Here is a 72089-nt window from a genome sequence, read left to right as displayed (position 1 = left end):
AATCAATGGTGTTTCATACGAACTAGGGTTTGCTGGAACTCTCAGGGTAGCAAGGGGGCTGAGGGAAGGATATAATGTTCTTTATATAGGGTGCAAACCCTAAGATTAGGGTTTTCTCTCTTCATCACCAACTCGTCGAGTCCTAGCCACCGACTCGGTGAGTTGGCCACTTAAACCTGCGACAAAATCCCGCTCCGACTCGGCGAGTAAGCGGACCTACTCGTCGAGTCCCTTCTTTTATTTACACTTTTGGCCCTTCATTGAACTTCTGAAATTTCAGGATGTTACAACTCTCCCCCACTTAGATTAGGCTTCGTCCTCGAAGCCTACTGCAGCATACGCTTCAGAACAAACCCCTTGCACTGCCGACTCCGCTTTCTCAATCAACTCAGGTTCTTACAACCCTACTTCTGCATCTCTCTTAAAATGGCTCATTCTCACGTGGCATCCTTGCCACTACTCCAAGCCGATCATCGACCTTTCAACTCAATAGCACCACGAATTAACCACGAATCACCCGATAATACTAACCCTTCATATCAGGGGCACGCTTCCGCGCCCTGCAACGCTAGATACCACAAACACCCACTGAGCTCTGCCAAGACACTAATCCATCTTCCTTCGCCCAAAAGTGGCGATAACCCTGATAACTTGTAACCTGGAACGAATCCTGTTCCACCCTCTGGTTCTATCCCTTACGCGCTGCCAGGATCGCATCCTTCGGCTCCCATAACCCATCAACCAAACATATCGCGTAACCACTCGTACCTGGCCCAAACAGCCTCGGGCTGGAATACCAAACACACCAGGTCCGATCAATCATAGGGTCCGGTCATCCTCATGTGATAGAATACCCCAGATTGAAATACCTCCACATACATAGTTCAAGCTTACATCCATACTCGGAACTAAGGACCTTGTCCTTGCGTCACCCTCGAACCCTTCGGTTCGACACAACGGAGTGCAACCCACTCACACATCCCTATCATGATCTCTAGGTCCTTGACCTCTGACTGTAATATCCTTATACAGTCCTCAGCACCGGTCCAGACTACTCCCGTGTCTGTTATCCTGCTGACTCACCTTCCTCTGTCCCAATCTCCAATCTGGAACCACTATCCTCCTCCTCTTCCAAGGAGACTGAAAACATGCCTGCGCATCATCCAACATTGCCACAACCTCAACGGGCATACAACCCGTATGTGCTTCCATATATCTGGCACAATCCTAGTGCTTACTACCAAGCACTTTCGATCATCCATTTACTCTGATGCCTTCCTCTCAGAGGACCCACACTCCTTCCGAAGCTACATACACTTCCTTTCCAGGAAGTCTACTCAACAACCCTTACCGCACCTATAAGTGCCACTGAGCTAAACTCCACTCTACACTATCCATGTAGAGCAACTGCTATTCTCGGACTCCCATATACTCCGAATCCGATCTCATAACTAACAAGGCCCACGCACGGCCTCCAGCCAACTTCATCATCATGATCAATACTTGGGGCCAGACCATATCGATTACTATTGCATGGTGACATATTCACTCATTCTCCTCCTACCGATCCACTAACACATACAGAGTCTTCAACATGACTGGACCGCCTTTCCAGGCCTTCAGCCTATCTGGACCACTCTCAGAACCTTCAGCATGTCTGGACCGCCCTCCTAGGCCTTCAGCTTGTCTGGACCGTTCCCCGAGCCTTCGGCTTGACTGGTACGCCTTCCGGCCTTCAGTCTATCCGGACCGCTCAAAACTATCGTATGTCACCCTGAACCATCCTTCCCGGGAATCTCTCCCATGCAGTCTGTTCTAGCCCTCTTGGGGTTCCGAACTCCAGTCCCGATCCCGGAATCCTTTCCATGGCCTAAACCTAGGCCTCACATCGACCAACTACCTTACCTCAAACCATGGTCTGTTCCCTGCCCCACTTGTGTATCACTTGCTCCAATCATGCCACACTCTCGGCTAACGACACTGATAAATCTAAGCAGCTAATCAACCCTGGATACTTGATGTTTTACCGGAGAATTTTCCAATTCTCCCCACTTAGTGTACCAACTACTAACTTCCGCTGACAAACCGACATAACTCGATCGACCTTACTTGATAAAGTTTCCCTCCTCTTCTGTCGGAACTAAATCCCTCCGGAGTGAGCAACCTCCACAGAACACTCTCCCGTCATCGCACATCCTGAACTCCAAGGAAGTTCGAATCTCAACTGAACACTTCTCGCATCGCAGTTGCTATTCCTAGCAACGAGATCGTATATCCAATCTCCCGATCACCTATCCTCTTGGATGCTAACCGACTACAACCCCTAACTACTAAGATCCTCAATCATACCATGATTCATGCGAAAAAGGCGAACAGATTTACAATACCACATAACCAACAAGATAACAAGATATCAAAATGGAAACATACCCGCAGCTGCATCTGGCTCTGCCCTGACCTCCTTTGCTGTAAGCTGGAATGCGCGTCCCTGAGCCCTCGGAGGCTCCGCTCCACCCTGACCCCCGCCAGTAATCCTCAAAGTGGCCGGTGCTGGAGCCTGCACCGATCCTGCAGCAAACTGCAGGCAGTTGGCCCTAAAGTGTCCAATCTGATGGCAATGATAACAAATCCTCATATCCTGCACCGGGGCTGACTGACGGCAATCCCTCGTATAATGCCCCTCTCTCCCGCATTTGCGACACGCACCACCTGATCGGAAAACTCCGGCATGACCCTTCCCACACTTCTCACAAGTGTGGCTGCTCTGACCTCCAACCCTAGAGTCAACGGTTTTGGACCGTTTCGGTGCCGGCTGCGACTGCACCGGGGCCTGCCTCTGCTCTCGTAATTGCAACTCAATCTCCAACTCACGCCGCCTGGCGGCCTCCTGCAACTCTAACAAGGTATCACATCTCTGCGTGGACACAAACTGTCTAATATCCTTCTTGAGCATACTCAAATACCGGGACATCTGAGCCTGCTCCGACGCAAACTCCGGGAAAAACATCGCCCTCTCAGTGAACATCCTGGTGATCTCCGTCACCGACTCTGAATCCTGCTTCAGCTCCAGGAACTCCTGAGCCAACCTCTCTCTCTCAACCCGTGGAACATAACGAGTGTTGAACATCTCCCGAAACTGATCCCAAGTAACCGCAGCCCGCTGCGCATCAGAATAAGTTCCCGTAGTCAACCTCCACCAATCCTTCGCTCCGAGCCTCAAAAGGTTCAGAGCACACCTCACCCTCTGATCCGCAGGGCATGAACACGTGAAGAAACAACCCTCCACGTCTGACAACCATCTCATAGGAATGATAGGATCCTGAACTCCATCAAAGGTAGGGGGCTTCGTGTTATCGAAGTCTCGATACTGAAAGCCCCGACCGGCTCCACCCCCTGCTGCTGTTACAGCCGCTGTAGCTGCCGCAGCAGCCGTCTCAGTGAGAGCCGCATAACGATCATCGAAGTACTCTCTCATAGCGGACTTAATAGTCCCAAACAACTCCGGGATCTGACCCCGGACAATCTCGACCACCCCCTCGCGGATGATCTCCCTGACCCGATCCTCTGTCAACATTGGCCCCTCCTGGCCGATAATCTCAGGTGCCACTAGGGCCTCCTGCTCACCCTGTCCTGATCCCGATCCAGATCCAGTCACGACACGCCTCGCATCCGCCATACTGCAATACACCAACAAGATCCTCAGATACCTCGCATAACCTCCGAGAACTAACCTCTAACCAACAACCTAGGGGTTGTGACTTCCTTGACACGCGTATGGGTCCTGTGCTTTCAGTAGTACGGGCCTATACTACCTTCCACACCTACCCATATTTGTCTCAAGTATCACCATAACACCCTAATAATATACATCACACAACGAATGCTTAATATCTCATAACTGGCCTCCCGGCCTCACACAACCCACCCATCCATGAAACTTCCACCAACCCTGCAGCACTAGTGTATGCTAGCCATACATGACGCTGGACCCTATAGACTTTCGAATATCCAATCCTACCCTAAGCTCCCAATCAAACAAGAACAGAACATAAGGCCAAATCAAACATTCTCAGGCTATAAGATCTTAATTATATACAGCCGTGATGCATACACAAGTAACTACAGTAATGATGTCAATATTATATAAAGGAAACCCCAGGCTAGCAGGCATCATGTAATCAGGCAATTCTATCATGCAATTACTGAAGATCCCTAGCCTAGTACTAGCATGTTGTTCTAACATATCACATAATCAAATAACTTGTATGGTATTTTGGGGTCTACTTACTGGCTCCGGCTGATCGTACCCTCTGCGTCCTCCTTTACTCATTTTGAAAACCTTTTGAAAACCATTTTTTTGAAAATCTCTCCTTGATTTGAGACTGGATTCACACGAATGTTCCTCCAGTTCACTTAAACCAAGGCTCTGATACCAACTTGTAACGACCAAAAATTTCAACCAAATTAAAACATTTTAATTCATTCAAAAACCATTAAGTTCATACACCTTGTTTTCAAAATAGTTTAAACATCAGAGTATCCCCCAGAACCATATCACATAAATCATAAAATATGAGGAGCGGTACGATCACTCCTTCGCCTTGCCACGATCTCCTGAAGTACCTGAAACAATACACTGAACTGTAATCCCGAAAGCTTAGTGAGTTACCCCCAAAATACCAACCACACATAAACATACTCATAACATATCACAAATAGAACAGCCATGAACATCAGGTCTACTGTGTGACTGGTCCGCCCGCACCGGGCCTTCAGTCCACCTGGTCCACCCTCCGAGTCTAGCCATGCACATCGAGTCTACAATGTGATTGGTCCACCCGCACCGGGCCTTCAATCCACCTGGTCCACTCTCCGAGCCTCGGCACGTCTGGTCCGCCCTCTTGGGGCCTTCAGCCTATCCGGACCGCTAGCTGGGCCTTCGGAATATCCGGTCCGCTCTAGGTATGTTGGCCTACAGCACAAAGCAGGACCCGCCTCAACCCAACCCCCGTCAAACAACCATGTGCACATAAAACAACTAATCACATAACAATCCTTAACCAGACAAACAGTCTAACAGATCACATAGCATATCAACATCCTAACCAGGATTCCGACCTAACCGGTCACTAGCATATCATTACCCTATATACCGGGTACCGACCTTAACCAGGTCACTAACATAACACCATCCTAAATACCAGGATGCAGATCTAGCAAAGCAATAACATAACAAACAATACCCGGATTTCCATCCGATAAAGGGCCAGCCTTGGTGCCGTAGACCCTGTCGATATAGTGAGGATAACTCACCTGCAATTGCCGACTGAAAAGATAAGACCAAGCTGCTCCGACCACCGACACGATCTTCACCACAGAACACTACCAAAGAACCAATTCCATAAATACCAGTATTACCAAAGTACCCTTGGAAATCGAACTGGTCAACTCTTGGTCAAAGTCAAAGTCCTCAGTCAAAGTTAACCTTCCTGGTTGACTCTACTCACCGAGTCAACCCGTCGACTCGTTGAGTCCCTTCTTTTATTTACACTTTTGGCCCTTCATTGAACTTCTGAAATTTTGGGATGTTACAACATGTCAAAGCTAGTGGGAGCATAAGTGTTATGCTAATAATCATCATGTCAGTGGGAGCATGGTAATTATGATAATTGTTGCAAGTTAGCAATATTAATTATAGAAAACAAAACTTTCAATTGGGAAAAGTTGTTTTGCTATAATTAAGGGAGTGGAAATTATACTTCATTTCGAATCTAAAAGCTTAGATCATGAGATTTTAATCAAATTTAGTCAAGTATATATATGAATGTTATGTTGGAATGGTTCAACATAAGGAAATTCTATATATGAGAACATTATTTGCGTTCTAAAATTCGATTGTGATTACGGCATCCCTTTCATAATCTGAATTTTGAGAACATGGCAAATAGAAATAGAAGTATTATAGCAAAAGACTGGTCTAGTATCATGTCTTTATGTGAGACATCATGAATCGTGTCCCATATGCTTCGGATATAGGATCGATTGCATGTGCTATAATATTCATCTGTTCTAAATTCTTCCAAATGTCTATGGCATTAAGAGGGAAAAAGCACTAGAACTGGATATGACTAAAGTGATTAAGCAAATGTCGACGACAATCTAAGGTTTACCAAAGATTGGTTGCTCAGGGACAGTTGGAAGTATGGTGTAAATTTTTTTGGAGAGGACCATATTGACATATTCTGAAAAGAGGCAACTCTTGTTCAGAAGTGATAGTCAAAATGGGAAAATGGAAATGTTCCCACAGGTGGAAGTTATCCATTAAATCTGTGTAAGATTAGAAAACTTAATGCAAGAAGGATGTTCAAAGCAATGTACTTTGAATTTGAGACTTCGTTTCCATGGAATTCCTCTCCATTGGAATACTCTGTAATGTCTGTTGACAAGTCTTTGTGACTTTGTGCATAATCATTACAGAGGACCAGTGCATATAAGTTTAAAATCTAACAGATTTCGGTAAATGGCAGAAATTTGGAATTCTTGCATTTGCGGTAAGGATTTGGGATTGTGAAATGAGAATCATTGGAATTATGTTCAATCGATCTATTCCACAAAAGTAAAGATCATAGACAAACATAGTGTGCGTACTTGGTGTATGGCATGACTATTGTTTAGAAAACATAGTGTGTATGCTTGGAGCATGGGACAACTATTGTTTTAATTCAATTATAAAGTTGATAATTTGAAACAGTATGCAATGAATAATGTGTAATCAATATGGTGATAAATAAAAGGTGTTATATTTATATTCATAACTTCTGAGACCATATTAGATTCAATTATTCTTGTGTTTCACTTTGCATGTTTTGACTTCCAGAATAACTAGGTTATTCTTCCTGAATGACTAAGTTATTCAAACCATCCACAGTCGATAATACGTTGGAAGTAGGTATTGTCATGAAGTTGGTTTGTAGATGTCTAAGGTATTGGACATAGCAAGAGTTGCTACAACATTCATGAGTGCTAATAAGTTATGAGTATTGGATTAAACCCACGCTCATTTGACTCACTTCATGGATTTTATCACGAGTGATCATGAGACGATAATATTTTATATTCTTCAAACCTAAAGATATGAGTTGTTGACCATGAGTTGGTTATACATTGATTGTACGAAAACACATTGGTAACTCAATGTTATAAAACGTACCTTTGTGTATAATTCAACAAGTAGTAGAACAAGCATATGAGTCGAAGTTTATCAATTCATTTTACCCTTGTAGGGATAAAAGCGATATTTGTGGGCCCCTCGATGATTTAGTGACGACACCCCGAAGTGCTTGGCCAAGCCTGGACTGATTTGATTTGTTCAATTAGTCGGTCGTCATAAATCAAAAATCGGGAAACAACAAATGGATAGAGAGAATGATTATAATCCATGTCTCAGTCCATATGATATCTAGAATGGAGGAATATATGATCCCTTATCTAATGGACAAGTCATTGACTAGATCAGAGTTCGACAGCGGCTTTAAGAGCTACGATTGCTAGTCGGGTTTTGGAGTCATACGCAATAATAGTTTTAGACTTATCCAAGTGGGAGACTGTTGGATTAGTGTCTAAGTCCATAACTATGATTGGTATGTACTTGACCCGATTTGGCATGGTCCATTTGGGTTGGACTTCACCGGAACAATTTATATGGATAGTCTTTTGAGAATAGTATGTTTATGATTTATATTAATATATTATAAGTTCTAATATATTAATATGGAATCATATTATTTGATTAGTATTGATCAAGAATTAATTTAGAATTAATTTAGTGATAAAAAAGGAACTAATTAAATATGGACTCTTATATATATATATATATATATATATATATATATATATATATATATATATATATATATATATATATATATATATATATATGGAATGGGCCAAGTTCATTTAGGTTGGGCTAAGCTTTCATGGATAGTCCATGGAGTGTTTAACCCATGGATCCTATGGAAATGAAAGGTCATGGGTATTAGGGTTTACATGAATGTAACCCTAATCCTCCATACTATATAAAGAGGTCTTTGGCACATGAAATGGGACTAGTGTGTGAGGATACAAGAGTGGGCCGATTTCTAGTGTGCATTCTATTCTCTCAAGTTTTTCAAGGTGATTTTGGTGATTTGCGATTCCACTTGAGGCTTCCACACTATTGGGGCTAAGCTCTTAAAGATCAAGACTTCAAGCTCCATCAAAAGGTATGTTATCTAACTAGGATTTTGTAGTATAGTTGCTTCATATTATGCTAGTTAGGATGAAACCTTGGAATATTGAATAATTGCATGTAAAATAGAGAAAACATAGATCCAAGGTTTATAGGGTTGCATGTACACCATAGGAGTGTTAGAATGCTCAAAACCCATCAAGTATGAGCCAGAAAATGTGGATAATGATCAATCTGAGACCGATAATGATGAATATGAAGGCTTCCTTGACATGGGTTTCATGGCACAAGCTGCAATTCCTCTGAATGTCATCTATCTTGATGCATTATCTGAAGGGGAGATTCCTCAGGGCACACACAGTGGTGTTGAGTCTGATTATGATCAGCTCATCATAAGAAAAAGAAAGGCTTCTTCCACAAGGGGGATCCAATGATGCTGAAGCTGGTAGTTCCTCAGTTCCTCCTCCTGTTAAGAAAAGTAAGCTGACAGTTAATTTGGAAGAACTGGCAGAGGTATGGAAACTTCCAATAGAGGAAGTCAGGGAAATTGATATGGGCATATTTAGTTATAAAATGCATGCATTATCTTAATACTTTATGTTGATTTTATCTCATTTAATGAACAAAAGGTGCTTAATTAGCTTAAATATTTCATTTTCAGCAATAAAGACATGCTCGGAAGGAAAAGGAAGCATAATTGGCGATTGGAAGCTTAGATCTTGGATTTTGAAGAAAGAAGGATGTTGCTGGACAGCTTGACCCCTCGTCAGTGTTTTGGCCATATCTCATGAACCGTAACTCCGATTGAAGAGATTCAAAATGTTCTGAAAACTAGACACAATTTCGGACGACTTTCATGTTTTGATAAAATGTTGATTCCAAATGGACTCGACGAGTTGGCCAGAAGTTTTGCGATTCTTGACCTTGCCTTGCCGTACACGGGATTTTAAGTGATGGACTCGTCGAGTAGGTCACTGGACTCGCCGAGTAGCCCCTGTTTTCAGAATATATATATATATATATATATATATATATATATATATATATATATATATATATAGAAACGCTTCTCATTCGAACCCTAACTAATGAGGGAAGCTATGGACGATTTTTAGAGGCCAGAAGGGTTCTTAGAAGCTGTGGTTTTCGAGATTTCAACTTAGATTCCAATTTTGAGAAGATCAAAGGCAATTTAGGTTTACTCTTTACTTAATCTTTTGTTTAAACTATGTTTGCATCAATTGATTTCGTTTTTGAGTTACTTTCTGCTGTAATCATGAGTTAAAAGTCATATCTTCTGTTTAGGGTAGATGAATTTATGACTATGGATTGATTTGTGGTTGGATTAATTGTTTATTGGTGAATTTAGTTTTATTAAGCTTGTTAAAGAACCTTATGCATTAACCATAACTATTTTCTGTTAATTATCAAGTAATTAAGCTGCATGAACATCTCTTAATTGCTTAACTCATGTGATTTATGTGAAAACATTGTTATGTGCCTAGGATTAACGAACGTGAAACTAGGATTAACTAGAAAGTGGGTAAATTAATGTGTGAGCTTGTGTGACAAACCATCAACAAGAGGTTAATTGAATTAGTAATTTGATTAGCTAATTACAAGTCTTATTTAACCCGAATAATTAACTAGGAAATTCATTAGTTTAATCACTTGATCATTGCTTAAATTAATTTGTTTTCTAAGGATTGCTAATAGCGAATGTGAATCTAATCACTTTAATCGGTAACCAATAAGTATTAATCCATTACACTTGCTATAAAATCAACCATAGAAGTAAATGAATCGAACCTAAACAGAAGTCTTCTCCATTATTGAATTTAGTTGATTGTTTATTTGCTTTAGCTGTTAGTTGCTTAGTTTGCGTGTTATTTGATTGCTTAAGTTTCTAGTCTTGCAAAACTAGAGAAAATCCCCTTTCTATTACTTGTTATATTTAGATAATATTAGCATTTATTTTAATTGTTTATCGTTCCCTGTGTTCGATACCCTACTTGCTTGAACTATATTACTAATCGATAGGTACACTGCCTTTCGTGTGTTTATTTTGTGTCTAAGTTAGTAGGATTAAAACTAGTGTATTCAACACACATCAGAAATCATGCTTGAGCATAATGCCTCAATACGAAAAGAAAAAGATGAACATCGCTCCACCAAATTTGCTCAAATGTATGCCTCGACTGATGGAGGTTTTAATGTTCAACAGGCAAACCTTCAACGCTTCAATAACATCATTGCCCAGTGAAAAAGATATTCCGAGCTGCATGATCGAATTGACAGAAAGAAGTTTAGAGACGTTCTTGATGGAAGGTCTAAGCCTGATCCCATCATCAAGTTCAGGTGCACCAAACCCAAGGATGAATCGTTGAAGGTTCATTTGGTCTGAAAGAAGACTGAGTATGAATATACTAAAATTTTATTTGCTCGTGAATTAGTCAAATATGGCTACAACGAGTGGACCAGATTCAGGAGATAAGTACCAAACATAAGGGTATTCATGCTCAGGAAGTGAAACTTGGATTTCAACAACTGATCAGCAAAGTCAAGAAGCTGAAGTTAGTGCCTTCATCCGGTTCATCCCAGGCTTCCACTTCTAATAAAGCTCGTAAGCCTATAATGTCGAAATTTACAAAGTACCTTATTCCTTTTGGGACTGTCCATATTAACAAAAAGTTTCCAGTGGGTGTTGAGCCAACTCAACACATTTTCATTTGGTAGCATGAACATGGTATCTTCTACCTCGACAGTCAAAATCAAATGTGCTTTTAATGCACTGGAGATCTTCCCTCAGCTCCCACTGAGCACTTGTTTCATCTTCGTCTGGAGTGCACTCGTCATAAGGAATTTGAACGAGGTTATCATGTGCTGATCTCTCTAGAACTCGAAAAACGTTTATAAGACCTTCAAATTGAAGAATTCAGGTGGATAAAGCAAGAAATCTTAAAAGAGGTTGAACGGTTTTCTGACAATACACCTGATGACACTCTTGTCAATTAGTTTTGACATCATCAGATATGGGAGATTGTAAGGTCACACCTTATGATCTGATGAGTCAAACTACTTTTACACGTTATCCACAATGCCAGTGGCAGCACCAGCGCCAGAGCCAGCTCCATCAAAGCATCAACGACAACATGTCCACCTTTGTATATTAGTCGGTTTACTATTGTAATTATAAAATAGATATCATGATTTGTAATCTTAGTGATTAGGATCAGACTATACATAGATTAGATTACAACCCTTAAATAAAGGGATTTTCATTATTTTAATCGTATATAATCATGTATTAGGGTTAAACCCTAATGATGCTTTGTGCGATAGTTTTCTTTGTGAGAACTTTTCTTAGTGAAAAACCATCTTTGTGATAATCCTTTGTCATTCATTGTAGCTTGTTTGTATCCGATGTACGAATCTTCATGAAGAGAGCAAAATTTTGTCTCTATGAGAGTATGAAGGAGTAGGGGAAAAATAGGTACCATATGGGTCCTACTTATAGTTGTTAAGGAACCCTTGAAACCCTAATTTGAACAATATAATAATATATTTCAAATTGGTAATTATCCAAGTCCTTTATTATCTAATAGGAAAATTCTAGAAACCCTAAAGGGCTTAGCTGAAACTGGACACCCTTAGTAGGTTCTAGAAATCCTATTTTGTTCAACTATTGAACAATTACAGCTTGGCCCCTGCACTTCTAATTAATTCTAATTAACCCGAAATTAATTCAAGTTAATTTCTGATTAATTCTTAATTAATTATTACTATTTTCAATTAATATATTAATCACATAATATATTAATAAATCATTTATTTCAATTTCTAATTAATTTATTAATCATATAATAAATTAACAAATCAACCTCTATCTAAAAGTCATTCTATTCAGTTACTAGTTATGAGGGCAACCCAAAAAGGACTTTGCTTCTAATTCAAGAATATAACAATTTAGTTATTGGCTTAGACACCTTAATCCAACAAAAACAACAGCCAACAAATCCTCCCTTAAACAAGAGAGCATCAAACTTCTTGTTTAACCTCTTTCACTCCAATCTACTCCCTGATCATCTCAAAGGTATCCAACTTCAATGGTTTAGTCATACCATCATCCAATTGTTTTTCATACCTGCAAAATTCAAACTTCACAACTTCTTGATTCACCAAATCTTTGAGATAGTGAAACCGAACATCTATATGTTTTGTTTTCCGATGTAACACTGGATTCTTTGACAGTTTTATGGTTGAGCTATTATCACATAAGACTTCAAAAGTTCCAATTGGTTTCTCTTAAAGTTCCTCAAGTACACGCACATGTTGTGGCTGCAACATACTCAGCCTCGTTGTTGATAGTGTGACTATCTCTTTCTTATGAGAACTCCAACATATAACAACCCCACTCAATAAATAGATGTACCCTGAGGTGCATTTTCAATCTTTTATGTCACGAGCATAGTCACTATCTGTATACACTTGCAGCTTTTGGTTGAGATGATGTCCAAAGTGCAGCCCAAAGTTTCTGGTGCCTTTCGCATATTTTAATACACATTTTGTTGCAACCATGTGTTCCTCTTTGGGATTTTTCATGAATCGGGATAGAAGAATAACCACATACATCAAATACAGGCACATGGTTGTTAGATACATGAGTTTTCCTATGAGACTCAGGTATTTGGTACTATTTGTATCCTTCCATGTTGTGGACTTCGTTAAGATTGTACATAGGACAATTGGATTCTTCAAATCATTGGCTTCCCACATACGAAATCGTTTCAGAACCTCCTTTACATATTGAGCTTGACATGGTGTGATTGCATATGAGTTTTGATGTACTTCCATACTAAGAAAGTATTTCATTTTCCTAAAACTGTCATTTCAAGCTCATATTTCATCGACTTCTTAAAGTGCTCGCACATCATAGGGTTATTTCCTGCATATATTAAATCGTCAACATACAACCTTACTATGATTATTTTGTTCCAAACCTTGTTTATGAACATAGTATAATCATAACAGCTTTTCTTGAAACCTTCACGTTTAAAGTAGATTTCGAAACAATTAAACCAAACTCGGGGAGCTTGTTTTAAGTCGTACAATGCTCTCTTGAGCATGTACACTTTTGTTTTTGCTCCTTGCTTAAAAATCCATTTTGTTGATCTACGTGAGCTGTCTCTTTGGGTTCACCATACAAGAACGCGATTTTAACATCTAGCTGGTAAACGGTCCAATTCCTTTTCGCAACCACAACCAATAAGCTTTTGATAGTATCCCAACAAGCTATAGGGGCAAAAACTTCACCATAGTCCACACCATTCTTTTGACAATAGCCTTTGACCACAAGCCTTGCTTTATATTTATCCACCTCCCCCTTTTTATTTATCTTTGTTTTAAACAACCATTTTATCCCAACTGGTTTTGTGTCATCCAATGCTTCTACTAATTCCCAGGTCTTGTTTTTCTCAATGGCTGCCATTTCAATTTCCATTACTTTAACCCACTTTTCATCTTTGCATCCTTCTTCATATGTTATTGGGTAATCTCTTGAGTTGTACATTGAAAACCCTGCTTCATCTTCATTGAATAAATCTTGACCTGTTTTGTAGTCATCCATCCAAACCGGGGGTCTGCGTGCTCGGGTGGATGGTTCCGGTCGTGTGGGATAATCTATTGTAGTAGTTGGACATGGGCTGTCACTTTCATTAAAATCATCATGAGTGTTTTTAGGTAGGTTCATAACTTGAATTTGTTCACTTTGTGGGCTTGGGTTTGGGTTTGGTGATCTTTGAGCAACAATTGGTGAATTTGCTTCCTCTTCTGTCGTATTAGGATTTCTTGATCAAAGTTTTCCCCTTCAATAATCAAATCTTCCATGTCCTTTTTTCTTTCATTATTCCACTCCCAATTTGCATTTTCATTGAATATGACATCCCTACTAATCACAATCTTCCATATAGGATCATACATGCGATAGGCTTTTGAGTCTTGGGTAACTCCAAGGAACATACACTTATGGCTTCTTGCATTCAGTTTGGTTCGCATCTGTGCAGGAATGTGAACATGCCATATGCATCCAAAAACTTTGAAGTGCTCAACACTTGGTTTTTGGCCTGTCCATAGCTCTTATTGTACTTTATCATCAAGGCTCCTACTGATACACCTATTCAACATGTGACATGCCCATTTTGATGATCTGACCAAAAATACAAAGTCATTGGTTTCTCAGCTACAAGGCAACGAACCATGTTTTCTATGGTCCGATTTCATCACTCTGCAACTCTATTTTGCTGTGGGGTGTAGGCAGATGCGAGTTACCTTTTTATGCCCTCTGATTTACAAAACGTGTTGAATGGATTTGAAGTGAACTCTCCTCCCATATCACTTCTTAGACATTTAATACTCATACCAGTTTCCTTTTCTACTGAACTTTTGAAAATTTTAAACATTTCAAAACTTTCATTCTTATGAGATAGGAAATAAACCCAAGTCTTGCATGTATAATCATCTATAACCACAAGAATGTACCTCTTTCCATTGTTTGAAGCAACAGTAATAGGACCACACAGATCTGCAGGGATTAGTTGTAAGTTTTCTGTAACACCCGATTTCTGGTCATTTCTTAATTCAGGGTTGTGGACCGAAGGTCAATAATGTAACAAATTTAGGCATTAATGAAGTAAGATTTAGACCTTTTGGGAGGTGATAATGTTGGTTATAAGATCTAACCCTTGAATTGTGTGTTGGACCGAAGGGTAGAAAGGGGAAAAGTTATAGATCGGGTTTCTTTCATGAATTAAGGATTTTAGTTCGATACGCTTTTAGTCTAAAGTAACCTGATAAGATTGTGGGGCTCTTCATTACCTTTCTGTGCATATATAGAACGCCGAAATTGGATCTGAAAAGAAGAAGTTATGATCGTTTGAAGTTGAAGTGAAAATTAGGGATTTTCGAGTTACACAGGGCATAACGGGCCTTTACTGATTTATGTAGGGCGTAACATTTGGTATGCATGGAGTACTTGGCTGAAGTGCAAACCCTAAATTCGAGGTTTTGATCCATATTTAAACACCTTAACCTCCATAAACCCTTTCCATTCTTAGCCTCCAGCTCTCCAAACGAAGAAGTTATTGTATGTTTGTTGTTTATGTGCATATATCGACATGTTGTGGTTGAGTTGAGGCGACCCTACTTTGTGTTGTAGGCCAAGATACCCGGGTGGTACACTGTACTGTAGGCCTTGCGAGGCAGTCCAGTTAGACTGTAGGCCCAAGGGAGTGGTCTAGATATTGTAGGCCTTGCAAGGCGGTCCAATTGATTGTAGGCCTTGCGAGGCTATCCAGGCAGACTGAAGTCTCATGTGTGCATGCATTGTATGTGTATTATTGTGTGGGGTATTTTGGGGGATCTCACTAAGCTTTGTGCTTATGGTTTATGTTTAAAATGTTTTCAGGTACTTCTGGTTTCAAAAGGAAGGGCCCGATTTGATCGCACTGCATCCCCTGGATATTTATTCCAAAATAATTGTTTACGATTTTCCTCTGTTGTTTTGAGAATACTTTTACTCTGATCGTCTTTGGAACAATGAATGAATGGTTTTGACTTACTAAAATGAATTTTTTACTCGATATTTTTAGGACGTTACACATAGTTTGCAAAATGACCACTATTTGGACATTCATATTGGAAATGTCTAAATTGATGACATTTAAAACATTCAGATGTAGACTTATCAAATTGAGGTTGCTAATCTGATTGAGATCTGCCACGACCTCTTCATCTTCCTCTATTGAAAGATCATCTTCTTTGTCATCTTCCACGATTAGCATTTTGATCGTTTTCAACCTTTTATACCTACTCATCATTTGACTTTCTTCTAATCTTTTGCTCGTGGATCAGTAATGAACTTTGTAGTTCATCTACTGTCATTACATACAGGTCCTTTGATTCCTCTATAATGCACACCATAAAATTAAAAATCCATGTCATGGTGTGAAGTACCTTTTCGACGATCTTCACATCAGGCATGTCCTCTCTTGAATTCTATATATCATTTGCTATGACCATGACTCGCCCAGTGTATTCAATAACCGTCTCTCCTGTCTTCATCTCTAACATTTCAAACTCCCGTCGAACTGTCGAAGCCTTTGTAATATGCTCTTTTCACTCTAGCATTTCCCTGGTACTTGATCTTTATGGCATCCCATATCTGTTTGGCCGTTTCTTTCTTAGTTATCGTCTTGAGAATCGATTTGTCAATCGATTGGAATAGATAGTTGCAAGCTTTTAGATCTTTAAGCCTGTTATCGTCATGGTTCTTTTGTTAAGTCGTTGTAACTTGCTCTTCTGCTCTTATTTTCTCTTGTGGTACCCTTCATCAACCACTCACCGATACTCTTTTGATCGAAGAAGATTCTCCATGACCATATAGTGATCATAATCTCCATCAAATTTTGATACACAGGGGCTTTGAAACTGTGTTGTTTCGTCTCCTATAGCAGCGAACTCATTTCTCACTCCGATTCACACGGATTTTGGTGATTTGTTTTTCTCTAATACTACTTGAATAGTCTCAAGGTGATATGGAACACAAATAGCACTGAAATTCATCTCTTATTCGATAACGAGCTACTAATTTGTAGCCATTACATCAAACAGTAACAATAGAAGAACTAGAAAACATGAGCTAAGAACGAAACAACCTAGACTTAAACGAAAAACCAAGACTGACCGGGTTAAGCTGCCAAAATTCAATGACCAGGTTACGAGGCCCAAACATAAAACTAAAATGGACTAAAAAACACTAGCCCAAAAACAATAGCCCAACAATCTACCATTTGCATTTTATTTTAACTTTCAACTATCCCATGACAATCAAATATGTTTAAATGACTCATATAATTGCTTATGTAGCAAAAAGGTGTTGTGACATGAGAATTTGTGGCAAACCTAGATAAAAGATTTATTTACATGCCAAAAAACTATAATCGCATATTTAGTTTTGATACGACGTGTGCAACTAGATGAGTTGGAAAACAAATCAAAAGGGTTCTTGATAAAAATAAGTAATTTTATATTATGCGTCAAATGTGGTTATAACCTGTTAGTAGGGTCGTGCCAATGGGAATGGTAGTTGCCTTGATGTCTCAAAGCCTCCAAATTTTTAAGGATCCATTTTTAAATATCTTATTATGTTAGTATATTTAAATAAATAAAAAAACCGATATATTGTGTATAGGGGTGAGCAGAAAAAAGAAAAGAAAATGAATCCAAAACAAAATCAACAAATAAGACTAATAGACATGTAATTCTTCTAGAATAATCATAACATTGTGCCTCTCATCACCATCAGTCGAAGACCTCTATGAATTTATTATGATTTTTTTTTTGCTGTAAGAAAAAATCGATTCATAATAAATCGACTCCGATTCTTTCACGCATACTTCTAATTTTCGATTTCAGTCTTTCTTAGTATGTCGATTCCAATAAAATAAAATTTACTTTATTTTGTCTGTGGCCTTAAATCAGTTTGGACCGGTCATGCCATTAGATCGATCCTAAAACATTTTCTTGTGTATTATTTAATTTTATAAATAATTAATATATTAAATATAATTATAAAAGTTATATATAATAATAATGCTATAACTTTTTAACAAATACATGTATTTAACCTATCAAAGTTGGTTGGATATCAAATTGTATCAATCGTTTTCTCGCATCATAATTGAATTTGTTTGGTATTAATTTTGTTGTCTCTGACATTATATATAAAAGGTTAGTGATAATGACTTATAAAGATAATATAGTTTTATTTTTTACATATTTAATCACTTATGTATTTTTTACACATATAACCATGAAACTTGTTCGGATTATTTAAAAAATATCATTATGATCGATTGGTCTATGTTTTCCGGCCAATGATATTTTACGCAATAGTCATTTATATTTCGTTTTTGTACACATTTAATTACGCGTCATGTGCAAGGTTCTAAATAACGTGAGGCGTGGTTTGGCGGTAAGGTAAAAGTTAAGTCATGACAAACCTTGGCGAGCTATGACGTTTTTCAAGGCGTGACTATTTTATATATATTAAAAAAGATATATCATTTAATTATTGATTTTTATCAAGTATATCAAGTTTTTAGAAGTGTTATATTAGTATTTAATATAAAAAGTTAACAAAAACTCAATTATTTTAGGCCCGATAAAAAATTCAAAAAAAAAAAAAAAAAAAAAAACTCGCGCCTTGAAAAAAACTCGCGCCATATCGCGATAAGACGCGCCTTGCCACGTTATTTGGGCGCTACGCTTAACAAACCCGCATTGGACGTTTTCGTAACGGCTACACCACGCCTCGCGCCATGACACGCCTTGAGGCGCGCCATGGCGTGTTTTTTAGAACCATGGTCATGTGTATGTTCTTCATGTGTTCGATTATACATTCTACAATGATCTGGAAGATCTCGATTATGAACTATATAATACACGACTAGTTCTTGGAGGGTCATCTGAGTACCCATATATATATATATATATATATATATATATATATATATATATATATATATATATATATATATATATATATATGGTCCAGATATTGTAGGAACCCAAAAAACGATAACAATTGTGAAAACAATTCTCAAAATCCATTTCATTGATGGCAAGAACGTTAAACATCGTCCTTGGGCATGAAGTAATCATGTGCGACACACGTCTGTGGAACGTAATAAGGACTAAAAGATATAATCATGTGCGACGAATATCAATGGAACATCATTTAAATGAGTTTTTCTCTTTTTTTTTTTAAGTTTGTAAAATAAAATTGATTTGAAACATCCCAAAAACACAGACCAATTTTTTTTTTTTTAAATCATTTATATTAAAACCATAAGTCATCCATCAGCATAAAGAAAACCATAAATCGTGTATCTCAAAACATCGTGTCATAATATTGTATATCATCCCGAGCCCTTCCCCTTGCGAGTGGAAGTACTTGAAACCAAAAATGAAAACTATAAGCACGAAACTTAGTGAGTTCCCCAAACTACCACATACCATATAAATATCATGCAACTAGGAGATACGGGACCCGCCCACTCTCATGGAGATTCGGGCACCGCCCACACTCTGTTGTCTAGGAGATTCGGGCACCGCCCACATTCCGCTGTCTAGGAGATTCGGGCTCTGCCCACACTCCGATGTCTAGGAGATTCGGGCTCTACCCACACTCCGCTACTAACATGCATACAAGTATCACACAGACAACAAGTATATCTACCAAACAATCACATATTTATACTCAAATAATACTATGAGAATTGGGCCCGACCCACTCTAGGCTGCTACGAGATTCGGGCCCCGCCCACACTCAGCTACTAACATATCACATATATAGGTCGGCCTTGGTGCCGTAGACCCGTTCCTACTGAAGGAAACTCACCTCGCAAGACTGACTGCTGAAAAACTCGAGTGAGAAATCTCTGTCTGCTGCTCCGGCGACTCTCCGACTATCAATTCCATAATAACACTTAATCAAAATCTCCTAATCCTCCTTAGGGTAAAATGACCATTTTACCCCTGGTCAAAGTCAAAGTCAAGGTCAACTCCTAGTCAACCCAACTCGTCGAGTTATCTCCCAACTCGGCGAGTCCATGAAATGCTTAAACTCATGGTCAACTGAGTCAACTCGTCGAGTCCCTTAACAGACTCGTCGAGTTCTTTTTGTCATAATAATCGGGACAGCCCGCTTCAACTCGTCAAGTCCTTCCCTGGACTCGCCGAGTCCTTCCCTGGACTCACGAGTTCCCCTGTCTAATTCAGCCATCTCAATGGATTAAGCTCCTACCATTCAGATCTATGTTCCAAACTTCATCCACATACTGGGAATACACTTTTAAGGGTAAAGTTTCCAACTTTACCCGTCCTTAGTCCTTCCTAATAGGTCTAACCCAAACCCTAACTTCTTTAAGACATAAATCTTGGTCCACAAGCCATAATACCCTAAACCAAGGCATACTATACTAGATCTAGGCTCTTATCATCAGTGGGACATGTAAGGTCCTGAGCTTTCCTCCCATACATGGTCTTTTAGGGCTAAAAAGGCCATGTTCTTACATATAAGCTTGCATGGGGCCTCCATGGTCATAAAGTTTGCACGTTTATGTCATGGAACCCTTCCTAGACCCCATATCTGAGATGTAACTCACTTGGGACGTCCCAATCCCAAGGACTAAGGTTCTTGAACCAAATCCTTCATAAAATGAAAACAAATAGATCTAAGAGAAGAAAGATCAAGTTAGGGACTTGATTACCATAAAATGTAGTAAATGCAGTGTAGTTCCTGGATCTACTTCTTCCCCTTTGAGCCTTCTATATTCTTCTTCTTCCACAAGCTTCAAAAGGCACAAATAACACTCAAAATTGCAAGAAATAGCTCAAAATCACTCAAGGTGGATTAGGGTTTCGAGATTAGGGTTTGGAGATGATAGAGGTTGGGGTGGAGGCCAAATATGATGTTTAAATAGGGTGCAAACCCTAAATATTAGGGTTTCCTCCTCATGGACCTACTCGTTGATTCAAGGCTTCAACTCGTCGAGTAGACCACTTAAACCGCGCATCCAAGCTGGCATCTACTCGACGAGTTAGGGCTACCAACTCGTCGAGTAGCTCTTACAAAATGAATACTTTAATAGATTAAATACGTACCAGGAACGGGGCGTTACATATTTTTTTATAAAACTAAACTCAATTTTTTCGTTTTATATTATTTTTATTTTTTATAGTTTATTGTTTTTAACACATCTTTGAAGTTTTGTGTGTCTTGTTTGTTTGTTTGTTTTTTACTTTCTATTTTTAGTTTTTTGAACTAAATGTCAATTCAAAATTTTGAAGTTTAATGATCATAAAAATCTCCATGCAGTACCCCTTACTATCTTTCCAAGGGTATAAGATTCATTGGAATCCGATATCGAATGAAGAAGTTATGGTTGTTACAAGACGAGGAAAAATTATAAGGAAATAAGGGAAATGGGCTAAAATTGTCGAAGTATGGAAAAAGGCCGTGTGGGCCACATTGAAAATATGGGCTAGACCACGTCATTTGATCATGTTACAAGTCCAGACATCACGCGTACCACACAACACTCAAGTCCAAACCCACATGTGCTGCATTAAGGCTTTAACCAAGAGTTGACCAACGAAGTCCACCATACCACCTTCCTTTGTGACGACACGTGTTAGCGTGTAGAGGGGTCCTAGGACCTAGGTGTCATCTAACTCTCCTAGATATGTGTGTATATAGATCATGCGTCATTTGGATATCATTTGGTCCCCCAATTAATTCGATTATAGTTCAGAATAAGTCATTTTGCACTTAAAATCTTCTTAAACTTCATGTGTATGTTCTTGGTGTTAAGTGTGTGTGGAGGTTGATTCCAAGAAAAATTCAAGATCAAAACAAAAGGCTTTTGATGTCTAGCTAAAGTAAACAAGGTAACACACTAACTCTTTCGTTTTATATGGATCAAAAGTGGGAAAGCATTAGGTGAAATGAAGAATCCTAATTCACCTCATGAACCCTAATTTTTAGGGTTTGATCATATTATGCAATTGGTGTTGGATAATGATAATCCAAGATGTTTAAGAATGTTATTAATGAATAATAACATATATTGAGCATGATCACTTAGTTAATGATTTATGGATTTAATGGTTTTGGGGATAATAACACAACTTGAAAGGAAATGAATTTCTATGTATTGTGGATGACGTATTGATGTAATGATCGTCATTAATATGACATGAGATTGAATTTATATATTGTAATTGTACATAATTTATCAATGTTATGTAAATGATTATGATCATAACCAAAGTGTTATGACAATACAAGAAAGGGGTAAGATTATACAATGAGACATTAAACTAGTTACCGGGATTATAATAATGGTATGTGGCATAGGAATAGAACATACCATATCAAGGAAATAGTTTTCAAATTAGCAATATGGTAATCAAAGGATAAATCATTTGACCATGTGTTGAACACTGTTGAAGTGTCAAAAAATGACACAAGTCTATAACGGCATAGAATTAGAAACGTTTGCAACTTCATAGCCTTGGTAGTTTGATTAATGTGAATGAAGGGAATAAATTTCCATATGTATTGAAGGAGAAAAAGTTAAAGTAAAGGAAAACGGTATTCTTGAAACTAAGAAAGGCTCCATAGCAACTTCGAGTGAGTACACGTGGTATTCTTCCAACTATGGGATACATGGCAGTTATTTAAATGTTTTTTTAATGCAAGCCTTGTATGTTAAATATCTTCAAATTGCTAATTGTTTTGTAATATTGCTAAAAGTGTTATGAGTCATAAGAGTTGTTTAAATGAAATCCAAATTAGCAAATTACAATTAACATGAGCATGTTTGTGTGTTAACTTGCATAAAAGAAAAATGGGGTTCATGCATACACCTGTTTGAATAACAAGTGAATGTAGATGACACTAATTAATTGTCCGGACAAAGAGAGTCACGCAAAGGGACCTAAAAGAATCTATTGGAGTAGTACTTTCCTCTTCATGAGGTAGATGTCTCATTGTAATGAGAGCGAATGTGAATTAGTAAAACTCTTTTCACTTTGGTTTAGACTTGGAGTATCACAGTATGTGATTAGACGCTAAGTATAAAAATCAGGATCAGTAATAAACTGATAATACATATAGCATGAATAGTAAGCAAAGGACTAATGTCACATTACATATTGCGTATATGCCATGAGATTGATTTTGAAAGTAAAAGCAATGAACTTTGGAAAGTTTTTCTATACTTGTTTTGTGTCTAAACATATGTATCTCATGAGACTTTTTTTGTCATACGTATTTTTGTTTAAATGTCATGTATCTCAGGTACAAGTTTCAAGGTGTAGATAACCATATGAATACTATTTGAAGTATTTTGAAGTTAGATCGGTGGATCTTTTGTATACTTCTATCATGATCTTTTGTAAAATCATGATTTGCTTGGATCTTTTATATATTTCTATTGTGATCTTTTGTAAAATCATGATTTGTTTGCTATGGTTTGTAGATATGAATTATGGAACATACATTTGACACTTGTAATCTTTTAACAATAGTATTTGTTGGACCATATCTTGTAAATCATGACATTATGTCATGACATGTATTAAACCATAGCATCAAAATGTTTTATAAAAATGGGGTGTTACATTCTACTCATTATGGATCACAATATTTGTGTTTTCTTTAAATTGAAAGTGGAAAGTCAAGTACGGGTATGTGTTTTCCTCCGTTATACATTCAATTTAGTATATTGAATCTCCAAAACAAAGACTGGGTCATGAATAAAATATAATCACCAAAGTAAAAGTGTTAGAAAATGGTGGTTGTGAAAATTATGTTGATAAAAATGTGGTGTTGAATATGGTAATGTTGCAATTGTAATTTAAGAAAAAACAAACACGGTTTTTAGTTGCACTTTATACGTTTAAATCGAGTTACTCATTAAAAGGGTGACCGTTATGGTATTATGTCATAATATTGCCTATGAATGTATAAGAAACATATAACTGCTAAAAAAAACTCAATCTATTGCACCGAGGTAAAGTTTTCATAGTCTCTAAAAATCATTTTGCATGTTGTATCCCGATGCCAAGTACCAACGTCTGATAATAACACAAATTCGATTTAAGGAAATTTTTTGCAACACATGCCTCCATCTCTACTTTGTTTTTTTCCTCATATCTCCAATCTAACAATCTTAACATAAACTTCTATTTTCGAAAACAAACACTTTGCAATAAAAATACTGTAATTTTTTTATACAGATGGTACGTAATCTTATAAAAGCAGTATAGAAAAATGGTGCAATATTTATATAAAGAGTGCATATATAATGAGTACAAAAACAATGTAACTTTTCATATAAAATTGTGAGGAATTTTATAAAAGAATGTTTAGAAAAAAATAATGCATTATATCCGATCTAATAATCTTAAAATAAACTTATATTTTTTAAAACAAACACAAAATTTTTTGTGCAATAAAAATATTGAAATTTCTTTATGAAGATGGTACATAATTTTTTTATATATAAGGAGTGAATATGTAATGAGTGCAGAAAACAATGTAGTATTTCTTATAAAATTGTGTGGAATTTTACAAAAAAAATGTTTAGAAAATAATGCATTTTTATACGAGTACTATGAATTTTGGTTGAGTTACAAATAGTCAAAAGTTACATTTTAACGGGTCTTAAGTCTAGGGTCTACTTTGTGAATAAGGCTTGAGATGGAAAAAACATGGTCTTAACCGACAAAGCATGTGTTTTATCGTATTTCCAGGTTTTTCTTTGTATTTTTTATTTCTTATAATTTAAAATTAATTGTAATGTAATAATGACTAAGGGTGTTTAAAAAAGATCAGAATCTGACTACCTGATCCGAGAATCCGAACTGAAAATATCCGAAAGTTCGGACATCAAATTTTTCAGATGCTTATTTGGATTGTCAAACCATACGTGTTTACTTAAAGATTGACAATCTATTTCTGATTCTGATTTTCCTCCCACGTTATTTTAACAGTTGCATTTTCATGTCATGGTCATCTTTCTTCACCAATCACCACCTCCTGTTGTATCACCTTCGATATTATTTTCCGTATCAATAACTTCACCTTCTATAAAGAACTTGAAATAAGCTATCACAATAACACATGTACATATGAAGTGTAACGACCCAATTTTCACAAAGAAAATTTTCATTTTTGAATAATTAAACACATTTTTAATATCAAGAAATCCAGTTATAATAGTTTTCAAAACATAATTCAAATACAACTTTTATTCCAAACATCAGAGTGTCCCACAAAAGTACGAGAGAGTGCACGCCGCGCCATCAAGCCTTGCCCTTTCCCTTGGGCTCCGATGTACCTGAAACAAATCCACAAACTGTAAGCTAATGCTTAGCGAGTTCCCCAAGCATACCACACACAAACCACATACAACACATCATACTAGCTAAAACAACTATATATATCACATAAGCCATGCATACAACATATAAGGAAGCCATGGAAACCCTCCAGGGTCTTACACCTAATGTCACGGGAACCCCCGCGTGGTCTTATCTGCCATGGGAAACCCCACATGGTCTTCTTGCCTTGGGAAACCCCACAAGGTCTTCACTACCAAACAAGACATAATGCAAACTATACAAGCAGATATACTAGGATGTCATGGAAACCCTACAAGGTCTTATACCAAATGCCACGGGAACCCCCACGTGGTCTTCCATGCAAATGTCACACTATCATAACGCATAATCAATCAACAATCCATATAACGTAAGATGGGCCGGCCTTGGTGCCTTAGACCCATTGGTATGGTGAGAAGACTCACCTCTCAAAGGCTGAACTGGTAAGTTGAAGTCAAATATATCCCACACGCTGCTCCTTCTCAACTGCCTATAATCATCAAGTGATTAACTTAACACCATCCCAAAAATACTCTCAAATCAACCCTGGACAAAATCAAGGTCAAGGTCAACAGTCCATATTGACCTCAACTCGTCGAGTAGAACCTGCCATTCGTCGATCCTAGCATAACTCGTCAACTCGCCGAGTCACTAGAGTGACTCATCGAGTTCCCCAATGTTTGCGGTCGTGAACCCTCAGCCGCAAACTCCTGGTTGCAAACCCATCCAGTCGAAAACCCCTTGGCTGTAAACTCCTTGGCCGACTCGTAGAGTTGATAGGGGAACTCGCCGCGTCCCCCTTCCTGTTTGCTGGTCGTGATCATACAGGGATTCCAGGGCTTAGATCTGAAGCCCTAAGATGCTTAGAAGGATAAAGTTTCCAACTTTACCTTCTAGAACCATTCCAAACGCTCTAAGGTCCTTAATAAAGGTTGGGAAGCTCCAAAGCTTTGCCATTTGATCCAAAACTCTAGGGATCTGAAATCCCTCCTTTCCAGAAAGGTTCCTAGTCCTCAAAACGTCCCAAAGATGGAAGATTTATGGACATGCATGTCCAATACATGTCCCTATGTCAAAATGGACAAAAAGAGGGAAATATTCCCTAAAACCCTTGCATGGTATCCTTACACGACCAAAAGCCAGATCTTGCCCACCTTGGGACCATTTTGCTCTGGAGATTCATAAAGTTGCAAACTTTATGAATCCTATGCATGCATTCAACAAGAAGGGTATGAAGTGAGGAGTATTCTTTGATAAAAATCGAGTCTTGAAGACTTACAACAGTTCACAAGATGATTAAGTTCAAGGATGGGTGCTTGGTTTGCTGGATCTCCTCACTATCTCCTTCTTCTTAAGCTTCAAAGGTTACTCTAGCTCCCAAAATGGAAGAGAATGGGGATTAGGGTTAGCACCGACGTTCTTAGTGTTTGGAGGCTGATGGGAGGTCAGCCTCAAGGCTCATAAGGAGATTATATAGGGTTTTGTCTTAACAATGCCTACTCGTCGAGTCGGACTTCGAACTCGTCGAGTAGGGTGTAGATCCCGCGTCCCTGAAATGACTTCTACTCGACGAGTTGGACTACCAACTCGCCGAGTCCACACACCAAAACCCTAGATCTTACATAAATTAAGTAATACCTGGAACGGGTGTTACAAGTCTCCCCCACTTGAACTAGACTTCATCCTCGAAGTCAGTTGATCCAATTAATTTCGGGTAGTGCTCTCTCATCTCCTCTTCCAGCTCCCAAGTCCATTTGGAGCCCCTTCGGTGCTGTCATTGCACCTTTAACAATCTTATTTCCTTATTCCGAAGACCCTTGGTTTTCCTATCAAGAATCGCAATCGGCTTCTCGATATAGTTCAGACTCTCATCCACCTGAATGTCGTCCAACGAAATGACTGCGGACTCGTCTGTGACACACTTCCGAAGCTGAGACATGTGGAAGGTGTTGTGAATCTGGCTAAGCTCGTCTGGCAGATCCAAGCGATATGCCACCTTGCCCACCCGGGTCGTGATCCTGAACGGGCGTATATACCGAGGTCTTAGCTTTCCCCTCTTCCGAAACCTGATCACCCCCTTCCAGGGCGACACCTTCAGTAACACAAAGTCCCCCACCTGGAACTCAAGATCCGACCGCTGCCGATCAGCGTAACTTTTCTGGTGGCTCTGCGCGACCCACAGACGGTCGCGCACCTGCTGAATCAACCCGGTAGTCTTGAGCACTACCTCAGTGCTCCCCATGACCCGGTGCCCAACCTCGTCCCAATAAATCGGGGTCCTGCACCTTCGACCATATAACATCTCAAATGGAGCTCGGTCGATACTGGCATGATAACTGTTATTGTACGAAAACTCTGCCAGTGGGAAGTACGCGTCCCAACTACCTCTAAAATCCAACACGCATGCCCGAAGCATGTCCTCCAGTGTCTGGATCGTCCTCTCGCTCTGGCCATCAGTCTGGGGGTGATATGCCGTACTAAAATGTAGTTCAGTACCCAGTTCCTCGTGGAACTTCTTCCAGAACCTGGATGTAAATCGGACATCCCTGTCAGAGACTACCGACACTGGCACCCCGTGCCTAGCCACCACTTCTCGTACATAAATATCCGCCAACTTCTCCGCGGATATACTCTCGGAAATCGGAATGAAGTGGGCACTCTTCGTCAGTCTGTCTACGATCACCCATATGGCATCCACACCTCTCGCCGTCCTTGGTAACTTCGTGATGAAGTCCATAGTGATCTCCTCCCATTTCCACGTGGGAATGGGTAGCGGCTGAACCTTGCCATGAGGCCGCTGATGCTCGACCTTGACCTTCCTACAGGTCAAGCACCGCTCCACAAACTAGGCGATCTCCCATTTCATGTAGGGCCACCAATAACTCAATCTCAGGTCTCTATACATTTTCGTAGCCCTTGGATGTATAGAGAAATTGGACTTGTGTGCCTCCTCCAATATCCTCTGCCTCACTCCTCCAGTCATCAGTACCCATACTCGACCACACTGCGTCAACAGACCACGACTATCCTTAACGAACAAAGGATATTGGCCTCGAATCCGCTCTACCTTCCAGTTCTCCTTCTTCTGTAACATCCCAAAAATACAGTCTGAAAATTTCGTTTTAAATTATTAATAAAACCATATTCATCAAACGTCATATAAGAATCATAAACAATGTATCTCAAAATATCATAACAACTGTCAAATATATCAGAGTATAAACATCTCAGGCTGAACAAATGGTGTGTGCACTGCAATCTTCCCGAGCTCCTCTTTTGAAAACTGAGTACCTGAACCCAAAACTGAAAACTGTAAGCACGAAGCTTAGTGAGCTCCCCCAACTTCTAATATTGTAACAATTAACTCCTCGAGACCAACTCTTATTATAAAGTTATTGATTTTAGGGCTACTATCCATTCATCAACTTTATCTATTTATTCATTTAATAAACGGGGTGTTACAACTCTCCCCCACTTAAATTAGATTTTGTCCTCGAAATCACTCCTTATCATACCTTACACGCTAACCACTCAAGTAACATGGTCACCATCCTGGGCGCACCCTAACCTTCTCAGGGTAGCTGTGACCAATCGTCACAAAGCCCTAACATCTGCAGGCGAACTAATCCCTCGCAACAAGTTCACATCTACTTCCTATGGATTCTGATGTCCTGAGATGCTCTGAATCCCTGACAAACCACTCATACTAGGTCATTATTTCCGAATCCGGTCCTCTTATCTCTCAGCTGCCTACCCATCTCCTGATAACTCAAGGCTCCCACTAGAAAAACAGAATCACAACTCCATTATCCCTATGATTCACTTATACTTGGCCAATGCTCAGCTATTTCCACTGTGAGTGACTTGTCGCTATCCATTTCAACCAGCTATTCTGCCCGCACTTGCAACCTAAACACAATTACTAACACTGCCCAAACACTGAAACTGTACGAACACTGAACTGCCTGAAGTAGTATGTTGCCACATGGCTGCTTCCCGAAATCTATCTAGGCCTTCCTGGTCTCAACTGATTCGCCAATCATCTGAAGTACCGAGTTCCGGCCCGGTTGCGGAGCCAAAGGACTCCCACTTAGTCGCCTCACACGACTTCTGAACAAATTCCTTCTCTAGAACTAGTTGCCACTAGTTACCATGCCACTGAGGCTCTAATAACTTTCTGATCTAACTGATCGAGTCCATACATCGAATCCTGACGTCAACAAACCCAAGGCCAAAAGTGATTGCTACATGACCATTGGTAGCCTCATGTCATAAATGACCTTAAGCGGTCCACTGCTTCCTTGCTCTCATCTCTGTAGTGGCGCTTCTACAATCTTATCACTGGCTTAACCAGGTCTAATCCGTCTGGGAAATTCCGAAATCCAATCCGTGGATTTCCATTTCCTCACTGCTACACCCGAACTGGTGGGTACTACTGTTCTTTCCGCGTCCTAACAACGCACTCACGCTATCTACCAACCTAGTGAATGCTACGGCTACACCCGCAGACTTACAACACTCTCTCACTGTCTGGCTGCTCGTGAATGCTACGGCTACACCCGTAGACTTACAACACTCTAACACTATCTGGCTACTAGTGAATGCTACGGCTACACCCGCAGACTTACAACACTTTATCACTATCTGGCTGCTAGTGAACGCTACGGCTACACCCGCAGACTTACAACACTCTAACACTATCTGGCTGCTAGTGAATGCTACGGTTACACCCGTAGACTTACAACACTCTGACACTATCTGGATGCTAGTGAATGCTACAGCTACACCCGTAGACTTACAACACTATGACACTATCTCATTCGCTGGTTACTGATCCGAACACATCCAACGTCGAGCATACACACAACCTAGCATCCAAAACTAAACCCATGTCCTGACTAGAATCCCCCACCTGATTCCTTAAGGATTGTCGGCATTCATTCCGAGAACGCGATCTCATAATGAGCAAGTTTTTTCGAACATCCATTTCACACTACCCTCAACTATACAGCCACTTGGGCTGTCTTCCTTCCTGACAAGGATGCGAAGCTTATTCCAGTTTCAAAACTGCTCCTACTTTTGAATCCCTAGACGATTCTCCCCCACTTTGATTCAACTAACGTCTTACGGCACAATACTAGAAGGATTCTCAATCCTTCTTACCATTCTATGCTCAATCTGCTAAAACCACGCTTAGCATTGCTAGTGTTTCAATACTAGCCAGCCCAAAAGATCACACCGCCTCCAAGAACCCAAATAAATCTCTGGTAATAACCCGCTAAACCCAGGAGGCTCCGAATCTCAGTTGGAGACCTCGGAATCTCCCACTGCATCACGACCTCTATCTTGGCCGGATCGACTAGAATATCCCTCTGATTGACAAGGTGCCCAAGATATTGCACCCCGCGCAACCAGAACTCACAAATGGAGAACCTTGCGAAAATTCTCTCCCTGCTCAAAGTCTCTAGCACCTCCCTCAGGTGCTTCTCGTGATGCTCCTCAGTCTTGGAATAAACCAAGATGACGTTGTACTTCCCAATCCCGTAATCTGGGGGATTGCTCTATCACTATTCGCTAATGCTTCTCGGTATGCAATTAGCATATGACATCTCTTAAAAATACAATTCAGACACAAACGGAGGACAACTCAGGGTTACACTTACTCAAACCCTTGAAACGAAAGACTCCATCGTGCAGTTTCCCGCATGTGCTGTACTGAATCTAACCCTGCTGGTCCGAAATCTAGGGTCTTCTCCCGAGACACCTCAATATAAGCAACTGATCTAATTCCCTCTTACTAATGTGCTCCAAATCCATATCTCGTTCTCAGGCTCAAGAAGGCATATCATTTAGGGTCTTGCACCCCGAGATACTCATGATCTCCCTGCTATCATTGTACAGTATGTTCTGATAACTTACCTTCTTCATTTCCTCATCTGCTGCATACTGTGGTACCATATAAGCTCTTTCCCGAGACTTGGCAGTGATCTCTGCCACAGTCTCAGTCGTCTAGTGGAGATCTAACAACTCTTGCGCCAACTGCTGCGCCTCAATCGCCTGGGCACACTCTGCCCAAAATGTGGTCTGGAAGTCATCCCATGACATAGCATCAACCACGTCATCACTCAACTCACTACCAACCTCTTCCTATAAATCTCATGCTCTATCCCTCAAGAGACAGGAAGTAAGTCAGATCTTGTCTCCTTTCAAGACAACGTCTGGTACGAAAAATGTTGGTGACATCTGCCAACCATCTACTGCTAACAATGGGGTCCCTAACCCCTATGACAATCTGAAGCTTCACAAACTCTGAATTCCCGAAACATCAACGTACGGGTCTCTATCATAACTGCTATCTCAGTGCAGAATACACTCGGGCTCTCATCACAAATCTCTATAATGTCCTCCTTGATCACACTGAGGATCACAGGAGTCTGGTCAATGATACTGCGCGAAATTTTCAGATGGAATGAACTCCCTCATCTTATCATCAATCTGCCCGGCTCCAGAGTCTGCGCCTGATCCCTCGTCGACACCAGAACTACCATCTGGTCTACCACGTAGCGTCACTATACTTGGCAACATGACATCACTAACATCACAATACTCCTCCAAACTCGAGGGATCTCACACACTACAAGTTCCATGGGTTCATCTCAGCCTTCCTTGATTCGAGTACGGATCCTCTGCTTTCAGTAGTACGGGCCCATACTACCTTCCACATCTATCCGTACTTTCCTCAAGTACTGCCTCGACTCCACCAAGTCCCTTTTACTGCTACTGCTCTCTGCTACTCTCATCCTAGGCTTACCCTAGGGAAATCTCCAACCCAAACCAGTCCTCAGCTGCTGAAGGCCTCCTTGTAATGCCAATTAGCCATCACCTGAATACCATCACATGTGACGAGGCTCAGATAATCCTTCGAGTAAAAGACTCGTCCCCACAACGGTTAGACTCGGACAAGAGCTGCGCAATAGGGCCAAATCCAGCACTCTGAGATTATTCAACCCTGATCACATGTGACGTGACGTATTCACCTAATGGCTAACTCCCATCACTCAAAGTCCTACAAAGCACAAAGCAAGCAACATTCGGACACAGGAAACTACTCAATCAAATCTATTCTCATAACGAGAAACTGTACTAGCATACAATGCTAAGCTCATACTATCAGGCATAACCTAAACAGTCTATCCTACTACTGTCTACTTAATACTAGCATACAATTCTCATAAAGCTGAAACACATATAGCAGGCACATAAGGCATCCTCCTAGATCCTTAGTCCTATTCTAGCATGTTGTACTACTGAAACTGAAACTGATAATCATAACATAAACTTGCATGGGTAATTTGGGAGTACTTACTTGAGCTCGGCTAATTGCATGCACCACACCCTTTTTCTCTTTTCAAAGTTCTTTTCTTTCTAAAAATTCTTTTTGCTTTTCTAAAACTCTTTTCTTTTTAAAATCTTTATACCACTTCCTTAGTTTGAGTTCAGACACACTCGGGAGTGCGCCCGAATCCCTCAAACCAAGGCTCTGATACCAACTTGTAACATCCCAAAAATACAGTCTGAAAATTTCGTTTTAAATTATTAATAAAACCATATTCATCAAACGTCATATAAGAATCATAAACAATGTATCTCAAAATATCATAACAACTGTCAAATATATCAGAGTATAAACATCCCAGGCTGAACAAATGGTGTGTGCACTGCAATCTTCCCGAGCTCCTCTTTTGAAAACTGAGTACCTGAACCCAAAACTGAAAACCGTAAGCACGAAGCTTAGTGAGCTCCCCCAACTTCTAATATTGTAACAATTAACTCCTCGAGACCAACTCTTATTATAAAGTTATTGATTTTAGGGCTACTATCCATTCATCAACTTTATCTATTTATTCATTTAATAAACGGGGTGTTACAACTCTCCCCCACTTAAATTAGATTTCTTCCTCGAAATCACTCCTTATCATACCTTACACGCTAACCACTCAAGTAACATGGTCACCATCCTGGGCGCACCCTAACCTTCTCAGGGTAGCTGTGACCAATCGTCACAAAGCCCTAACATCTGCAGGCGAACTAATCCCTCGTAACAAGTTCACATCTACTTCCTATGGATTCTGATGTCCCGAGATGCTCTGAATCCCTGACAAACCACTCATACTAGGTCATTATTTCCGAATCCGGTCCTCTTGTCTCTCAGCTGCCTACCCATCTCCTGATAACTCAAGGCTCCCACTAGAAAAACAGAATCACAACTCCATTATCCCTATGATTCACTTATACTTGGCCAATGCTCAGCTATTTCCACTGTGAGTGACTTGTCCCTATCCATTTCAACCAGCTATTCTGCCCGCACTTGCAACCTAAACACAATTACTAACACTGCCCAAACACTGAAACTGTACGAACACTCAACTGCCTAAAGTAGTATGTTGCCACATGGCTGCTTCCCGAAATCTATCTAGGCCTTCCTGGTCTCAACTGATTCACCAATCATCTGAAGTACCGAGTTCCGGCCCGGTTGCGGAGCCAAAGGACTCCCACTTAGTCGCCTCACACGACTTCTGAACAAATTCCTTCTCTAGAACTAGTTGCCACTAGTTACCATGCCACTGAGGCTCTAATAACTTTCTGATCTAACTGATCGAGTCCATACGTCGAATCCTGACGTCACCAAACCCAAGGCCAAAAGTGATTGCTACATGACCATTGGTAGCCTCATGTCATAAATGACCTTAAGCAGTCCACTGCTTCCTTGCTCTCATCTCTGTAGTGGCGCTTCTACAATCTTATCACTGGCTTAACCAGGTCTAATCCGTCTGGGAAATTCCAAAATCCAATCCGTGGATTTCCATTTCCTCACTGCTACACCCGAACTGGTGGGTACTACTGTTCTTTCCGCGTCCTAACAACGCACTCACGCTATCTACCAACCTAGTGAATGCTACGGCTACACCCGCAGACTTACAACACTCTGTCACTGTCTGGCTGCTCGTGAATGCTACGGCTACACCCGTAGACTTACAACACTCTAACACTATCTGGCTACTAGTGAATGCTACGGCTACACCCGCAGACTTACAACACTTTATCACTATCTGGCTGCTAGTGAACGTTACGGCTACACCCGCAGACTTACAACACTCTAACACTATCTGGCTGCTAGTGAATGCTACGGCTACACCCGTAGACTTACAACACTCTGACACTATCTGGATGCTAGTGAATGCTACAGCTACACCCGTAGACTTACAACACTCTGACACTATCTCATTCGCTGGTTACTGATCCGAACACATCCAACGTCGAGCATACACACAACCTAGCATCCAAAACTAAACCCATGTCCTGACTAGAATCCCCCACCTGATTCCCTAAGGATTGCCGGCATTCATTCCGAGAACGCGATCTCATAATGAGCAAGTTTTTTCGAACATCCATTTCACACTACCCTCAACTATACAGCCACTTGGGCTGTCTTCCTTCCTGACAAGGATGCGAAGCTTATTCCAGTTTCAAAACTGCTCCTACTTTTGAATCCCTAGACGATTCTCCCCCACGTTGATTCAACTAACGTCTTACGGCACAATACTAGAAGGATTCTCAATCCTTCTTACCATTCTATGCTCAATCTGCTAAAACCACGCTTAGCATTGCTAGTGTTTCAATACTAGCCAGCCCAAAAGATCACACCGCCTCCAAGAACCCAAATAAATCTCCGGTAATAACCCGCTAAACCCAGGAGGCTCCGAATCTCAGTTGGAGACCTCAGAATCTCCCACTGCATCACGACCTCTATCTTGGCCGGATCGACTAGAATATCCCTCTGATTGATAAGGTGCCCAAGATATTGCACCCCGCCCAACCAGAACTCACAAATGGAGAACCTTGCGAAAATTATCTCCCTGCTCAAAGTCTCTAGCACCTCCCTCAGGTGCTTCTTGTGATGCTCCTCAGTCTTGGAATAAACCAAGATGACGTTGTACTTCCCAATCCCGTAATCTGGGGGATTGCTCTATCACTATTCGCTAATGCTTCTCGGTATGCAATTAGCATATGACATCTCTTAAAAATACAATTCAGACACAAACGGAGGACAACTCAGGGTTACACTTACTCAAACCCTTGAAACGAAAGACTCCATCGTGCAGTTTCCCGCATGTGCTGTACTGAATCTAACCCTGCTGGTCCGAAATCTAGGGTCTTCTCCCGAGACACCTCAATATAAGCAACTGATCTAATTCCCTCTTACTAATGTGCTCCAAATCCATATCTCGTTCTCAGGCTCAAGAAGGCATATCATTTAGGGTCTTGCACCCCGAGATACTCATGATCTCCCTGCTATCATTGTACAGTATGTTCTGATAACTTTCCTTCTTCATTTCCTCATCTGCTGCATACTGTGGTACCATATAAGCTCTTTCCCGAGACTTGGCAGTGATCTCTGCCACAGTCTCAGTCGTCTAGTGGAGATCTAACAACTCTTGCGCCAACTGTTGCGCCTCAATCGCCTGGGCACACTCTGCCCAAAATCTGGTCTGGAAGTCATCCCATGACATAGCATCAACCACGTCATCACTCAACTCACTACCAACCTCTTCCTATAAATCTCGTGCTCTATCCCTCAGGAGACAGGAAGTAAGTCAGATCTTGTCTCCTTTCAAGACAACGTCTGGTACGAAAAATGTTGGTGACATCTGCCAACCATCTACTGCTAACAATGGGGTCCCTAACCCCCATGACAATCTGAAGCTTCACAAACTCTGAATTCCCGAAACATCAACGTACGGGTCTCTATCATGACTTCTATCTCAGTGCAGAATACACTCGGGCTCTCATCACAAATCTCTATAATGCCCTCCTTGATCACACTGAGGATCACAGGAGTCTGGTCAATGATACTGCACGAAATTTTCAGATGGAATGAACTCCCTCATCTGATCATCAATCTGCCCGGCTCCAGAGTCTGCGCCTGATCCCTCGTCGACACCAGAACTACCATCTGGTCTACCACGTAGCGTCACTATACTCGGCAACATGTCATCACTAACATCACAATACTCCTCCAAACTCGAGGGATCTCACACACTACAAGTTCCATGGGTTCATCTCAGCCTTCCTTGATTCGAGTACGGATCCTCTGCTTTCAGTAGTACGGGCCCATACTACCTTCCACATCTATCCGTACTTTCCTCAAGTACTGCCTCGACTCCACCAAGTCCCTTTTACTGCTACTGCTCTCTGCTACTCTCATCCTAGGCTTACCCTAGGGAAATCTCCGACCCAAACCAGTCCTCAGCTGCTGAAGGCCTCCTTGTAATGCCAATTAGCCATCACCTGAATACCATCACATGTGACGAGGCTCAGATAATCCTTCGAGTAAAAGACTCGTCCCCACAACGGTTAGACTCGGACAAGAGCTGCGCAATAGGGCCAAATCCAGCACTCTGAGATTATTCAACCCTGATCACATGTGACGTGACGTATTCACCTAATGGCTAACTCCCATCACTCAGAGTCCTACAAAGCACAAAGCAAGCAACATTCGGACACAGGAAACTACTCAAGCAAATCTATTCTCATAACGAGAAACTGTACTAGCATACAATGCTAAGCTCATACTATCAGGCATAACCTAAACAGTCTATCCTACTATTGTCTACTCAATACTAGCATGCAATTCTCATAAAGCTGAAACACATATAGCAGGCACATAAGACATCGTCCTAGATCCTTAGTCCTATTCTAGCATGCTGTACTACTGAAACTGAAACTGATAATCATAACATAAACTTGCATGGGTAATTTGGGAGTACTTACTTGAGCTCGGCTAATTGCATGCACCACACCCTTTTTCTCTTTTCAAAGTTCTTTTCTTTCTAAAAATTCTTTTTGCTTTTCTAAAACTCTTTTCTTTTTAAAAACTTTATACCACTTCCTTAGTTTGAGTTCAGACACACTCGGGAGTGCGCCCGAATCCCTCAAACCAAGGCTCTGATACCAACTTGTAACATCCCAAAAATACAGTCTGAAAATTTCGTTTTAAATTATTAATAAAACCATATTCATCAAACGTCATATAAGAATCATAAACAATGTATCTCAAAATATCATAACAACTGTCAAATATATCAGAGTATAAACATCCCAGGCTGAACAAATGGTGTGTGCACTGCAATCTTCCCGAGCTCCTCTTTTGAAAACTGAGTACCTGAACCCAAAACTGAAAACCGTAAGCACGAAGCTTAGTGAGCTCCCCCAACTTCTAATATTGTAACAATTAACTCCTCGAGACCAACTCTTATTATAAAGTTATTGATTTTAGGGCTACTATCCATTCATCAACTTTATCTATTTATTCATTTAATAAACGGGGTGTTACATCTTCACCCCCTCGACTTGGGCCTCCTTTATCAAGTCCAACAATGGAGATCACGGTCACCCTCAAACAAACGTTCCCAATCGGGGAACCTGCCGCCTTGCGGCTCAAGGTATCAGCCACCACGTTGGCCTTCCCGGGATGGTATAAGATCTCACAATCATAATCCTTCAGTACATCCAGCCATCTCCGCTGTCGCATGTTGAGGTTCTGTTGATCCATCAAATACTTTAAACTCTTATGATCTGTATAAATGGTGCACCGCACTCCGTACAAATAGTGCCTCCAAATCTTGAGGGCAAACACTACTGCCCCTAATTCCAGGTCGTGAGTGGGGTAATTCGCCTCATGAGGATTCAACTGCCTCGAGGCGTAAGCTATCACGTGCCCCCTCTGCATCAGTATCGCACCTAACCCTGAAATCGATGCGTCGCAGTATACCACCAAATCATCTAACCCCTCGGGCAGTACTAGGATCGGAACCTCGCACAACCTCTGTCTCAGGTTCTCCAGTACCTCCCTCAAATGCTGCTCATGCTGCTCCCTGGTCTTAGAATAGACTAAGATATCATCAATAAAAACGATCACCGACCGATCCAGCGTCGGTCTGCACACCCTGTTCATAAGATCCATGAACGCTGCTGGGGCATTGGTGATCCTAAACGGCATCACCACGAACTCATAATGCCCATACCGAGTTCTGAAAGCCGTCTTCGGTATATCCTCATCCCGAATTCTCATCTGATGGTATCCCGACCGAAGATCAATCTTGGAAAACCAAGACGCACCCTGCAGCTGATCGAACAAATCATCGATCCTTGGCAACGGATAACGGTTCTTTACCGTTAGTTTGTTCAGCTCCCTATAGTTGATGCACATCCTGTGCGATCCATCCTTCTTTTCACGAAAATGATGGGTGCTCCCCACGGAGAACTGCTCGGACGTATGAACCCTCGGTCTAGCAACTCCTGAAGCTGCGTAGATAACTCCTGCATCTCAGGTGATGTCAACCGATATGGTGCCTTTGCTATCGGAGCGGCACCAGGCACCAAATCGATGCGAAACTCCACCTGCCTCTCCGGAGGCACTCCCGGTAACTCCTCGGGGAAAACATCCTGAAAGTCCTGTACAACCGACACACTGCCCACCTCTGTCGCGGTCTCTACCCTCGTGTCCGAGACAAAGGCCAGAAATCACGTACATCCCTGCTGCAGAAATCTCCTAGCCCTCGCAGCCGAGCAGAGAGTCGGCCCCTGCGAGGCCCTATCACCATGTATCACCAGTTCTCCCCTACTTGGGGTTCGAACCCTCACCAACTGGCGCTCACAATTGATCATGACCTTGTTGGCCCCCAGCCAATCCATCCCGACAATCACCTTCAGCCCTCGCAACGGTATCGGGACTAGGTCGACACGAAACCTCTCACCAAGCACATTCAGGACACAGTCCCGATACACCCTCGCAGGATTCACAGTGCGGTCATCTGCAATCTCTACCTCGAGCGGGGAATCCAAAGTTCCCGGCGCGTCCCGGAACTTCTTGCTAAGCGCAAGAGACACAAACGATCGGGTAGCACCCGAATCAAACAAAACATGAGCCGACATACCATTGACCAAAAAGGTCCCTATGCAAGCATAATATATATATAAGTCATACAAATCATAATGAGCAGAGAATAATAGATACGTACCAGCCACAACGTCTGGTGCTGCCCGAGCCTCCTCGGTGGTCAACTGAAATGCGCGGCTCTTCACCGCCGAAACATCCGCCTTGGCAGGGCGGCCATCAGTAATCCTCAAGGTGGCGGGCGCAGGCGCCGCCACAGCTCCTCCCCCTCCTTGCAACCTCGGACAATCGGCCTTTTTATGGCCAGTCTGGTTGCAGTGGAAACATATCAAGCCCTTCCTGGGGCAGTCCCTGCTTACGTGGCCCGGTTGACCACACGTATAACACACCGGGTTCGACCCCCAGCATGCTCCCCCATGAGCTCTCCCACACTTGGCACACCGGCCACGACCCTGTTGGCCCTTACTAGATGTATCAGTGGTCTTAGGCTTTTTAGCCTGACCTACTGCTGCATGTGCCTGCTCAGGCTTCCGCTTGGTGCGAAAGTCTAACTCCATATCCCGCTCACGGGCCTTCTCCACCATCTCGTTCAGGGTTTTGCACCCTGTGAAGCTCACAAACTCCCGAATATCATCCCTCGGCATGGAATGATACCGTGTCCTCCTCATGTCCTCATCGGTAGCGTACTGTGGGATCCCGGAACTTGGCAGTGATCTCTGCCACAGTCTCGGTGGTCTGCTGAAGGTCATGAAACTCCCTCACAAGTCGTTGCACCTCAATTGGTGGTGCAAACTCCAAATCAAACCGCCTAACAAACTCGGCCCACGTCATCTCAGCCACACCGGCTGCTCCCACCTGGCTAGTAACCTCGCACCACCAATCTCGGCCTCTATCTCTCAGCATACAAGAAGCGAAACCCACCTTTGCCGCATCCGGGCAAGAACTCGTGCCCTGGGCATTCTCGATATCCGCCACCCAGCGTCGGCTAACAATGGGGTCCCTAGCCCCGAAAAACTCTGGCGCCCCACACGCCTTGAACTCCCGGAACGAGGGAGTTCAGGCCCCGATCTGGCCTGCAGCAATCTCAGTTCTGAATGACCTGAGCCTCTCCTCCATGATCTTCATAATACCCTCCTTGATCGTCCCAAAGATCACTGGGGTAGCGTCAAGGATACCCTTTGTAACCTCGGCTGCAATGATCTCGCGCAACCTCTCATCAACAGTGCACCGCTGCCCGATCCGGATCCAGATCCTGATCCCCCTGTCCCAAATCGTGTCACCACCATGATGAACTGAAATGTCATAAACCATAATAATCAGGACATATATATAGGGGATCTTCCAACACCGGTCCTCCTTAGAGCTGTCAGATCTAACATTGGTTCGGGTACAGGTCATGTGCTTCCAGTAGTATGGGCCAAATACTACCTTCCACACCTACATGTACCTTTCCCCAATGCTCTACTTGATAACCCCAATTCGTCTCAAAACTGAACCATATTCCACAACTACTGCATACATCAATCTCAGGTCGTCCTAAGATTTGCTCTACCCGCATCAAACAGACCAATCATGACAGGTTGCCTTTATGCATGCAAATTATACACAGAAAATGATCAAATAGACTTTCGAATAAGAGATTCTACCCTAGGACCACAACCAGACAAGGAACAGGAAATAAGGCCACATCAATCATTCTAAAGCTATAAGCTCCTAACCGTATATAATTTTAAAAGCATACACATAGCAAGTTCCATACGATTATCATAGCTCAAATATCAAATAACATGGCTAACATTTTGGGGAACTACTTACTTGGCTCGGCTGATCACGCGCGTTGCACTCTCATCTTTTCATTTCTTTTAAAACCTTTTTTATTTATTTTTGAAAACAATCTTTCCATTTCCTTAGTTTGAGTCCTGACACACCCGAGAGTGTGCCCGAATCCCTCAAACCAAGGCTCTAATACCAACTTGTAACGACCCAATTTTCACAAAGAAATTTTTCATTTTTGAATAATTAAACACATTTCCAATATCAAGAAATCCAGTTATAATAGTTTTCAAAACATAATTCAAATACAACTTTTATTCCAAACATCACAGTGTCCCACAAAAGTACGAGAGAGTGCACGCCGCGTCATCAAGCCTTGCCCTTTCCCTTGGGCTCCGATGTACCTGAAACAAATCCACAAACTGTAAGCTAATGCTTAGCGAGTTCCCAAAGTATACCACACACAAACCACATACAACACATCATACTAGCTAAAACAGCTATATGTATCACATAAGCCATGCATACAACATATAAGGAAGCCATGGAAACCCTCCAGGGTCTTACACCTAATGCCACGGGAACCCCCGTGTGGTCTTATCTGCCATAAGAACCCCCACATGGTCTTCCTGCCTTGGGAACCCCCACAAGGTCTTCACTACCAAACAAGACATAATGCAAACTATACAAGCAGATATACTAGGATGCCATGGAAACCCTCCAAGGTCTTATACCAAATGCCACGGGAACCACCACGTGGTCTTCCATGCAAATGTCACACTATCATAACGCATAATCAATCAACAATCCACATAACGTAAGATGGGCCGGCCTTGGTGCCTTAGACCCATTGGTATGGTGAGAAGACTCACCTCTCAAAGGCTGAACTGGTAAGTTGAAGTCAAATATATCCCATACGTTGCTCCTTCTCAACTGCCTATAATCATCAAGTGATTAACTTAACACCATCCCAAAAATACTCTCAAATCAACCCTGGACAAAATCAAGGTCAAGGTCAAAGTTCACAGTCAAGGTCAACAGTCCATATTGACCTCAACTCGTCGAGTAGAACCTACCACTCGTCGAGTTCCTGGCATAACTCGTCAACTCGCCGAGTCACTAGAGTGACTCGTCGAGTTCCCCAATGTTTGCGGCCGTGAACCCTCAGCCGCAAACTCCTGACCGCAAACCCATCCAGTCGAAAACCCCTTGGTTGTAAACTCTTTGGCCGACTCGTAGAGTTGATAAGGGAACTCGCCGAGTCCCCCTTCCTGTTTGTTGGTCGTGATCATACAGGGATTCCAGGGCTTAGATATAAACCCCTAAGATGCTTAGAAGGATAAAGTTTCCAACTTTACCTTCTAGAACCATTCCAAACGCTCTAAGGTCCTTAATATATGTTGGAAAGCTCCAAAGCTTTGCCATTTGATCCAAAACTCTAGGGATCTGAAATCCCTCCTTTCCAGAAAGGTTTCTAGTCCTCAAAACGTCCCAAAGATGGAAGCTTTATGGACATGCATGTCCAAAACATGTCCCTATGTCAAAATGGCCAAAAAGAGGGAAATATGCCCTAAAACCCTTGCATGGTGTCCTTACACGACCAAAAGTCAGATCTAGCCCACCTTGGGACCATTTTGCTTTGGAGATTCATAAAGTTGCAAACTTTATGAATCTCATGCATGCATTCAATAAGAAGGGTAGGAAGTGAGGAGTAAACCAAAGATCTAGCCTTATTCTTTGATAAAAATCGAGTCTTGAAGACTTACAACAGTTCACAAGATGATTAAGCTCAAGGATGGGTGCTTGGTTTGCTGGATCTCCTCACTATCTCCTTCTTCTTAAGCTTCAAAGGTTACTCTAGCTCCCAAAATGGAAGAGAATGGGGATTATGGTTAGCATCGACGTTCTTAGTGTTTGGAGGCTGATGGGAGGTCAGCCTCAAGGCTCATAAGGAGATTATATAGGGTGTAAATCCTAAAATTAGGGTTTTGTCTTAACAGCACCTACTCGCCAAATCGGACTTCCAACTCGTCGAGTAGGGTGTAGATCTCGCGTCCCTGAAATGACTTCTACTCGACGAGTTGGACTCCCAACTCGCCGAGTCCACACACCAAAACCCTAGATCTTACATAAATTAAGTAATACCTGAAACAGGTGTTACATGAAGATGCTGATTTGGATAGTTAAGACTGATTTAATAGGATAGTGAGACGTTATTACATCAACCAATCTTTGCGTCCAAAAGTATATATAAATATTAATATCTCATATTCTGTATATGACTTGAAAAAGCCATATTAGCAAACGATTTTGATGCATGGTCGATGAAGAGTAGTCTCACTAGGGTGTTATTGTACATTGGATGTGAGAGCTTAAAGTAAACTATGTATGATGTACGATGAATACCATTTATCTTCGTTATTTATATATGACTTTCTAATCATCAACATAGTAAGAAACAAGTTTATGCATTTAGGTTCTAGTGTTTCATGAAAATTTCAGCTGTAATTTTTCTATGTTGGTTTGCTCTTTTTCTTAACTAATTCGTGGAGCTTGAAAGATGAAATAGATTTTGGTAAGTGTGAATTTTATGTATTTTGTGTCTTGGGGTATTTTTATCATTGTTAATGAATTTCATTCCATTCATTCGCCTATTCTTACATACCAAACAACATGGATGAATGATTCATTACCTTCCCTTAGTACAAGTTGTATGTTTGTTATGCATGGCCTATGGGACAAAAAATGTATTTTTTTGGTCCCACCAAAAAGTGGGACCCACTCTCGAGGTCCCTCCCGATCAATCATTTGTGCCAAAAGACATAAATGTCCTCCTCATCCTCATTATCGAAAATAGTCCTAGAAAGTTTGACCAGTCTGTAACAAAGGAAACCCAAATGATGGGTCATAATTTCAATCAACTATTATTAAAAGTGGTAACTACAAGTTTAGTATATTTTAAATGATTCTTACTCATCGTATAAAATAATCCATGTGTAGCTCAAATACTATCATAAGGAGTAGACAATTAAGCTCCCGAGTAAACCCAACAAAGCACCTGCAGCCACTTCAATTTCAGTGTGACCGATTGCTTCTTTGAGTAAACCAGAAATAGGAGGAGGAGGAGGAGGAGCACCATTTTCAATTTTATCGGGTGTTACAACAAGTGTTGTCTCTTTATGCCACTCTGGCGATTTACAACTGTTTGTTTCCTCAAACTTTGGAGATTTACTAGATTCTGGATTTGAAAATGGTTTTGTAGATGAAGCTTCAAATTGGTTTCTGTTTAATACTTTGTTTAATGTTCTTGCATGAACTCCAACTTCCCTTCTAACGCCCTACAAAATCAGAAATTTCTATGTTAAGATTGCTTTCTTCATCTTCAATCTTTAGGGGGTGTTTGGATTGATGGAATCAGAGAAAGAATGGAATTATGGAATGGAATGGATCATTCCTCCTTCCAGTTTGTTAACTGCCATTCCTTAAGCCACGATGACATTTTACTATTTGTTTGAAAACATCATGACGTGTCTTTAAAGTAGCTGATTAGTTTTGTGGACAATGCAGTAGCATTCATATGGAATAGGTAGCAACATACCTGAGCATCATACATGGTAAGACAAGCATAGACAACTGCTATTCCAAAAATTGAATCCGAGAAGCCCCTGAAATTTAACAAATATATACCAGTGTATCAAATTCTAGTTACTGTTTTTCTGATATTAAAGTTTGACACTTTTTAGACATAATTGAATATGCTATATGGTTTTTTCAACCTTTCTAGACCAAGGGACATTGCAGAAGCCACAGCTGCCTGCCATTATAGAATATTAGAAAAGCAAGTCATGAAGTAGCATAAGCAACATATATGTAATAAAGCAAAAACATGGTTTAGAAAGAAATGTTACAGAAGAATGGGTTGAAGGAAACCCTCCAGCCTGAAGTGCAACTTTTGGGTCAAAATCTCTTCGATATAAAATGGAAGCAGTGAAAGGTTTTGTCAACTGTCCAACTGCAGCACATGCAGCTGCTGCTATCAGCACCTATAGATACACAATCAAATGGAAGAGACAATGAAGATAAATGAATGATGAAAGAAAAAGATCATGATGATCTATGGGGAATGATGATATGTTATGGTATGAGTCTGAATGAAAAGTATTTAACAGTTGAATCAGGTTGGTTACAGCTATAGTTTGCAACTGAACTTGTTTCCAAATACGATTTCCTACCAATACCTATGTTTGCATACTCTAAACAGCTTGGAAATATGACAGTTGCATTGTTGATTAACTTACGAATCATTTATGGATCAATTAGGAATAAAAAATTATGGTGATAACATTCAGATAACAATCGAAACGTATAAAAACCTTATTGTGAGCTATTTCAGCGATTACATCCGTTCCAATTTTGAGAGACGAAAGTGTTGAAGAAACTTTGAGTTTTCTCCTTCTCGAGTAGATACAATTAGTTTCGCAATCGATTCTGTTGCTTTGACTTGTGGACTGTAATAATAGGGAAGAAGTGGAAGAAAAGTTCCAATTGTGAAGCAACATGATCAATTCTCTGTATGTATCTGTGATTCGTTTCTCTCACCAGTTTTCTCAATATGGTGAAACTAATAACAATTCTGTATGTTGATCTCTAGCAGCGTTGTTGCTCCAGAAAGTCCGGCCGGCGCATTTGATATTTAGTAGACAGTTCGGAATTGGGGAAGAAGAGGATATTATGGCTGTGGCGATTCCAAATGCTAACAACTAACTAATTTGTCCATTGTTACTTTCTTGGGCCACAATTGGTTTTTCTTTTTAGTTACTTTTATCGCCTTATTGGGCCCATATCCCAAATTAGCCATAATTTTCTCAAGCTTTCATCTACAAAAATTTGAAATTAGCCATAATTTTTGCAAGCATGTGCGAAAATTTGAGTGTACTTCAGATTTTTATTTTATTTTTATGATTATGATTTTTGTAGGTCAACACGTTTGAAAATCTAGGTTGACTATGACATTTTGTTTTTTAGATTTTTATATGTCGTTCTTAATGATCGGGATAACTCAAATGATATGATAATTGTTATGAAGTTAGTATGTGAAAACGAAAATGTTTTTTTTTCAAACTTTTTTTTTAGATATTTGTAGGACACCATTGTAATTGGGAGAACCAAAATGGTATGATAATTATTATGAAGTTTGTATGTGAAAGCTATGAAATTTCATTTTATAGTTTTCACCGAATAACCTACTTTGGAGCTAAAAAACATGATTTTTCGATGTCCAAATTGGGAGTATAATATTTCAATGGAAATACAATGTTACAAATAACACAATGAAAAAAAATCAGTTCAGACCGAGCTCGTATGTGAAATTTATGAATGATCAAATTTGAGTTTTTTTTCATATTTTTCACTGGCTACCTTACTTTGAAACTAAAAAAATATGACTAGGGATATCTAAATTTGAAGTGTAATATATTCATGAAAAATCCTTGTTACAAAGAACACAATGAAAAAAACTCACCTCAAACAGAACTTATACGAAAGAGCTATGAAGGTTCTGTTAGATATTGGGTAAGGTTTATGGTAGAGATATGGATACCTCTTGGATCGTGTAAACACTTTTCGAACTGATATTTCTACCCTATGGCTGGGTTGCAAGAAACTCATCCTAGGATAATCCCAAGGGGATACTTACGAATCTATGCACAGAACACGTAAGCCAAATTGCTAGAAGGTTATGAGTTTGTATGAAGAAAAAACGAGAACTAAAAAGGTTATCCTTCTCCATAAAAAGAGAGTCGTTTATATAGAAAACAATAAGTAGGGTTTCGTTTTAGGGTTGGTTGTCATGGGTTGCTTTGGAAACAAGTCAAGGGAATCCGGAATTAATAAGGAAATCAATGGTTTCCAAAACTGACGATCTTAGTCAGTTTTACCATAATCACTCTCAAGAATTCGATTTTTCCACTATGTACCCACTAGGAAATCCAAAGGGTTTTTGGGGTGCCGCCCCTCGACCCCGCTCGGTTACCTGGCAGCAGGACCCCAGCCAAGGGTTTTGCCCCTTAGACCCCACTAGGGGCGTTGCCTTTTGGAAACCTCGGACCCAGGGGCGTTGCCCCCAGACCCCCGACTTGTCGTCGAACCAGTTTCTAATTCGATCTTATACATACGTGCACTCCGCACATACTCAAACATATATTAGAGTACAAATTATGAAATCTTTTAGCTCACATGTAAGTTCCAATTATATAAAATGTCATTGTGACACTAAAATCACCAACAAATTCGAAGTTTGAAAAAAAAAAAAAAAGTTTACTGGTAACTACAAAAATCTATATTTTTCGCCCACTTGCAAAAATTATTACTGTTTTGATTATTTTTTATTTTATGGCTATTATATTGTATGGTAATTTTTTTTTTAAATAGCTACTATGATTATTTTTTTATTTTTTTTTAAAGATCATTTCACATTTGTTGATTAACCCGAAGAAAAGAAAAGGAAAGCCATTTCTTGAGAAGGACGGCCAAACGGATAGACGACTGGACGGAGGAGCGCGTCAAAATTTGGAAGATGGACGGAGGAGGGGGGAAGAGGGAGAGGGTGGTGCATCCGGCAATCGAGCCTCTGTCGTATCTTCTCGGAACTTGGAGAGGTGAAGGAGAAGGCGGTTTCCCCACCATATCCTCCTTCACTTATGGCGAAGAGCTCAACTTCACTCATCCTGGAAACAAAGTACGTACCTCTATCTGTTCTCTAGGCTTATCGCTCAATAAAATTAATAAATTATTGTTTACTGAAATCAGACATTCATTGTTCCAAATTGATAATCGATTTCAACATATTCCTATGCGTTTACACGATTTAGCAAACTGTCGATATCGTGATTGCTTGTTGCTATAATCCTCATTACGTAATTTCAGAAGATATGAAGTATATAAATAAGCAGAACCCTAATTTGGCAATAGATACTGTATGTAGTTTGGATCTTGTATTAGTAGTTTGTTTATCTAATTTTGTTGAGTTTATGAATATAATTTGGGAGAAGCCTGTAATAGCTTATTCTCAAAAGACATGGAAGTTGAGTTCTGGAGAGCCTATGCATGCTGAGAGTGGGTACTGGAGGCCAAAGCCTGATGGAACCATTGAAGTTGTTATTGCTCAGAGTACTGGCCTCGTTGAACTTCAGGTTGTTTCTTCATATCATCTTTCAATAATCAATCCTTATTTCTCTTTAGATGCATTATATATAAACTTGATTGTTTGTTTTGCAGAAAGGAACATATGATGCAGAAAATAAAGTTGTGAAGCTTCAAAGTGAGCTTGTAGGAAATGCTTCTAAGGTGTAATCTCAGTAAAGCATATATATATAGTACATTTTTAGTGTTTTTATTTTATATATAACAAAATTCACAAATAATTATTTAACAAAAATATGAATGTGGACAGGTGAAAGAGATATCTCGGGTTTTTACCATGGTTGATGAAGAGTTATCATATGTGGTTGGAATGGCCACCAGTTTAACCACTCATCAGCCACATCTCAAAGCATCACTCAAGAAGATCTAATCTTTTTTTAATCTGTTTTCCGTTTCAATTCTATTTATATGTACAAGATCACAATCATTCTTCATGTTTGGATCAAACCAGTTTTTTAAAATGTACACTGTACACCATCTAACTTGCATTATGCCATGATAACTCGAATAACAGTTACAAGTTACACCATGTGACACTAAAATCACTAATAGCTAAATGCAAAAACTAAATTATAATCTCAATTTAACTAAAATATGCACAACCCAACACACCAAATAGACCACTCCCTTCATTTATTAGATAATCATATCAAGAGAAAGAAAGACAAACATAAATTCTACGCTTCTAACAACACCTAAATACAAGTGTCCATGTAAGACCATGGCACACGATTTATTCAAAAAAAAATAAAAAATCGACATTTGACCTTACTTTGACCGTTTCTCCTATCATTACTTACTCTTTTCATTTATCTATTTTCTCTTCTTCATAAGTTGACACATTCTGCAAAACGACATCAAAGTCGCTAATTTACAAGATAATCAGCCCATGTTTCCCATACAGATGTATTTTATCTGCAAAAAGATTTTATTTTTAGTTACCTTTCCAAAAAAAATCATCTGTTTGATCTGTTAGAGATTTTTTTTTTTTTTTTTTTTTTTAAATCAGGCTTACTTCAAGATAATCGTCCATCCCATATTTGGAACCTTCACGCCCTAGACCCGACTGCTTAAAACCTCCAAATGGAGCCACCTGAAATGAAATTCATCGAGACAACAAAAAGGAAACGTCTGAATAACAATACCAATTCAAGACTAAAAAAACAAATGAATCCATTCAGTCATACCTCTGTAGACACCAATCCTTCGTTAACTCCAACAATGCCATATTCAAGAGCTTCAGACACACGCCACGATCGCTTAATACTGTTTGTGAATATGTAAGCAGCTAATCCTGCAATGCAAATTTATATATAAAATACATTCACTTTTTGACTAAAACCTAAACTATATCTGAAAAGAAAAAAATTGTTCTTGTTTTTTTTTTCTTTTGGGATTATTTACACGGGAAAAGACTAAACATAATAACAGGTTGTACTGTTATATATGATGGAATTGCATGATGAAAGCAGTAGAGTTTTTTTCTATCATAAAAACCTGCATTAGTATCATTAGCAATCTGTATAGCTTCTTCCTCCGTTTTAAACTTTAAAACAGGTGCAACAGGTCCAAATACTTCCTGACTGTAACAATATAAAAATTCAAATACTAGTCAAAACAAACCATAGCAAAAATATATAAAATAAAATTGAGTTTGAGATAGATTACCTTGCTATGAGCATCTCGTTCTTGACATCTCCTATAACTGTAGGCTCATAAAAGGTCATCCCAAGGCTATGCCTTTTACCACCTAGTAGAACTTTAGCTCCCTATAAATCAAACGATATTTGCATATACATTAGTGACTTAATGCAGAAAGAACGACTTAATACAGAAAGTCATAAATGTATAATATAATATTCAACAGTTGGTGTGGTGAATGGTGATCAAACCTTTGAGACAGCATCTTGCACGAATGAATCAACCTGCAAGGCAACATTCATTTAGGAAACATAATAACAAGTGATTAAATTGATTAATCAAATAGTTTAACAAAAATTAACCTTTTGTACAGCAGCCTCATTAATTAGTGGGCCCTGCAAAACAATATTCGACACTCGTTACAATCTTTAAATTAAAGAAAGAGGGTGTCCGGATGTGTGTTATTATGGTAGTTATTGCAACTTCAAGAACTAAAATAAGAATTAGAATCGGTCAAGGTGATCTAAGTTAGGGGTAATTAGGTAATTTTTACATTTATCTAAATAATTCATTACCTGGGCCACACCTTCTGATAAACCATTGCCAACTTTAAGGTCTTGAACAGCATTTGAGAATGCTTTTGTGAATTTCTCATATATGCCTACAAGAACCATGAATATTCATAATACCAATTACATATAAAAGAATTTTATATAAAAATTCATCAATCATCATTTGCTTTCATGTTTCCCGTTTTTATCAAATTAGAAAGTAAAAAAGTTTGACATAGATAATGGTTTATAATATTTATACCTTCTTGCACAAGTAATCTATTTGCACATACACATGTTTGTCCACTGTTACGGAATTTGGTTGCCAACTGAAAATACAAAATCAATAAGCAATTAGCAAACAGCATTTAACACTATTTTTAAAAAATAATAATATTTTTTAGTCTAAATTACAGCTTTTGTCCCCATGCTTTTTTAAGAATTACAAATGTCGTCCTCAGAAAGAACTTTTAACATTTTTCATCCCCAAAATGAAGTTCAAGTTGATCCCATTTGATTCCCTACTATAACCCTATGTAAAATAACCATTTTACCCTTACCTTTACACTTATTATTGATATTTATAATGTGGTTACAACAATTATAAAATATAAACGCTTAAAAATGTGAGTCACTTACGCTCCCTTTAATAGCCACTTCCAGGTCAGCATCATCAAAGACTATGCAAGGTGCATTACCACCAAGTTCAAGAGATACCTACAAAAGTCACAATTTTTTCAAGAAAAGTATTAAAAAAATAATAATAAATTGTAAAAACATGAAATGTAGTACAATTACCTTTTTGACAGTTTCAGCTGCACCAGCCATTAATTTCTTTCCAACAGCTGTTGAACCAGTAAATGTTATTTTCCTTACCTAAATTAATTTCAAAAAAAATTATATATCTTTGAAAATAAAACAAATCAGGACTTTTGTCTGATAAAATGTAAAAACCTGTGGGCTGGCAACTAACGAATTTCCAATTTTAGGAGCATCTCCCATAACTACATTCAAGACGCCCTGTGATTATTAGACAAATGAAATATATTTAGTTTTATATGAAAAATGATTAAAAAAATAGAAAAATAAAATGGAAGTAAGACACAACATGCTATCTGATCATGAAACTCAACATCATTAACATTTTAAAGGGAAATGCAATAAATAGAATAGTATCCTACTTTCATTTCTACATTACAGACTCTGAAAAATCTACCAAATTATAACAGTGTCATCCAATTTTCACTGTTATAGTTGGGTAGATTCTTTTTTAAAGTATAATGTGCTAACAAGAAAAAAAAAAAAAAAAAAAAAAAGGTTTAAAGTACAATGCTATTATTGGTCAGATATTCATAATACATCTTGATAAAAAGAAAATAGAAAGTAGAAAGAGTTTATAAAAGAAACATACAGGTGGGATTCCTGATTGAAGGGCAAGTTCAGCTGCTGCTAAAGCAGTCAATGGTGTGAGCTCAGAGGGCTTAATGACCACAGTACAACCACAGGCAAGAGCGGGGCCCACCTTCCGTGCAATCATTGCCAAAGGGAAATTCCATGGAGTAATTGCAGCAACCACACCAACAGGCTGCAAATTATTACAGGAATCATCATGTTTCTATACATATATAACAAGGGTATTTTGGTCTTTCAATATAACAATCACCTGCTTTATAACAAACAGACGGCGATCAGACAGTGTTGCTGGAATTACATCACCATAAATACGTTTCGCCTCCTCTGCAAAGAACTCAATGAAACTAGCTCCATATCCAACCTGAAAAAAAATATAATAAAAAAAAGTGTCTTAGGGGTTGTTTCTTTTTTATATAATGGACTTAATAGTTAAGCACTTAATTAATCTAGACAGCTATAGATAGCTGTTTCTTTTTACTTGATCTGAACAGAATGCCTAAATGGATCCTACCTACCCTTCTTTTTTCCTCTCAACTCATTGATGAACATTATGAAGAAAAAGAATTGGAATGTAAAGGGCAAAATGGTCATTTACTTTCGGTAGGTTTATATATTCGATCTAGAAAAGAAACAGATAGACCTTAAGTATACAACATCTTATGCGGATAAACATCTTTACCAATACAAACTTAATAGAAAGAAAAAAAAAACATCCCCTTACCTCCCCAATGGCTTCTTTTAGAGGCTTTCCTTGCTCTAAAGTTATAAGTTGTGCTAGCTCTTCTTTATGTTCAAGCAACAAGTTATACCTTGAATTATGTCATACAGAAAAAATATGAATATTATATATCATGAAGAACTATGATTCAACTTTGATATTGAAATTTAGTACCAATTACGCAGGCGATTGCTTCTGTCATTAGCAGTAAGCTTGCTCCAATCTACACAACAAATGATCATTTAAGAATTGAACAGAACACTCTCATGATGTTATTGTACGAATTTACTGAGAATTTGATTTCATACGGCTAAAAGCATCGTAGGCTGAAGAAATCGCATCTTTTGTTTCCCTTTCGCCCATACACGCAACAGAAGCTATAACATCACCACTAGCAGGGTTGTTAACCTGCCACAACCAATGAAAATTAAATTGTGATTTCTGTTAGGAAGTTCATATAATCATATCGAGTGATCTTCGGCCAGGATGATGTGTAAAAGTTCAATACCTCGATTGTCTTCCCATCATAAGCATCAATCCATTTTCCTCCGATTAGACCTTTGGTTCGCCATAATCCAGAACTCTTGAGCCGATCAACAATACTTTCAGTTTCCGTGCTCATCTGACCCATCCGAAACTCCATTTAGTGAATTCATGAATCTATCCAAAAACCCTAATAAAAATTAATAACGATAAGAGTAATCGGTAATGCACCTGGCGACGATGAAGATGCGTGGGGGAGTAGCTATTGCAAAGTGATGAGTGTGAGAGTGAGATTGAAGAGTGGTAAAACTTGATCCCGCTGCTGCTACGATGAATCGTTCGTGCAAACATCGTCGTTATCGTGGTGTCTGCCTTCTAAAAAACGAAACTCCCTCTTCTACCTCCACGTATTTGACACCTTTGTACAAATGGCAAAAGATTCAACTTCCAGCACACCGCTTGTTGATTCTCCCAACACCAGTTTGATTGGAAGACTGATAACAAGAAAAAATTGAAATCCCACCAAATCCTTTTCGTCACAAAAGGCTATTCGTGGATCAAATTTCTAAGGATAATGAAGTTTAGATCTAGTCGATAGCTATTTAAATTTTAAACTATCAGTCGACATGAGATTCATACAACAACATTTAAACATAAATAAATACATTTAGCCTTGAAAATCTATTTTTATAATATATTGTGGATGACGATGTGATATTGAATATATATAAAAGCTATAAAAATATTATATAAATATAATAAGGAGAGTATTTAATATGATCCAATGAACTAGGAATGGCAACTGCAACGGGGCGGGCTTGGGGAGGGGCATGGTTTCCCAAACCCGCCCCGATATCTTTCGGGTGTCTTATCGGGGTGCCCCATCGCATTTCGGGTTTTCTCGTCGGGTTTCGGGTGTCTTGTTGGGTTTACACAACAATTCATAATTAAATCTATAAAACGACACCCCGATGTCTTATAAAAATACATGTTCTAACCTCCCTTTTAAATTAAAAATATGATGCATCACTTTAATTAAATAAACTGGACGTTATATTAAAAATTATTTGATTTAAGCTTAGTGTAATACGTCAAAACATAAAAAAATAATCATTCATACCACATTGTTAATAACTAAAAAGATTGTCCCCAGTAAGTATTTGATCTTTGAATACATGCAATTAACATCAAAAGGATTCAAACATATTATATATATATATATATATATATATATATATATATATATATATATATATATATATGTATATATATGTTGGATTAGTGTCTAAGCCTGTAACTATATTTGGTAAGTACTTGACCCGGTTGTGCATGGTCCTTTTGGGTTGCCTTCACCATAGCAACTTGACAGGGTGATTTATGAAGAGAGAAGAGATATTATTATATTAATATGTTATAAGAATAATATATTAAAGGAATAATAATATTATTTAATTAATGTTAGTCATAAATTAATTAGGAATTAATTTGGTGACTAAAGAGGTTAATTGAATAAAGGGGCTTAAACTGTCAAATGTGTGATAGTTGTGTTTTTGGGCTATGAATCCTTATGGACATTAGGGTGGCCGAATTTTAGGGTTATGATATCTTAAATTCGTCCAAGCCTCATATCTAGAAGGATCCTTGGATTACTTAGGGCCTAAGTTATTCAATTAGGGTTAAGGATGTAACTCTAGTAGCTCATAGTATAAATAGACCCTATGGGTGAGGGAAATCGGCCACCTTGTTGCATTGGTAACCCTAGAGCCGATTTTCTCACCTCTCTCCTCTCTCCAAATCATCATCTTGCTAGTTGGTGTTTGTAAGCCATTAGAGGAGTGACAATTGTGACTCTAAGCTCCAAGAACAAGAAGATTCAAGCAAGCAACTTAAGGTATTCTTCTAGATCTGATTTCATGTATTATGATTCAAATGTTATCACTAGATCTAGCACTGTAAGCCTTGGAAACATTGCATGTTCAATTAGAGAAACCTAGATCCAAGCATTAGGGTTTGCATGTGCACATAGGAAAGTTCTTATGGCTCAAACCCATCAGTGGTATCAGAGCCTTGATTGATTTCTATTGAATTGATGCTTTGGTTGATTGCTTTTTACATGAAAAATCGTTTTTTGTGCCCCTGACTAATGAACTCGGCGAGTCCCATTGTGGACTCGGCGAGTAGCACCAACTCGGCGAGTTCGAGCGTCAGTCAGAGCAGATTTCGGGATTTCCTGCTGTTTTGCTTGAGGATACTTGCCTTAATTGTTTTGGGTCATTAAAATCCGAATTTTATCATATATATATATGAGTATATCTTTGACCAAACAAAAGATAATTACCATTTGATTGAATATTAACTTCCTTATATGATAATAATTGATTATTTGAATTAATTGGTAAATTGTCTTGCAAGTAATATTGACTAGGTCAAATTTAGATAATCATTAAATTAATTAGTTGATTTATATTATTTGCTATTTGATCCTTTATGTTTTGAAAAGTTAAAAACTTGCCCTCAAGTTTTGAAATTTAAGTTTTGTGATTAAAAGTTTAATTTGAATAATTTAAATTTCAAACCCTAGAATTTTACAAATTTTAAAATTCAAACCTATACTTATAATATTATAAGATTAATATATATATGTATAACTTAAATGCTAGTCTTACCGTTAGTAGGCCTCATTCACGAAGCCAATCTATAAGGGGGGGTATAAGGTTATGGCCTATAAAATGGTTGTTTAATGGGTGTCCATTCTCACCCACCGCTTCCTTGATTGGTGGAGGTTCGTTAGCCGAACGGGTAGGATCGGGCAAACATTTCCTCATTAAAAGCATAATGAATCTATATTAAGTAACTAAATGTTTTTACAAAATTCTCAATCTTAGTTACTTTAGGCAAAAGTGAATTGATGCAATTCCATGAAATTACACTTTGTACCCTTGCTAAGACATTAATGGAGCGCGTGTGGTTAACTGACACATTAATTGGGTTCTAAGCAAAGGTGGCAAAGGGTGACTCATTGTTTGTTATAGTTCAATGGAGCGTGTGTGGTTAACCAGCACATTGAATAGGTAACTGTAAGAATGAGGGCACCATGTACATTTGCATGGTTATTCACACCCACTTTGTGATCCTCGGCATCCCAGTCACAAACGAGTGGGGCATATCGAGATTTAAACATGTCATTGAAAAGTTCAATGTATCTCAAAAGATCTAGGAGTTTTCAATACATTTAAAACCTAATTTCTTTTTCGTTTTTCATGGTGGAGAATTAGTGAATCGACATTCACTTGCCTTCAAATTATTTACTTATTAGATTACGGCATCTCTCTTCTAATTTGTGAATAATGTTGTTGGTTCCTAGCCCTAATTTTTCATTTGGGTGATTAATTTGGGAAATTCATTTCTAATCAACTTTGTTCTTTTTCCATTTCAGATGTCGAACACAAACAACAACGCTTCAGGGTCAAACTCCTCTGGTTTATTCTCACTCATGAACTTGTGTGGGAAAGTGATCTTCGATGGGACCAATTTCAGTAATTGGATCCACAACATTCGTATGGTCACTCGCTACGAGGACAAAGAATATGTCCTCGACGAGAAGCTTAAGGAGATTGATATCGAAATTGCTACTGCCGATGAGATCGCGGCCTACGAGGCCCACGAGCGTGATGCCATGAAAGTCCATTGCATCATGCTCGCGACTATGACTGCTGAACTTCAAAAGTCCTATGAGGACAAGTACCCCTATGAGATGCATCAGGATCTGCTGGAACGCTACCACCAGAGCGCCAGGCAAGAGAGGTATGAGATCATCACTTCGATGATCACTACCAAAATGGGAAATGGAGTGTCTCTTACTGTCCATCTGCAAAAGATGCAGAGATATGTTGATCGCATTCTGAAGTTGAATGTGAACTTCGATGAAGAGCTGGCAATTGACATTATCCTTCACTCATTGCCTTCCTGCTATAGCCAGTTCCGCATGACCTATCACATGAATAAGGAAGAGGTCTCCTTGAGCAAGCTTCAGGGCTTGTTGAGGACTGCTGAGAGCAACCTCAAGGATAAATCTGTTGCATCACCTCCCACTCCAGCTGCTGCCCCTGTCTTGGCAATAGGGCAAGGGAAGGGTAAGAAGAGGAAGGCCTCCTCAAGGGGCCACTACAAGGGAAAGTCCCAAGATGGCACCTCTTCTAGTGGAACCAAAGTTGGTTCTGCTAAACCCAACTCAAACCCCAAAGAGGCAGAGTGCCACTACTGCCACAAGATAGGGCATTGGAAAAGAAGTTGCCCAGAATATCTGCAAGCCATCAAGGATGGAAAGATCAAGCCATCTTTCGCAGGTATTTACACGATTAAATCTAATACTGTATCACATGCTACTTCTTGGGTTCTTGATACAGGATGTGGTTTTCACATATGTTCTGATTTGCAGGGACTAAAAAGAAATAGGGATGTGGAGAGTGGAAGGATGAATCTGATCATGGGAAACAGAAGATCGTCGCCTGTGACCAATATTGGAGTTTATTCCTTAGTTCTTAGTAATGGCTTAGATTTAAATTTGAATTGTTGCTATTCGCCAGATATGGCTAGAAACATCATTTCATTTCATGGTTTGTATAAACAAGGCTTTAGATATTCATTTGATAATGAAAAGGGTTCTATTTATGCTTATTTTAATAATGTTTTATATTTTGAAGCATTGCCTTGTAATGGAGTATATGAAACTGTGATTGTTGTAGACAACTTAGGAAATGATGTGTTGTGTATGGATTCTTCCAATAGTATGGATAAAGCATGCTTGTGGCATTGTTGTCTTGGACATGTCAACAAGAAACGCATAGCCCAACTCCAAAAGGATGGAGTGTTGGAGTCATTCGACCTTAGGCACGATGACGTGTGCGAGTCTTGTTTGCTTGGAAAGATGACCAAGTCACCCTTCACTGGCACCTGTGCGAGGGGTGAGGGTTTATTGGATCTCATACATACAGATGTATGTAGACCCTTTAGATCCACCACAAGGGACGCAAATCGCTTCTATGTGACTTTCACATATGATTATAGCAGATATGGTTATATCTACTTAATCAAGCACAAGTCAGAAACTTTTGAAAAATTCAAAGAGTTTAAACAAGAAGTGGAGAATCAGTTGGGCAGGAAAATCAAGATGCTTCGATCTGATCGAGGTGGAGAGTACCTAAGTCTTGAATTCCACAACTACCTCAAGGAATGTGGAATAGTTTCACAATTGACGCCACCTAGGACACCACAATTGAATGGTGTAGCTGAGAGGCGTAATCGAACCTTGCTAGACATGGTTCGTTCCATGATGATTCGTGCTTCACTACCTATCTCATTCTGGGGGTATTCCTTAGAGACTTCCGCCCATATCCTTAACTTAGTCCCTACAAAGAAGGTTGCCAAAACACCTCACGAGATGTGGACAGGGAAAGCTCCCTCGTTAGCACATATCAAGGTTTGGTGTTGCGAGGTTTTCGTAAGACGAGAAACTCACGACAAGCTCGAACCTCGTAGTGAGCGATGGATTTTCATCGGCTACCCACATAAATCCTTTGGATATCTCTTCTACAGACCGAGTGACAACGTTGTCTTCGTTGCGAGGAGAGGGGTTTTCCTAGAGCGAGAACTCATAAGCCAAGGAGACAGTGGGAGGCAGATCGATCTTGAAGAGCTTCAAGAGTCGAGCGATGAAGGAACCTCTAACACTGGTGCTCAACCCGAGGAGGAAACTCCGGTTGAACCAATTGACGAATCCTTACCTTTTAGACGTTCCGAAAGGGTTAGTGTTCCACCCCAGTTTTATGGTTTTCATATTACTATGGAAGGGGATACGTTCATTAGTGATAGTACACTAGTGAATATGGATGAACCTAACAGCTATAAGGAAGCCATGGCAGGCCCTGAGTCTGTAAAGTGGAAAGAGGCTATGGATAGCGAGATCCAATCCATGTATGACAACCAAGTTTGGAATTTGGTTGACAATATACCAGGTCGTAAGACGGTCGGGTGCAAGTGGATCTTCAAGAAGAAGACAGACGTGGATGGAAACGTTCACACTTATAAGGCGCGATTGGTTGCGAAGGGTTTCACTCAAACTCCTGGAGTTGATTACGACGAAACCTTATCACCAGTTGGGAAGATAAGGTCTATCAGGGTGATGCTGGCCATTGCTGCATTTCATGACTATGAAATATGGCAGATGGATGTCAAAACCGCTTTCCTTAATGGGAAGTTGGCTGAGGATGTTTACATGGCTCAGCTAGAGGGTTTTGTCAATGCGAAGCATCCCAATAGAGTGTGTAAGCTTGAGAAGTCCATTTATGGACTTAAGCAAGCGTCTCGCAGATGGAATCTTTGTTTTGACGAGAAGGTCAAAGAGTTTGGCTTTCTGGGAAGCGAAGATGAATCGTGTGTATATGTCAAAGCCAGTGGGAGTGTAGTAAGCTTTCTCGTATTGTATGTCGACGACATACTACTCATAGGAAACGACATCCCGACATTACAGGAGGTTAAGTCCTGGCTCGGGAAGTGCTTCGCTATGAAGGACCTCGGAGAGGCTTCCTATATTCTGGGAATAAGGATAGTGAGAGACAAAAGTAAGAGACTAATAGGACTTAGTCAGAATACTTACTTGGACAAGGTACTAAAACGTTTTAGTATGGAGAATTCAAAGAAAGGGGAGTTACCAATCCAAAGTAATGCCAAGTTGAGTAAGACTCAGAGTCCGAGTACTGAAGCCGAGATAGCAGAAATGAGCCGAGTACCTTACGCTTCCGCAGTTGGCTCGATCATGTACGCTATGACTTGTACTCGCCCTGATGTGGCCTTCGCTTTGAGCATGGTCAGCAGATATCAAGGGAACCCTGGCAGAGCGTATTGGAGCGCATTGGTCAGCAGATATCAAGGGAATCCACACTTGCTGGAATCACTTCATGGAATTTATCACGAGTGATCGCAAGATGGTAATATCATATAGTCTTAAAACCTAGATATATGGTTTATTGTTTGTTAATTGGTTATGCATTGATAATGTGTAAACGCATCAATAACTTGATGTTATAAAACGCATTGTTGTGTATGATTTGATTAGTGGATAGTAAATGCATATAAGTCGAAGTTTATATGTTCCTTTTATCCTAAGAGGGTAAAAGCGATATCAGGGCCCCTCGATGATTTGATTTGACTTATGTGTCGGGCTCGGTCAGGACTGAGTTGATGTGTTCAATTAAGTTCTATGTCAAATGAATCTGAGATCGAGAAACCAATTGCTGGACAATAAGTATGACCATGGTCCATGTGATTGTCCGCACGATATCTAGAACAGAGGATTATACGATCCCTTATCTGAAGGACAGGATACTGATAAGATCAGAGTTTGACAGCGTCTTGAAGAGCTACGATTGCTAATCGGATTAGGTTTGCATTTATAGTTACTAGACTTATCCAAGTGGGAGACTGTTGGATTAGTGTCTAAGCCTGTAACTATATTTGGTAAGTACTTGACCCGGTTGTGCATGGTCCTTTTGGGTTGCCTTCACCATAGCAACTTGACAGGGTGATTTATGAAGAGAGAAGAGATATTATTATATTAATATGTTATAAGAATAATATATTTAAGGAATAATAATATTATTTAATTAATGTTAGTCATAAATTAATTAGGAATTAATTTGGTGACTAAAAGAGGTTAATTGAATAAAGGGGCTTAAACTGTCAAATGTGTGATAGTTGTGTTTTTGGGCTATGAATCCTTATGGACATTAGGGTGGCCGAATTTTAGGGTTATGATATCTTAAATTCGTCCAAGCCTCATATCTAGAAGGATCCTTGGATTACTTAGGGCCTAAGTTATTCAATTAGGGTTAAGGATGTAACCCTAGTAGCTCATAGTATAAATAGACCCTATGGGTGAGGGAAATCGGCCACCTTGTTGCATTGGTAACCCTAGAGCCGATTTTCTCACCTCTCTCCTCTCTCCAAACCATCCTCTTGCTAGTTGGTGTTTGTAAGCCATTAGAGGAGTGACAATTGTGACTCTAAGCTCCAAGAACAAGAAGATTCAAGCAAGCAACTTAAGGTATTCTTCTAGATCTGATTTCATGTATTATGATTCAATTGTTATCACTAGATCTAGCATTGTAAGCCTTGGAAACATTGCATGTTCAGTTAGAGAAACCTAAATCCAAGCATTATGGTTTGCATGTGCACATAGGAAAGTTCTTATGGCTCAAACTCATCAATATATATATATATATATATATATATATATATATATATATATATATATATATATAGAGAGAGAGAGAGAGAGAGAGAGAGAGAGAGAGAGAGAAGTTATATCGAGAACAGAAAAAGGTTGAGAACACGAGAACAATTCTGGACCAATCGTTTTACAAGCCTAAATTTGTAAATGTGTATTAACTTTAAATTTTCACAAATTAAAATTTAATCATAATTTCCTTAAATTTAGTGATAATAATTGTAGTTACCTAAAAAAAAGGAATTAATTTTTTTTTATTAATGAAAGATAAAAAATATTTTTTTATCAATTGGTCTATAAAATTAAAACGTCAATGTTTTCTTTTACTTTTTTACTTTTTTTCTTTTTTTGCTAATTTATTAATCAAAATATTTATATCATATTTTAATAAAAATACATTTATAATCATAAATGAATAAGGTTGTAATCTTAAATGAATAAATTATAATTTGGAGATAACAAATTTCATTACAATTATTGACATAAACAAATAATGCACATTACATAAACAATAAGTAATTAATATCTCTATTCATAAATGATTAATGCACATTACATAAATAATAAGGAGGTGATATCTCTATTCATAATCGAATAACTTAAAAAATTAAAATCTAATAGTTACATATTTTATTACAATCATAAATGAATAAAAAAAAGCATTACTTTATAATCAAAAATAAAATGATATCTCCACTTTTGTTTCTTGGTTAGCAATTCAACAGTCCTTTGGAGATGGATTTCATCTGATTTCTCTGTGCAATGTCAAATACAAAAACAAAATGTCAATAACATTAATAAATCAAAAAATACGAAAAAACTCGATGAGGTTAAGCAAAAAATAAATCAAAAAAATATGAAAAAAAACTTAATGATATTAAGCTTAACATATCTTATAATCATCAATGAATAAGAAGCGATGTCATCCATTCATCAATAATTAAAACTCAAATTGTATATAAAAATAGACACCTCAAGCAGCAATGCAAAATAAAATAAAAAAATTATGATAAGTTTAATCAATGGTGAATTAGGAAAAAATATAATGATTCATTGGTTGAGAATTGCTTCCTTCGGGGTTTTCCTGTGATATACTTACTAAAAATTGTGTGCGACCTAAATGGTTCCACATGGAGGCTTGTGTGCGAGATAATAGTTCCAGAAATGTTATGTTTGTGTGTGAATTATTGATTCATCTAGTAATGTCACGTTGTTTTATTCATGAAAAAAATAAAGATTCAAAAATCAAAATCATAATAAGACAACTAGTTGATTAAGGACTATGATAGCTTAGTAATTCCACATTTTTTTTGTTCTTAAAATCTGAGAATTTGGATCCTAAATAATCAACATCTCAAAATCATAGTAACTTTTTTTGTTATCTATCAGCACAAAAACCGAAGTCATAGTAAAACGTTTAATGGCAGATCCGAACACCCCCATTAATCAGTTAGTCATCATCTACAATTGGGTTATTGAATACACATGCTTTGGAAAAACACAATTTTAAGATACGGGGAAGAAAAGGATGTACCTTGATGTATCAGAAGTGATGGCTGCCACCAAAATTCCGACTACCAGTTGTTATCCAACCAAATTCCGACCACCAGTGGCTGACACCACCACCTCTACGTCACTTGTTGGCTTTTGATGTCGCAGACGTAATTTTCCGAAACGCCGATGGCCCTTGTCGGCCTCTGCTGCCACCAAAATACCATCTCCGTCTCGCAATCCTCTCTTTCTCTCCTTCTGTCTTGCACAATCTGTAACCCTTCCTGGATTCTCCGGAACGACAATGGTGGAAATTGGGATTAGGGCTTTGAAACCGATAAATAAAGAGAGACAAAGGTAAAAACGTTCCAGTATAAAAACTTTGCATAAATTTAGGGATATTTATTGATTTTAAGGAAATAAATAAAAACAAAATTGCTAATATTCCCTTAATTAGATTTTAAAGTTTACAAATTAGTCTAATGAGGTTTGGAATTTACATAATTAACCCATCTGATAACAGCCTTTGATCATAATATTTTAATGGTTCAGATTTGTTCTCGCGTTCTCAACCTTTTTCGTGTTCTCAATATAACTTACCTCTCTCTCTCTCTCTCTCTCTATATATATATATATATATATATATATATATATATATATATATATATATATATATATATATATATATATATATATATATATATAATCGGGGCGGGGCGGGGCGGGGCGAGGATAACTCACTCCCTGTCCCGAACCCGATAACAACCCGTTACCTGACCCGAAATGATCGGGTTACGGGTTTCCCCGTCGGGTTCAGACTTTTTTACCATCCCTACTATGAACTCATGTCATTTGTGCCCATTTTTAAAAACTTTTAGTTTTGTTGAGAGAAAAACTTGGAGACACACTTGAACAAAAGTTAGAACAAGTATAATGCGGAATAGTTAATCTCAAAGGATCTAAAAGCTCAACAATAATATAGTTAGATAGTTAGAGAGTTAGTTGCGGAAATGTAAAGGAATGAGAATGACAGCAATTGTTATATCAAGAAGACACTTAAGCTGATTCATAACACGGAATGCATTCACTCCAAGTTAATAAGGAAGATCAAGCTTAGTGATTAAGTCTTAAAGACTTGCTCCGAAGAGGGATTATGATCAGCAGGATTATGATAAGATTTAAGTAAGAAGATATGAGTGAAGAAAGATAAGAGAGATAACTTCAGAATGTGTATTCATATAGAATTCATAAGTTATCGGTTTTTTTTTTCTTATGTCTCTCTATGAATACAAAGAGAGTAAGTCTCTATTTATAGAGACTTAGAAACTACACTAGATTACAACTCTATAAGCAGCCGTGCAAGGCATACTGGATAATAGAGTATTACATAAAAGACAAATAACATAATCTAGCTAAGTTGACTACGGTAGCTGACTCAGGTTGCTGATGCGGTTGCTGATGAACAAGATTGACTCCGGGTGCTGAAGCGGTTGAGGTAGAAAGATGGTTGCGGTAGCTGAGATGGTTGCGGTAGCTGAGTTCAAGAGGGTCACTTTTATGATTCAACAATTTCCCCCTAAGTGACATCTTTAACTCCGGTTCAGCTATCAAGTTTGAGGAACTTGATCAAAATCCACCAGAACTTCCTGACGTTTTCCAACCATGTGATTCTTCTTGTGATCTCGAACTTGACTTCTGCGGTAGTATGCTTAGATCTTTCAATTGCAGTCCGGCAGATGTCAAGTTGTTTCTTGGTCAGGCGGTGCATGGCAGTCATAGGAATGAAATATTTGACGTTTTCAGTCTTCCTTTTGAATATGACTCCAAGTTCAGGGTAGTTTGTTGCGCTTAGAGATCTTTCTTGGAAGCCTTCGGTAGGTATTGGCACAGGTTCAAAAGGTGGGAGATCAAACTTCTTGAGGATGGTGGGGTAGATATCCGCATCTATCTTGGCAAAGTCACAGACCGTATCCCTGAGATAAGAGTTGGCTTTTTCAAGCGTTATCTGCATTTTAGGGTGCTTTTCTGACTTGTTTTGGAACACCCTGGCAATAAGGAAGATTTCTTCCGGGTTCATACAAGGAAAGTCTGCATGGGTGCGGATGTAGTCATGCTCCCTTCTGGTGAGGGTATACTGGATGTAGTCAGCCTTCATAAATTTCCTGACTTTGTAGTTCTTGACTGCGGATGGTCTGTCGTTAGACCATATGTTTTCAGTGGAGGAGGCATGTTTAGCATGAAACAGACTAAGTCTCTCAAACTCCATTGGCAGTCTCTTGTGATCTGGAATGCTTTGGTCAAACCGCTCAAATACAGTGAAGTACTTGGCATTTGGAGAAATTGGTATATCCCAGTATCCATCAGTAGGGGGTTCAGCATAAGTGAGGTGTGGTCTGTAATCTTCGTCTAGGAGCCTGCGGTGCGGATTGATCCAAGAATTGATCAAGGACTCATCCATCATGGTGTCAAACCCGCATTCTCTCCAAATTAACTCTGCCAGCTTGGCTGCTTTCCAATCATGCTTCCTTTGAGCGGTGGCAGGGGAGTCTGTGGTGCTTGGAGAAGACATGTTTTCAGCCAAGTTCTTGAAGTGCGGAGGAGTCTCTGGCTTTTTGGGAGTATCTTTTGGAGGTGAAGTGTGAGGAGATGGAGTATGTTGAGATGGTTGCGGTGGTGTGGGAATTTTTTCAGTGATGATGGGGGGACTCTGATGAATAGAAGTATCAGAGTGATGGACTTCTTGTTCTTCATCACTTCCCCCTCTTGAGGGATGCAACCCCGGTGCTTCCTCAAGCCATTGCTTAAGTCCATCCACCTTGTTGAAGACTTCTTGGAACTGAGCTTTGAGAGCTTCTGCCAAATGTTGGTTGTTTGGAGTGGAGGAGCTGAAGAGCAACTTGTGGATTTCTTTGGTGAGCTGGAGGATCTCAGGGCCATGGAAGTTGGAGGAAAGGGATTTTTGCAGTCTGTTGATGGTTGCTTGAAGAACAGAGATAGTGGACTCATAAGCAGTATGAGTCTCATCTATCAATTTCTGAGACTAAGAAGCTTGATCCGCGATGGCCGCTTGAAGATCCGTTTTGATTGCGGTCACCTCAGTAATGAGGCGTTCCGCTGCAGCCATGAAGTCCTTGTGGTCAGCCTTGCGGTTATTGTCAAGGGACCGGATTCCCATCTCAACTTTGAGAGAGATTCGTTCAGCAGCCATGCGTTCCCTTGTTTCCAGACGCTCTATTCTTTCAATCAGTGACTGTGGTCCTGGAGTTTCTTCAGGTTGCGGTTGAGTAGGCTGGACCGTAGCCAGGATTTGATCGATTTTGGCTTGAAGGCTCATGAATTCCTTCTGGGTGACAACATTCTTCTTCTTTTTCTTCTTCTCTTTAGGCTTGGAAGTCGAATGTTGAGAACCGCTGGACTCCTCTTCTTCAAACATCATGAGGTCATCATCAGAAGGGCTTGGCTTGTTTACTTCTTGGATGTCTTCATCATCAAGACCGAAGGTGGGAGCTGAACTGAGTTCGATTGCAGGTTCTTCGTCTTGTGATGGATTGACTGTAGGAGTGGGAGATGGAATGGGAGTTGGAGTAGGAGGAACTTTGGAGGTACCTGCGGCTGCACCTGAAGCTTGAGCTTTGGAAATTGTTTCAGCCATCTGATCCATCCAGTTCTGAATTTTTTGAATGGTGGCTACGGTACTGGCATTGTTGATGGCATTTGCCCAATATCTAGCCACAGACTGGATCTCCTGTTCTTTCTGTTGTTGCTGCTTGATTTGTTGTTCCTTGCGGGCTTGGAAAGCCCTTTGGAACGCAGCATACTTCTTCTTGTCTGACTAAGTTACCAGATTGTACTGTAACCAAGAGTCATTGGATGCATCATGGTCAAATCCTTCAAAGCGCACCGAAGTGTCCTTCGGGTCTACGGATCCTTGCACATTTGTGCTCACCGTGCCTAAACCACCTGTAAAAGATGAAAGCAGAGTAAGATTTCCTGAGCTTCCTCGGTCTCCTTGACCCGTGGTCAAGTGTGACCTCTGCTCAGTTCTGGCATGGGCGAAAGAAGTGCCCTGCGGGTAGGAAGGTGTTTGTAGTGTTTGGGTGACAGAAAGAAGGATGGAGCGTAACTCCTCTGGTGAAAAGAAATGTAGTCGGGAAGCCCTGGAGACCTTAGGGCGTGAACCAGTGTCGTCCCCTTGGGAGTGCACTGGGGGGGAGTCTCCATGTAGTTGAGAATCAGACTCACTTTCTGAGTCTGACTGGAAAATGATGGTGGTGTCGAATGGGTGTGCGGGCACCCCAAGGACTACTGGAGCCTGTTGAGAGGCTTCAGCATCGGTCCGGTCACGCATATGGATAGTGGTATCGGTTGTTTTCCTTTTCTTGAAAATAGAGATTGGATGCCTATCCTCATCTGAATCACTGCTAGATATGATTGGGGCAGGTTTTGTTTTGCGTTTCTTGGTGGGTGCGGTTCGTTTAGGAGCATCCTTCTTGGGTGTTCTTTGTTTCTTGCTTGCCAACTGCTTTCTTCTTTGAGAAAGATTGGATAGTGTAGTGGAAGAGGGGACTGCGGTACCCTCAGGGATAGTGGCTGCGGATGGAAGAGGTGGGGTAGGAGGGTATGGGGCAATACCTTCCGTAGCCTCAATGTGGTCTGAGACATCAGCAGTCTCAAGACCAAGAGAAGAAAGGATATGAGTAGGGAGTCTGCGGATCGGTCCAAATATCGTTTGATCAGAAGAAGGGTTGTACCTTTTAAGATCCTTAGTGACGAAAAAGTTGATGTCACTACCCATGTCTATTCCAGCATCCGCATGTAAGTCTGAGATGCAAAGTGACCAAAACCGTGCAAATGTGAGCTCGGTTGGGTTCTCCCTTGGGTGCTCTTTGGGAATGTATTGGAGGAAGTCGTCCCAAAGGATTTGTCCATAGTTTACGTCGTGGCCTGTGTAGATGCTCCATACTAATTCCAGTAGCTTCAGTCCCATGTTGTCGATGCCTCCGGTTATGTCGGATAGGCAGCGGATGACAAAATGACACACAAACTGCCATACCGCAGACAGCTGATTCTTTTTGAACTCACCACTCCCTCGAATTGGTTTCTGATACCCCATCTGGTAGAGTGCGGATGTAATATCTGCCATTGAAGGTGAGAAAATATTGATGGAGGGGTGAACCAGAAGATTAATGGCATTTAAGAACTTTTCTTTGGACAAGATGACCAAAGAATCGTTCATGAGATTGAGGTGAACTTCTTGGGGGTTTTCCATTGGGCGATATGCAGAGAATGCACATTTGAATAGAGTAGAAACTGGAACAACGTCTGTAAATGCATCGAATGGACCGAAAGAGGGTGGTTCCTGAGAAACTTGATCATAAGCTTGATGGGAGCATTATATGAAGGATGATCTTCAAATATTGCTCTGAAATTACTTGAAGCGATTGTTGGAGAGTCGGAACCTGTTGGATTTACAGAACCTGAAGCCTTGGATTGCTTCTTTGATGCACCTGATTTCACCATTGTTGAAGATTTGAGAGAAGAAAACAGAGTTCTTGACAGTTTTGAAGGTTTTGAGGAATTTGGGAGAAAGAATCGATATTCAGAAAACGTAAAGTATTGTTGGGGAAGAAGATGGGTTTATAAAGGGGGGTAAAAAAAGTGTTTAACCCTAGGTAAATGGTAAGGATAGGGTAAAATGTCGATTGGGGTTTTGGGGGGAATCTATGAATTTTGGATTAAATCTCAGCCACACATAATTAAAACGGGTTTGAAGAGATTTTGGGAGATTTCCAAAAGGGGTTTTGCATTTAATGTAAAGTCAGACGCATGTCAATACGTCAGGTGATCGAGGGGGTGATGGGAGAGGAAGTTGTAACGGATGGGACGTATTGGGGAGAGGAAAGGACAAATTAAGGATGAGTTTATTGAAAAACGTTCTTTTTGTCATCATCCCTAAAATAGGTCTGATACAAGGATTATTCAGAAAGAGAATGTGGCAGTTTCTAAAGAGAATGTTTTTTGTCTTTAATGTTTAATTTATTGAAGGATCATTAAATAGCACACAAAGATTCAAGAGTTGATAAAACAGTTGAGAAATTATCATGATGATCGTGGATGGAAAATTCATTGCGGTTGAGAAGCGTCATTGCGGATGAAACTTTCATTGCAGTTGAGAAACGTCATTGCGGATGAACACGGAAAGACTAGTGAGAAACTGAGGAAAACACTTGTACAAAGATTAGTAATAACAGACCATAAAGACCCATGAGAGATACGTATGATATATGGTTGCGGTACCTAGACAGCGGTACCAAAACCATCTATCACATGTAATTCTCAGTTAGAACCGCAACGGAGACCACGGATGGTCTGCGGTAGCTAACAATTCAAAAAGAATTGCGGGTCTGGATTCATCATTCCTAACATTTACAGGAAGATGTTAAGCTTTGTTGAATCGAGCGCTTTTGTGAACACATCAGCAATCTCTTCATGAGAAGGGACAAAGATGAGTTCAATATTACCTTTTAAGATGTGGTCTTTGATGAAATGATACCGTAGTTCAATGTGCTTAGTCTTGGAGTGCTGAATTGGATTGTGAGAAATAGCAATAGCACTTTCAGAGTCACAATAGATCGGTATCCGCAGCATTCTATACCCGTAGTCCATTAGTTGAGTTTTCATCCAAAGGACTTGAGAGAAACAGCTGGCTGCGGCCACATACTCGGCTTCTGCAGTTGATAGAGAGACACAACTTTGTTTTCTTGAGGACCAACTGACTAGTCTTTCACCCAAGAATTGACATCCTCCTGAAGTGCTTTTTCGATCGAGCTTGCATCCGGCATGATCCGCATCTGTGAAAGCTTGCAGGCTGAAGTCATTGCCTGCGGGGTACCATAGACCAAGAGATTTGCTTCCTTTCAGGTACCATAGTATCTGTTTGGCTGCGGTCATATGTGAGACTTTTGGGTCAGCCTGATACCTTGCACATACACCAGTTGCAAAGACAATGTCTGGCCTGCTTGCAGTGAGGTACATCAAAGAGCCGATGATGCCTCTATAAGTCTTGTGATCCACAGATTCGCCTGAGGGATCAACAGAGATCTTATAACCGAAGGCCATGGGGACCTTAGCAGATGAACAGTTGTCCATAGAATATTTCTTCAATAGTTCAGTAGTGTATTTTTCTTGATGAATGAATATGCCTTACGGTACTTGTTTACTTGAAGACCTAGAAAGAAATTAATCTCTCTATTCATGCTCATTTTGAACTTGTTGGTCATGAGCTTAGCAAATTCATCCACCATGCCTTGATCAGTCGAACCGAAGATGATATCTTCCACATATATCTGTACCATCATGAGGTGGTCGCCATTTGCTTTTCTGAATAGTGTGGGATCAATCACTCCTCTCTTGTACCCGGATGAAACAAGGAATTCAGAAAGAGTCTCATACCATGCTCTTGGGGCTTGCTTCAAACCGTAGACTGCCTTTTCAAGCTTGTAGCAGTGGTCTGGGAATTTAACATTTTCAAAGCCTGGAGGTTGCTGAAGATAAACCTCTTCTTTTAGTTCCCCATTGAGAAAGGCACTCTTAACGTCCATTTGGTGTACCTTGACGTTTTTGTGGGCTGCGTATGCTAGAAAGATCCGGACAGCTTCCATGCGTGCTACCGGAGCATACGTTTCATCGTAGTCAATGCCTTCAAGTTGACTATACCCCTTTGCAACTAGCCTTGCCTTATTTCTGACTACCGCACCAGATTCATCCAACTTATTTTTGAACACCCATCTAGTGCCAACAATGGAGTGACCACGTGGCTTCGGAACGAGCTGCCAAACTTTATTTCTTTGAAATTCTTCAAGCTCTTCTTGCATTGCAGCTATCCAGTCAGGTTCAAGCAATGCTTCTTTGATCGTTCTGGGTTCTACCGAGGACATAAATGTTGCATAGTGGCAGTGATCAGATAGGTCCTTGGAAGATCTAGTCTGGATGCCTGCGGATGGGTTCCCAATGATTTGACCTGGTGGGTGGTCTTTCGTCCATACATGAAGACGTGGCAGCAGATGATCAGCAGCTGCGGTAGAGGGAATATCTTGAATGTCAGAGGAATCTGCGGTTGGAGATGACAGTTCCCCCTGGACTAGAGAACATCCTGCTGAGTCATCTTGATCTATTGGAACAGAATTCTCTTGAGCAGTTGGGAGAGGTTCCCCCTGGGTTGCAGATAGGAGTTCCTCTGGAACCTGAGAAGGTTCCCCCTGGACTGCGGATGGGAGAGTGACAATCCTTGGATCAGTTCTAGTGTCGATATTTTCTACGAGTTCATCATCCGAATCTGAAGATACGTTTGATGTTAATGGTTCTCTGCGGACAGGAATTTGAACAACATCAAGTATTGGAACCTCGACGGTTGCGGCTAGATCCGGAGTAGATCTTTCCCCCTCAACCGGAGAGGTGGAAGTATTAAGAGAGGCCACTTCAGATAGAGATGGTCCAGAAACATCAGCATGTTGTTGTTGAGCTGCGGGTGACACAAGAACTTCGGATAGTTTCGCCGTTTCAATAGGATCGAAAAGATCATCATAGTTGACTTCAACTAGATTCAAGGGACCTGAAGAGGCAGGAATGTCACTTTCCATGATTGCGGTGGTTTCAGTAGATGGAGGGGCGTCGCGGATGTGAGAATCATCAAATTTCACATCGAAGCTTTCAATGATCATCCTTGTAAGCCTGATGAGCACTCGATAAGCAACCTTGTTAGTGGAGTAACCAAGGAATATGCCTTCGTCGGACTTCGGTGCAAACTTGTTGAGCTGATCTCTGTTGTTGATCACGAAGCATCTACACCCAAAAATATGAAAGAAGCGAACATTGGGCTTGCGGTTGTTAAGGCCCTCATATGGTGTTTTATTGAGGCGTTTGCACACGATACTTCGGTGCTGGACAAAGCATGCGGTTGCTACTGCTTCAGCCCAGAAGTAGAGAGGAAGTTGGGCGAAGTTAAGCATGGATCTGGCTGCTTCTACTAGTGTGCGGTTCCTTCTTTCTACTACACCATTTTGTTGCGGTGTGTAGGGTGCTGAGAAGTTGTGAGAAATGCCTTTGGACACCAAGAAACTGTTAAGAAGATGATTAGTGAACTCGGTTCCATTATCACTGCGGATGCGTCTAACTGGAAGCTTGATCTGAAGTTCGATTTCTTTGATGAAGTTGATGAAGATCTGCGGTGTCTCTGATTTGAGTCTGAGGAAGAAGACCCATGTGAAGCGTGTATAGTCATCAACAATAACTAGTATATACTTCTTGTGGTGGAGGCTGGCTACGGTTGATGAACCGCAGAG

At 39.9% G+C, this 72089-nt stretch overlaps 3 protein-coding genes across 4 annotated transcripts; 1 reads left to right on the top strand and 2 right to left on the bottom strand.

Annotated features, from left to right (window-relative positions):
• Window positions 1-43579: 43579 nt before the first annotated feature.
• Window positions 43580-45736, bottom strand: LOC145123679 (Acid phosphatase/vanadium-dependent haloperoxidase-related protein). Of its 2 annotated transcripts, XM_079058882.1 has the most exons (6): window positions 45341-45736; window positions 44876-45010; window positions 44744-44781; window positions 44566-44632; window positions 43941-44305; window positions 43580-43844 (listed from the first exon to the last, which is right to left on the bottom strand). In XM_079058882.1, the coding sequence occupies exons 1-5, from the start codon at window positions 45524-45526 to the stop codon at window positions 43979-43981; spliced, it is 753 nt and encodes a 250-aa protein (XP_078915008.1). In that variant the 5' UTR covers window positions 45527-45736; the 3' UTR covers window positions 43580-43844; window positions 43941-43978. The 2 variants fall into 2 exon arrangements, with proteins under 2 accessions (XP_078915008.1, XP_078915007.1); XM_079058881.1 differs by lacking the exon at window positions 43580-43844 and having other exon boundaries at window positions 43848-44305.
• Window positions 45737-47467: 1731 nt separating this feature from the next.
• On the top strand, window positions 47468-48628 carry LOC145124418 (nitrobindin heme-binding domain protein). The gene is made up of 4 exons (XM_079059743.1): window positions 47468-47703; window positions 48017-48157; window positions 48243-48311; window positions 48418-48628. Exons 1-4 carry the CDS (start codon window positions 47542-47544, stop codon window positions 48535-48537), a joined length of 492 nt encoding a protein of 163 aa, XP_078915869.1. The 5' UTR covers window positions 47468-47541; the 3' UTR covers window positions 48538-48628.
• Window positions 48629-48776: 148 nt separating this feature from the next.
• ALDH5F1 (aldehyde dehydrogenase 5F1) lies at window positions 48777-53609 on the bottom strand. Its single transcript, XM_079059742.1, has 19 exons — window positions 53205-53609; window positions 52999-53112; window positions 52799-52898; window positions 52665-52713; window positions 52494-52581; window positions 52023-52133; window positions 51771-51944; window positions 51314-51379; window positions 51158-51235; window positions 50999-51076; window positions 50622-50688; window positions 50384-50469; window positions 50171-50203; window positions 50060-50092; window positions 49836-49936; window positions 49665-49750; window positions 49355-49461; window positions 49183-49260; window positions 48777-49082 (listed from the first exon to the last, which is right to left on the bottom strand). Exons 1-19 carry the CDS (start codon window positions 53322-53324, stop codon window positions 49050-49052), a joined length of 1602 nt encoding a protein of 533 aa, XP_078915868.1. The 5' UTR covers window positions 53325-53609; the 3' UTR covers window positions 48777-49049.
• Window positions 53610-72089: the final 18480 nt, after the last annotated feature.

The sequence above is a fragment of the Lactuca virosa genome, chromosome 7 (assembly GCF_052849685.1).
Source record: "Lactuca virosa cultivar CGN04683 chromosome 7, Lactuca_virosa_CGN04683_v6, whole genome shotgun sequence".
Lineage (NCBI taxonomy): Eukaryota > Viridiplantae > Streptophyta > Magnoliopsida > Asterales > Asteraceae > Lactuca > Lactuca virosa.
Note: the sequence above shows the minus strand (reverse complement) of the source record. Positions and strands in the feature narration are given on the sequence as shown.

Excerpts from the sequence above, each read along its gene's own strand:
- LOC145123679 (XM_079058882.1), bottom strand. The coding sequence starts at position 45,526 with ATGTTGCTTCACAATTGGAACTTTTCTTCCACTTCTTCCCTATTATTA. Across the intron at positions 44,782-44,875 it reads TTCCTTCAACCCATTCTTCT|GCAGCTGTGGCTTCTGCAAT; the intron begins GTAACATTTCTT and ends CTATAATGGCAG. Across the intron at positions 44,633-44,743 it reads ATGTCCCTTGGTCTAGAAAG|GGGCTTCTCGGATTCAATTT; the intron begins GTTGAAAAAACC and ends GTTAAATTTCAG.
- LOC145124418 (XM_079059743.1), top strand. The coding sequence starts at position 47,542 with ATGGACGGAGGAGGGGGGAAGAGGGAGAGGGTGGTGCATCCGGCAATC. Across the intron at positions 47,704-48,016 it reads TCACTCATCCTGGAAACAAA|CCTGTAATAGCTTATTCTCA; the intron begins GTACGTACCTCT and ends ATTTGGGAGAAG. Across the intron at positions 48,312-48,417 it reads TTGTAGGAAATGCTTCTAAG|GTGAAAGAGATATCTCGGGT; the intron begins GTGTAATCTCAG and ends GAATGTGGACAG.
- ALDH5F1 (XM_079059742.1), bottom strand. The coding sequence starts at position 53,324 with ATGTTTGCACGAACGATTCATCGTAGCAGCAGCGGGATCAAGTTTTAC. Across the intron at positions 52,134-52,493 it reads TAAAAGAAGCCATTGGGGAG|GTTGGATATGGAGCTAGTTT; the intron begins GTAAGGGGATGT and ends ATTTTTTTTCAG. Across the intron at positions 49,261-49,354 it reads AAGGATTGGTGTCTACAGAG|GTGGCTCCATTTGGAGGTTT; the intron begins GTATGACTGAAT and ends ATTTCATTTCAG.